At 37.7% G+C, this 72,089-nt stretch overlaps 1 protein-coding gene, 1 long non-coding RNA gene and 1 pseudogene across 2 annotated transcripts; 2 read left to right on the plus strand and 1 right to left on the minus strand.

Annotated features, from left to right (window-relative positions):
* Nucleotides 1–5,930: 5,930 nt before the first annotated feature.
* On the minus strand, nt 5,931–6,566 carry LOC113305229. Its single transcript, XM_026554312.1, has one exon. It carries the CDS (start codon nt 6,564–6,566, stop codon nt 5,931–5,933), a length of 636 nt encoding a protein of 211 aa, XP_026410097.1.
* A 23,771-nt stretch (nt 6,567–30,337) lies between these two features.
* LOC113304048 lies at nt 30,338–32,089 on the plus strand. The gene is made up of 3 exons (XR_003338013.1): nt 30,338–30,399; nt 31,747–31,867; nt 31,980–32,089. It is a non-coding gene; the product is annotated as an uncharacterized LOC113304048 (long non-coding RNA).
* Nucleotides 32,090–35,857: 3,768 nt separating this feature from the next.
* LOC113305230 lies at nt 35,858–37,163 on the plus strand (annotated as a pseudogene).
* Nucleotides 37,164–72,089: the final 34,926 nt, after the last annotated feature.

Genomic DNA, 72,089 nt, shown 5'->3' on the forward strand with positions numbered 1-72,089 from the left:
AACGATGCATCATCCATAGCCTCAATAGCTTTAAACCCTTCACAGAACAAGGGTAAGTTTGAAACGACGTGGAAGCTAAGTTAGCCGCATCATGTTCCACGAGCATCCTTGCGAGGGTAAATGAACGTGCATTTTCCTAGCCTTAAGTCCCGGTTAGTAGCATCAAAGTGGCACATCGGGGCAGTTATGGCCTGCGCGCCCAGGCGCTAGGAATAATTTTCCGGTCTGTCATAGTTGGTATTAGAGCATGTTTCGCGATAACTCCAGGGACTGTGCGAAGTGGACTCATTAACGATTATCTTCCATAAATGGTAAACTTAATGTTTGAGAGTAGGCTAACTTTTGTGCGAAAAGAGTTTGTAATTGCTATGTCAGTTACTTTGCGAATCGAGTTGAGCTTGTTTTAAGTACTGTGAGTTTTCCTGGCCTAAGTGGCACCTCACTCACAAGTGGATATCCGGAAGACTGTCAGAACGGTAGGAAGACAATGGGACTGATAATCCCCACACGTTGGAAACTGGGCCACGATGCGCGTTTTCAGGCCGGCTAGCATCCCGCTTACGAGTGGCAACTTGGATGATCTTCAGAGACGGTGCGCAACTGGATTCTTTTCCACACAGTAGTGCGCTAATATGTTGTCATTTTGATGACATTTTTAACCATATTAATCTTACAGGTTCTTCGGTGGTGGTATAAGATGCCATCTAGAATACCTGGTCGAGATATATTTTTAGCAACTCGCCAATTGAGATTCTTGGTAACGTTGTGGACCCTTTTTGGATTCCTGAGTATGCGGTATGAGATGTTTGCTCAGAAGGTCCTATTTGATGTTCCATGACAAATTGAAGAAACCTTGTGTGATTTCTGAGCATCTGATATGAGACTTTTGATCATGAATCCAAACCGAAGAGTTGTCCAAATAGTTTTTGTTTTGGACGAAATTATTTAAAGGGGTGAATGATGTAACACCCTGTGTTTTTAGTATGGCACATGCTAAAAGATGCGTCATGTCTTGAGATGAAGCTTCATCCAAAGCTTCTGTTGCGTAAGAGGTACATTGGTCTAGAGCTAATATATCACCAAGTATAGCGCATTGGGAAGGCATATTGGCCAAGGGCCAACCTCGCATCAAATGGTGTATTAGGCTAGTTGGGTAGACGACCTTGAGAAAATTTAGTGATAACATAGCACATTACCATGTCATTGGCCTAGGGCCAATATCGCTTACTGTGTTACATTAGGCCAGAGAAAGCTGGCTTAGGAAATGTTCAACCATCATGGCAGGATACTGGAATCCATCAAGGCTGGTTATTCAGAAGTACATGGCAACGGCCATGAATAGTGAAGCAAGCACCTCAAAAATGGTACTTGGTGAATGTCAATTTCCTACCTTAATCTAAGTTGTAAAAAAGTCCTTAAGACATATATAAGGAGAGGTAGTTGGTTGAAGGTGCATATGCGGACTATGCACCAAATAAGCTTCATAGCTTGTCCGAAAGAGTATAAATGATGATTAGGTCTAATTTATAGTTGCGTAGCCTTGCCAATGGGGCATATGATGCGAAGGCATCACTATGCCAAGACGCGGACTCAGTAATGCACAACCTTTGTGCATTTTGACAAAATGGCCTATATAGACAAGGCCATTACTATTATTGGTTTGCCACGACCTTACAAACGAGTTGACCTAAGTTCCCGTCACTTCAAGGATGAACTAAAGTCTGTGCTTGATCTCTTTGGAGTAGGGAAGAGTACGTAGGCAGACGTAATGAGTTGCAACATTGCCGGTCTAGCACATTGTCGCTCATATCATCTAATTGAGGGATGATTGCGACATATTGACCTCTCATATCATCAGGCTCGATATTGCGATGCAAGAGATGATTGTGGCCATACTTGATGAATGAAGTTGCATTTCATTCCTTGGATGCTCATTATTATTATCAATGCTTTCAATGTAGGCATGTACCGATGGCGCATTGGGCATGGCTAGGAAATTAAGCTACAACAAGATGCAAGTTAGTGGATGCTTGCATAATCCTAAGGAAAGTACGACATGATCATGATTGATGCATCCTTGTAACGAGCAAGATAAGTGCATGCTTTCAACAATGCCTAAGTTAAATAAAGAGTTGGAAATAGGCCTGCAATCTCAAGTTCATGGCATGTTCTTTTCCTAGAAAGAACTCAAAGGCCAGTGATGCATGAATGATGCATCGTCCATAGCCTAAATGGATTTAAACCCTTTGCAGTACAAGGCTAAGTTTGAAACGGAGTGGAAGCTAAGTTATCCGCATCTTGCTCTATGAGCATCCTTTCAAAGGAAAATGAACGTGCATTTCCCAAGTCTTAAGACCCGGTTAGTAGCATTAGAGTGGCGCATCGGTGTAATTTTCCGGTCCATCACAACTTCAAAGCAGAAAAACCTCGGATCTTGTCCAGAATTTGAGAACCACACTGCATTAAGCCACTACAAACACTATCCTACTATCATACTTCTAAGTGGAACGTAGTTGAGACCGAATCAACCCTACGAGCAATTCAACTTTAATCGCGCTCCTTCATGTCTCTTGGATATCGCAAGATCCTAAGCGACACGATTGCCCTAGTTGGCGTCCTTTACAGGCTAGGAGTTGCTTCAATCTAACTGCAGACTTTTATGACTATTTACGCCTCTAACAGAAAGACTATTTGATTTCCTTTAGAAAGATATTTAACCAAGGTATGCAAATCTATATGCTATGAGAGATCTTCATGAAAAGAAGATATCAAGCAAACTCAAGATTAGGTCGAACTTATTTTCTTCAAAATTTATAGAGATACCCAATCAATTCTACCTCACAAAAACAATCTTAACCAATCAAACCGTAAGTGGTTTAGATATCTATCTTGCGGTGTTACAAAATCTGATACGACGAGAACTTTGTGATTTCTATTTATCAACTTCCTGATATAAATTTCGAGAACTTAGAAGACCATTAAGAACAAGATTTGGATAACAAGAAATATTAGGTAAAAGATAGTATGGCCGAGCTTTACAAACTCTTAGTAAAGTCTTTCAAAGTCGTAACCTAAAACACAATTTTCATAGGAAACCTAGGTTTTTAGAGGACGAAAATAATCCACAAATATGACAAACAAAATGCTAGGGTTAAGTTTTTAGTATGCATGTAATCCTTTATTTATGTTGATGAACAACCTTGGTAGCTTACAAACAATGATAAATTCGTGAATTGTTGCCTTGTATAGGACTTCCAAGTAAGCGAAACTTCTCTATATTGATTATGGATGAAGCATGTGAGAAGTTTGATTTGAATCACAAAGAAGATCTACGCAAACAGAGTGCTACATATGATTTCCAGAGAGCTATAGTTAAATAGTTCTGAAACCGAAAAGATTAATTTGTTATACGGCCAAATCAGTTCGTGAACTGTCAAAATAGTTTGTGAACTAAAAAGTCGTCTCATAAATTTTGGAATTTTATTATTGACAAGTTCGCAAACTGTGCAGAATAATTTGACTATTTGAAAATAAAAAGTGTACGAGAGAATAATTGAGCAAATAAGTTCATGTATGCTGAATTAAATAGTATCCAACACTATCTCAAAATCGACTAGTTCGAGAACCGAGCAAATCAGTTCGTGTATGCGAGTTAATTGAGAAATTAAAAACCAAGTCTTTGGATTTATAAGTTCAAGTTCGTGTACGGTAAAACAGTTTGTGAACTTTAAGAACTAAATTGACAGCTCCTTATAGCTTCCGATCTTCTTTACAAAGTTCATCATTATGCTAAAGTCATACGACAAGTTTCAGTAGATAGAGCAGTAGATAATATGAATAAATAGGATACTCAGTCTTCACATACATTTTTTGACGAAGTTTCCGTTGATACTGTCTCCAGTTTTCGATCTTCAAGGTCAACTAGTGAATTCCGATATTCAACTGTCATGCTATAATCCTAGTCCAAAACTGACTTTAGTAGACTATAAATCAAGACATAGTTTTGATCAAATAACATTAACAACAAGCTTGACATACCAAAACTCGAGAGTTTGACCGAGCGATAGATCTAACAACGAAAACTAACGTTAGGTTGATTTTTAGATCACCAATTTTGTTTTTTTGATGTATAAGGCCATGAACTATGGTATATTATTTCGATTATTTATAGCTTATTTAATGTGGAAAATTCTCTTTGCTTAGTTAAAAAGTAGATCACATCTGATCCCTTAAGCTAAGCGATGAGACATGGAAACGAGTTTTTGTTTGAAAACTCCTGAACAAAAACTAAGTTTCCATGACATTTAAAATGGATCCTGAGTATCCATTTCCAGTCTTCACTCTTTTACGTTTAATATTTCTTTTTTACCCTTTTGTTTGCTAAAATTCATTTTTTTCCTATTATGTCTTCATTTTCTTTTCTTAAATTTTTTTTTTAACCTAAACCATATTAAATCCAACGAATAAAATTTTGGATAAAAAGATACGTATAGGGTAAGTGATGCCCCTCTTTTATAGTGAAGTGCACTTTCACTCTCATTTTTATTGGCTTCTTTTAATCTATAACCAAGCGACATGCCAACCATACTGCTTGGCCTAAATAGGAAACCGCCCGAAATTTAGCCGTCATATTAAAAACTCGATAAGTTTTCACAAGCATTTCTTAACTTAAGAGGAAAAACGGATACGATCCCTCTTAAGCCGAATTAAGAGATTTCGCCACATTATAGCTAAGCGATGACCCATAATGGTTGGCGTTAGCTATAATATGGAAAAAGCTAAACAAAATGCACTACAATAGTGCTTGGCCTAAGTTCTCTCCATTTTATTTTATTTTATTGGAAAGAGTAGAACAATGGTCCCTTTACTACATCCAAATTTTCTTCAAGTTATTCGGAATTTTTATTTTATTGGTAAGAGTAGAACATTTGTCCCTAAACTACATCTAAATTTTCCTATAAATACCTAACCAAGCAGGAAGTTGGACTGTTGGAGGAGTGACGAATTCACAATTTCGGACAAAACAACTTTCCCCTATATATTGTTTTTTTTTGAAGGAATAAGGTGCATGAAAGCCCCAAAATTTATTGATACTTGAAAATAATTACATAATATTCAATTACATCCATAAATCGAGATACATGATTAATACAATAATCTTGACCCGAAAGAAATCGAAAACAAAATTCTTTACCAAATATATGTAAATCAAAAGGGGAATTGAAATCTTCTAATGGTTTATCACCATTTTGTAGGATACTCTCCGAGAAGATATGATTCTTCCATAAAAGAAGTAATATGCCCATATTTCACATCGAATTCTGTAATCTCTGATCATCATGTCCGTAAACAGCTGATTGAAAGATTGAACGAAATCGAAGGCCCTCCAGGAGGTATGAGAAACCGTAATGGCATACACTTGCCATACATATGAGAATTAAAAGATACAATAAATACATATCAATCATTGATATAATGCAATTTTATTTATTCAGACATTTAAAAAACCTAAACTATTTATCTGAATCTTGACAAAATCAAGATCCCGACAGAAAACATAAAGAGATTTGATGAAGGAAGATGAAGATAACTGATTTTTTTGGATGAAGATAACTACCTACTTGCAGAGCGTTTTTTTTAGGAGAGGGATGTACTGTACTCAGTGCAAATTGGACTCAGAATATCAGGAATCGTAACTCTGGTTCCTAATGAACACAACCTCTTATACTTAGCTAACAGTAATCTTTTCATTAAGGAAGAAGAGGAGGTTCTTACATAATAAATAGCAATCATTGACCTAACTCTAAAGGTCAGATAGTGCACACCTGTCACTATCTGATCGGATAAACACTAAACAATCCTTACCATAGTTATTACAGCACACATGAGAGTTATATGGGCAGACAGGGTGCCCTTAAGTAGCAGATAGACTATGACATTTCCCTCTTCTGAAAAATATCCTTGTCTCCAAGGATAAAATTTGGATAGTGTGATATGATGGATGTAAGGTCTTCCCAAGTAGCATCTTCAGGGCAAGAATTGGTCCATTGGATGAGGAGTTGGCGATGAAGCTGTTTGCCAATCGACATGGTTCTGGATTGAAGGACTTTCTCAGGCCTCATGATAATTTCACCAGCATGATCAACAATGGGCAGAGTAGGTGATGGAATATGCTTCTTGCCAATGTGCATTTTCAGCTGAGACACATGGAAAACATGATGAATTCTGGCATGTGATGGAAGCTGTAATTTATAGGCCACTGAACCAATTTTCTGTACCACAAGGAATGGACCATAGAATTTGGCTGCCAACTTAAAATTTTTTCTTAAGGAGACTGAAACTTGTCTATATGGTTGAAGATTCAAGTAAACCATGTTTCCAACAGCAAAGACCCTGTCAACTCTGGATTTGTCAACAAAAAATTCCATTCTATCTTGGGATTTATGGAGAGATTGTTTTATAATATCCAACATTGCATCTTTGTCCTTCATGTAAGTTTCAACAGTAGCCACTATTGTTGTTGCAGTTGAGGGAAATGCCATGTGAGGAGGAAGATAACCATACATGTCTTAAAAAGGTGACATCTTGAGGATAGTATGAAAACTAGTATTGTACCACAACTCATCTAAGGATATCCAGTAAGACCATTGAGTTGGCTTGTGACTTGTAATGCACCTCAGATAGGTCTCTAGACAAGAGTTCACCCTCTCTGATTGGCCATCAGTTTGGGGGTGATAGGCTGTACTGAGATTTAAACTGGTGATTAAGGACTTAAATATCTCTTGCCAAAAGTTACTAGTAAAGAATCTATCTCTATTATAGACAATTGAAGAAGGAAGTCTATGGAGCTTAAATACCTGATTCATGAAAACTTTGGCCACAGAGGCAGCTGTGTAGGGGTGTTGGAGAGGAATAAAATGGTTGTATTTGGTGAGTCTGTCTACCATCACCAAGATGACACTCTTCCTATCACTTAAGGGAAGGTTTTCAATAAAATCCATAGTGATATGCTGCCAAGCATGTTCAGGCACAGGAAGAGGTTGAAATAAACCAGCTGGAAAAGAACTCTCCCCTTTGTTTCTCTGACATACATCACATTCAGCTACAAAAAAGAGTATTTCTTGCTTCATCTTGGGACAAAAGAAGTAGTTCTTATCCTTGACATAAGTGGCCTGCATGCCAGAATGCCCTCCAACAACAGATGAATGTAGAGTACTACGGATAATTGCTCTTACACCATTACTAGCTCCAATGTAAAGTCTGTCTTTATATCTCAGCACTTCATATTTGTAAGAGTAGTGGGGAACAGAGTTAGAAGAAATGAGTAATTGAGAAATGAGTTTTTGAGCTTTGGCATCACCTATGTAACTTTTCAGAATGTCAGTCAACCAATTTGGTTTGGAGATGGCTAATGCAGAGCAGGTGACTGAGTTATGTGGTCTTCTAGATAAGGCATTTGCAACAATATTTTCCTGGCCTTTCTGTATCTAATCTCATAATCAAATCCAAGTAGCTTCATTAACCATCTTTGCTGCAAAACTGTTGTAATCTTTTGCTCTAGAAAGTATTTAAGACTTTGGTGATCATTCTGAATTATGAATTTGTTCCCTTGTAGATAATGCATCCACTTTTGCACAGCCTTAACAACTGCTAGAAATTCCTTTTCATAAGTGGATAAGGCTCTTGCATTTGGTCCAAGTGATGAGCTGAAAAATGAGATTGGATTGCCCTCTTGAGTCAAAAATGCACCAAGGAAACCGTCACTTGCATCACTCTCCACTGTAAATGGCTTAAATAAATCTGGTAGAGCAAGTACTGGTGTAGATGTCATTGCAGCTTTAAGTTGCTCAAAAGAAGAAGTAGCAGCTGAGGTCCACAAGAAGGAGTTCTTTTTGAGCAAATCAATTAGAGGCTTGTTAAGAGTGCCATAATTTCTGACAAATTTTCTATAATAGCCTGTTAACCCCGAAAACCCTCTTAATTCTTTGAGAGAAGTAGGTGTTGGTCAGCTTAACATATCAGCAATTTTCAGTGGGTCAGCACAGACTCCTTCAGTGGTGATAATATGGCCGAAATATTCTAGTTGGGATTGACCAAAACTGCACTTGGACATCTTTGCAAAAGGTTGGTGCTGTCTGAGTAGAGAAAAGACTATTCTTAAATGCTCCAAGTGTTCTTCCATGGAAGTACTATAGACAAGAATGTCATCAAAAAATACTAAGACAAACTTCCTCAAATAAGGACCAAAAATGTCATTCATAAGTGCCTGGAAGGTAGCTGGTGCATTTGTAAGGCCAAATGGCATGACCTTGAACTCATAGTGTCCATGATGAGTTCTAAAAGAAATTTTGTGAATGTCGGCAGGGTGCACCAAGACATGAACCCTTTTAATTCATCTAGTAATTCATCCACAATTGGAATAGGGAACTTGTCTTTGATTGTGATGCTATTGAGCTTTCTATAATCAACACAGAATCTCCAAGTGTTATCTTTCTTTTTAACCAAGAGAATGGGAGAGGCAAAAGGGCTATGACTGTCTTGAATGATGCCAGAAGAAAGCATTTCCTTAACAAGTTTCTCAACCACTCCTTTTTGGATATAATGGCACCTAGAGTCTGAGATTAGAAGGTTGAGAGTCAGGTTTCAAGGGAATAGAATGATCCAATGTTCTATGAGGAGGTAATGTGGTGGGTTCAGAAAAAATGTCTTGAAACTTACTAAGAAGAGGTAACAATGTTGGAGTAACTGAAGGTGCAGGAGTGGAAGTAGTGACATAAAACAATTGACCAAAAAGTCTATGTGTAGTTTTTGTGAGTTTCTTTTACAGATGTACTACTCATTGTGAATAAGGAAGGAGAGGAAGGAGTACCAGTTAAGGTGATCTAATTCCCATCATGAATAAAAGAAATGATGAGTTTAGAAAAATTAAAACCACATCACCTAGCTTGCATAACCAGTCAGCTAATAATACCATATCACAACCCTCAAGTGGTAACAGTCTAAAGTCTTCTGTAAAGCGAGAGCCTTTCATAGTCCAAGAAAGTTGTGGACAAGTGCTTGTGCTGACTGATTTCTCACCATTTGCAACTGTCACCAACATGTGTGCAGTATGCTCTATCTTACAGTTGATCTTAGCAGCTAAAGCACAATCAATAAAGCTAGTGGTGCTGCCCGTATCGACAAGAATAGATATAGAATACCGTTTAAGAAAACCAGGAATGTGTATAGTATCGCCATTAGTATTACCAGTAAGAGCATGGAGTGAAATCTCCATATCAGACTCAATTGGTGATTCGAAAGCCTCCTCAAACACTTCTTCATATGTTTCAATGTCTTCATTATCAGAAGGTTCATCTTGGACCATAAACAGTTGTGGTCTCCCTTTGCAAATGTGCCCAAACTTCTAAACTTCATCGCAATTGTAACACAAACCTTTGTCTCTCCTCAAACGCATTTAATCTGGTGTTAACCTTCTGAGGATTGGTGAAGATGGGGAAGGTTTTGTGTTGGTAGGAGAGTAAGACTTTGGAGTGGTGGGTGTTGATTTAGAGAAATTGGCATTAGTAATGATGGCTTTGGGAGGGAAGTTTGGTGAAGAAAAAGGTCTGGATGAAGAAAACGAAGTAGAAGAGGGTTTACTGAATTTAAGAAGTGATTGGTGTTTTTGATCTTCCATTCTGGCTAATGAAAAAGCCTGACTCAGGGATTGAGGGTTGAACATATAAACTGAGTTGCGAATTTCTTCCTTAAGTCCACTGATAAAACACAAAATGAAATAACGTTCGCCTAAGGATGGATTATGGGCAAGCATCAAAGCTTTAAATGCTTCAAATTGGTCGAAATATTCCTCCACAAAATTCAATTACATCAGTTTATTAAAATACCCAACAAAATTCTCATCAACCGGATTTTCGAATCTAGCACAAATACTGTGAGCAAAATCATACCAGGGAATACGATGACGACCCACTTGGAAATTCAAGAACCACTTATCTGCCTTACCGTCAAGATGGATGGTGGCAATATCCACTTTACGCTGTTCTTCGATGTTGTGCAGAAAAAAATAACGATCACATTTTTGGAGCCAACCTCTCGGATTGTCGCCGTCGAACCTAGGAAAATCAAGCTTCGGTGCTCGATTGAAGTGTTGAGTTGAAGCGTTAGGATGGAAGGTACCAAAAACTGGACTATTGTGGTAAAAAGAATCGCCGCCCTGGTTGATTAGATCTTGAACACCATATCCAGAAGGTTGTGGAGACGATCTGAGTAACGTTGCAAGCTGAGTAGTAAGAGTTTTGACAGATTCAACTGTCTCCTTGCAAGTTTTCGTCGTTGCTTTAGATTTAGTAGATAAGGTGTTGAATTTTTCATCGATAGTTTGCCGATCTCGTTGAATGATTTCGAACAACTCTTTCACTGTTTTTGGATTGGAAGCTCCCATGATGGAATTTTAGGATGGATCTGATGCCAAATGTACTGTACTCAGTACAAATTGGACTCAGAATACCAGGAATCGTAACTCTAGTTCCTAATGAACACAACCTCTTCTACTTATCTAACAGTAATCTTTTCATTAAGGAAGAAGAGAAAATTCTTACATCATAAATAGCAACCATTGACCTAACTCTAACGGTCAGATAGTGCACACTTGTCACTATCTGATCGGATAAACATTAACCAATCCTTACTCTAGTTATTAGAGCACGCATGAGAGTTATATGAGCAGATAGGGTGCCCTCAAGTAGTAGATAGACTATGACAAGAGAGTATAGATCACCACAAGCAAGCGTCTTTCCGATCTATTACACACTCTTGAACAAAATTCAAATTTCCCCTATATTACACACTCTTGAACAAAATTCAAATTTCCGATCTATTTTGTTTTTGACTTCACCTTCTTTTTTTCCCACCAAGAAGGGCAAAAATACATAAACCTAGCTACGGGTTTTTGATTCCAGGTATCTTCTGTAGCTGATGGAGGAGTCCGTGGCATCTACCACTCGCGATTTTTCTGAATTATCTGTTTCAATAAAGCCACCTCCATCACGAAGGTTGGAACCGATTGATTTTTCTAGGTTGGGATGGGGTTCAATAGGTTTCACCCTCCGGAGAAAGGATTCCAACTTTGAGTAAGATATCTTTCAATTCTTGATTTTATTTTTGCATCGTAAATTTGATTAACCCTAATAGTGCGTTTGGTTCAAGTTTTTGGACGTCCAAGAATTGGATTCCTAGGGAATCCATCCAATTACCCCAAACCAAACAGTCCATATAGTTTGGTAATTGGATTCCTGGGTAATCCAATTCCCCCCAAAGCCTTCTTTTCCATTGCATCCCTATTCCAATGGAATGCAGTCCAATTCCGGGAAAAAAATGCGAAGGAAAGGAAATTACGAGACTGTCCTCGTAACAAAACAAAATCCCGTTTTCACATTTCTCCATTTCCAAACTCGAGCGACGGGCTGAAGGAGAAGAAAAAAAAAACCAGAGAAAAATCAATGGAGATCGAGAAGGATTGAGACTGTTAATCGTTGATTATTCTTCTACTTCGACAAGAAACCGTATCATATTCTAAAACAAATCCATCTCTGATTTCGAGGGCGCAAAATCCATCTCTGATTTTGGGGATTTAGGGTTAGGTAATTCCTCACCTCTCTTTGATTTTTTTGATTAGTTCTTCTGATCTTTTGATGATTTCAGTTTAGTTGGTTGTTAATTTTGTTGATTAATTCTTCTCCTAATATATACTATCAATTGCCGTCCTCTACTAACGAAATCCATTAAACCTCTCACCTTTGATAGCTCAATAACACCTGTTTTTATTGATAGCTCCAGAAAACACACCTACTTCACTTCATCGTCTATCCAACGAGTAATTCTAACATTGATAGTAGATTTCAGATTTGGAGAAGCTCTTGGAACTGCTCTTCTTTTTTACTGAACCTCTTCGTTGATAGAGAAAAGTGGGATTATATGGACGATTTAGTCACTTATTATTGATATTGTATCTGCCCTGGATTTATTTGGTTGTTGATTATTTATGGCATGTATCATCTAGGACTATGACTATGTTACTTCTAACTGTGAATCTTGGCCACATATCTGGGAAGGGTCTTGAAATACATTATAGAAGAGTATGTCTCTTGTTCTTGTTTCGATGAAGGATCTTTGTTTTCTTCAAGCTATATTGTTTGGTAACTTTTGAATAGCATATTTCGTCCGTCTGTGTCAATGAATTTTCAACTTAACTAAGTTGATTAGAATAATCTTTCTGATGTCAACTTAACTAAGTTGATTAGAATAACCTTTCTGATGTCATCTTAACTTAACTAAGGTAATGCAAATTACCTTTCTTGGTTACAATGGGGGATGATGTGAAAAAAGAAAAAGAAAAGGATAGCTCAGAGGAGATTCGTTTAAGGTATCTGGTTTAATGTTGTCTCACTTGATTTTTTCTTTTTCCATATCTAACAGATTGGTACTCCCCAATCCTGACAACTATATCATATTACAATAGAAGTTCAAATTGGACTGCATGGGACGTATATTTTGTGACCCGGTTCACACAGATGATAAATATTAGGATTATATTTTTGCGAACCAAGTGGTATGTGAAAACAATCTGTAATATGACTGTTTTATTTGATGTTTGTGTTCTTTCATCTTGTTTCTAACTTGCAACTTTTCACAATATTTACAAAAGTTAGTACAATTATTTCACCTCTCACATCTCTAAATAGGATGTCCAGCTTGTTGGATCATGATAAGCTCAATATTTGTGTATGGTTGGTGTTACACTAGGTATGCTAACATATGTCTGAAAGAACTAAAATTTAAGCGATCTGACCTTGAGTTCGGAAGCATTGCTGTACTGTAGTGCCTGAGAACAAATCTTTCTTGAACTTTATTCACAAAGCCTGACGACGGATGTCTTACCCATGATGTGGTGGTTAAACAAACTTTAGTTATCCAGTATATCCTTAATATTGCGATTGGTTTTTGTCTGGTTATTATTATAGTTTTTGCTGAAAATGGAAGGATAAGACTGGAATCAATACCTAGTAATAAATATATACAATTTGTCTTACCTGTTTTACTCTTTGCTCACTTATCCTGTGCTCGTCTAGTGAACAGTTATTTCAAGTACCAGATGAAAATGGAATTTCGTGTAGTCTCGTGAATTGGGTTTGCTGAGTATTTACTTCTGCAAACCCAACTTTGTGTTTACTTTGATGCATAAATTGAATGAGCAGCTACTTAATGAAATCAGAAAAGTCTTTGTTGTGTCGTTTGCCCTGTTTGGTAGGGCAAAACTTTCTACCACTTGGTTACAAGTGAGGAGCTCTAGAGTCTAATAAGACTGTCACGGACTTGATCGGACTTTCAGACTTAGGGGTGGCTGAGCTGAGTGATAATGGTCCCCCTCCCTCCTCACTCTTCTAGATAGTACAGTGCACGTGCATCACGTGAGAACAATTGGTTCTTGTTTGGAAGAATGTCGGAGTGAATTTGGATAGAGGAAAAAAAGGAAAAAAGAAACGAATTTTGGATCGGAAGAATGATGTAGAAGTCTGTCTATAAGTATGCCTACTTATCACACAAGCCTGTGAAAACTTTCACTTTGTAGCTTTTTGTCTATAAGTTTTTTTTTGTGCCAGATTCGCAAAGGGTTTTTAAGGGCTGCTAATTTATTTTGTCATCTTTTGTATTTGCATATGCATGAAAGTGCTGAGTATTTCTGTCCACAGATTCGCAAAGGGTTTTTTGTTCAGATTTTAGCCTTGTTACAATTGGAGAATCAGGTTTAAGTTGTCTTCATAGTTTGCTGATGTATATGCATCTTTACTTAATTTGTCTTCTAACATCGCCGAAATTGTTGTTGTTCCAGTTAAATTGTCTTCATAGTTTGCTGATGTATATGCATCGACTGACTAGTTCTCATTTCTATTTTTCACATATAGGTCATTATTGTTCTACTACAAGTTACACAATCAGGAAGGGCGTCTCGATTTGCTTTAACTTTTCTCGTAAGTACTATTATTAACTTTCGTGTTCTGTTTTTCTTGTTGAGTCTGCACCATAAGAAATTACTTTATACACTCGTGATATCCTTGTAAAGAACAAGTACGATTACACCTAGGCTACTATTACACAATCAGTTTAGAATCATTGATTTTGATTGCTTTGCTGTATTCTGTATATGTGCATTATTTTCTATATGAATGTAGCTTGCCTCCAACCTGGAAATACTGTACATGTGTTTATTATGCTTGATTGTTCTTTTCTTATGCTTGTTGAACTCAGACCAACTTCCAGTATGGCTCCTCTAGTCTTGACAAAGAAAAGAAAACTAGAAATGATGAATGATAATATCCGAACAACGTTGGATGCTGTAACTTTATTTTACGTCTACTTTTATTCATATGTTCTGCGTTACCAAAGTTGCGTGTTAAGATCAAATGATCGTTTTGAAATGACTACCGTACGACTGTGGGTGATGCAAGATTTAGTTTACAAAAGCGACACAAAATATAAATCGCAACTTCGCCTCGATAGACGTACTTTTCGAATACTTTGCCATAAGCTATCCACCATAAGCGGACTAGAAGATAATAGGAATTATGATGTTGAAGAAATGGTTGCAGTATTTTTGTATGTAATTGCACATCACCATAAGAATAGAGTTGTAGGGTTTATGTTCAAGCGATCTGGAGAAACCATTAGCAGATATGTAAACACGGTGTTGAAAGGAGTTATTAGACTTCAAGGGGAGTTGCTTAAACAACCAGTTCCAGTGGCTACAAGTTCTGTTGATGAGAGATGGAATTGCTTCAAGGTATGAACTCAAACTTTGATGTTTCATGTCTTTTAAGAATATACCCCGTATCCTTAATGAATCAGTAATACCTTGTTTACCTTTAGAACTGCCTAGGGGCATTAGATGAAACACATATTAGTATCCATGTGGCAACCGAAGACAAGCCTAGGTATCGTACAAGGAAGAGCTCGATTGCAACTAACGTATTATGTGTATGCTCCCATAACTTGGAGGTTATATATGTGTATTCTGGCTGGGAAGGTTCAGCTGCCGATTCTCGTGTTCTTAGAGAAGCAATATAAAAAAAGAATGGCTTAGAAGTTCCACAAGGTAAGTTTATTAGTGTATTAAAAGAATGGGTGTTTCTAGTGTTCTTTAGTGAGATAATGATGGTTTTTGCATGCTGACTTGTCTAGGTTACTATTACCTTGTCGATGCCGGTTATCCGAATAGTGGAGGATTTCTTGCGCCTTTTAGAGGTCAACGTTATCATTTAAAGGAATGGGGGCAAGGTCGTTTAGAACCAAGGACAGCTGAAGAACTATTCAATATGAAACATTGTAGGGCTAGGAATGTGATTGAACGCGTTTTTGGATTGTTGAAAATGAGATGGGCAATACTTCAGAGTCCTTCATGGTATCCAGTAAACATACATTGTCGTTTTATCATGGCTTGTTGTTTGATCCATAACCTTATTAGGAGAGAAATGCCTATGGATGAATTTCTACCGGAAGACAATTATGAAGATGGACCAGTTAATTTGGTTTCTCCTCAAGAAAGTCGAATGATAGAATTTGTGGTACACCTTGAGCAGTTAGTTGTTCGTCCTCGTCAGTACCTGTCCTTGATATAGTTGGAGTTGATTTTAGGTAACTTACGTGACATCTCAACAATAACGTGTTGGATTTGTGGTACACCTTGAGCAGTTAGTTGTTCGTCCTTGAGAAGTTAGTACATACAGACATTTCATGGACAGATTGTAGTGATCAGCGCAACAAGTATCAAAACAAATACGAACGACGTGACAATTATCGTCAGAAAAATAACAGGGCGAGAATAGTCGGTATAAATCACTTGGCATATCATTTAAATGAAAATTTGGCGATCTTTTTGTGGCTGTGTGCCGTTATCTTTGTCTTCTTCAGGGCGCATATTAATTGTGGATAATATATGGATTTGTGGATTTGTGGTACACCTTGAGCAGTTAGTTTCTATTTCAGAGATGTTTTTCAGTAGTCTAACCACAAGCGTAAGCAATATATCATCGTTACACCTGATAACATTTTCAACTGTTAGGTCATGTATAAGTAGCACAAGTCCTGTATAAATGTAATCTGTGTTGTTATGCAATGATAATTACAATCATGTATAAATGGTAATCACCTAGTCTGGTAACAAGTTTCTGTTTGTTGCTTTTGTTCTTGCAGTCTCATACAAATGCAAAGGGACTGTATGGGAAAGCATTCCCTCATTTAGATGCATTAGTTGAGATATTTGCTGAAGATAGGGCAAATGGTAAAGGGGCTGCTTCACTTGTTGAAGAACTAGAAGAGATCGAGAAAGAAGGCGAACAAGAAAAGGAAGAAGAAAATGATCAACAACAAAGTAATCAGTCCGAGTCAAATAGTGGTAAAGGTAGAAGGAAAAGGGTACGTTCATCATCCTTTGACATTGTATCCGGTGAATCAAGTGGAGATTCAAATGGCCTTAGTTTGATGGCTAATTCGTTTAGCAAATTTGTGACGGGTACACTTGATCACTTTGAAGCGGTTCGTGTGTCCCTTGCTCAAGAAGCCGATGTCAATAAACGCTTGTTTGAGGAGTTGAATAAGATAGATGGGCTCACTGAAGATGAGGTGATAGATGCCGCATCTATTATTCTCGATTCATCTACAAAAACAAAGGTTTTCTTCGGCATGGGGGAAGAAAAACGATCCAACTATGTGAAGAACAAGATTCTTAAGTAATGTAGTTTATGTTTGTGAGTGATGTTAGGAGGAACTACTAGAAACAATACTTTTCAGTCATTGCTGTTTTAGTATTACAACTTGTTTGTTTAGATTTTTTTGAACTACTAGAAACAATATTTTGGTTTAGAAATTTGAAATTCAAACTTTTAGAATTGGTTTGTTCTTAGCTATCAAAGTTTTAAAGGGGAGGAAGGGTACTAAAGTGATTTGGGATTTATTGATTACCCTGTAATTGGATTATGTCAACCAAACAATAATATTTGAATCAGGAATCTCATTCTTAGGAATCCAATTCCTGGAATTGGATTACCTTGTAATTGTATTCCTGAGCTTCCAAAAACTTGAACCAAACGCACTATAAATTTATTAAAATTGGTTTGAATTTGTTATTGTTATCAATATTATTGCAGTGGTTGTGTTGATGGTAACGCTGCACGTTATGAGCACGTGATTTTGTTTGAGGGTAGGTAGCATTTTCAGTGTCGATGACGGCCCTGATCGAGATGCTAATGATCCTAGAAACGCCGAATTTCTAGAGGTAATCGCGACTGTTATTTTAATGTGTAAAAATTAGTAGAAGACTGAACTCCATAGCCACTAGTTTCTTGATTCTGTCACTGGGTTTGCTGGAATCTTATCTGGCCGACTTTATATGCAGCATTTTTTCTACAGGATCCCAATTGAACCCAATATACCCTAATGATATTTAGAAGCACAGCTGAGGTGCTGTGGTAGTGTTTCTTCTTTGGGTGCCTCACCCTAGAATCATCGCCCCTGTCTAAGGTGTCATCGGATTTATGCACTTGAAAGTAAAATAAACTAGAATTGTTTATAGGTACCCTGAAGTTTTACGTACTTGTATAGCTATTTCACTTCTTTAATCAGTCGGCTATCTTCTCTTTACTTTGTGAGGCATTACTGCCTCCTAGATTTGTAACCAGCTGGGCCAGCCCCTTGCCCCAAATGGTAGGTTATCTCTTCTCCCACTTAGTATTATACTTAGTTAATAATCCATTACAGCCCCCCAGATTTCGTGAAAATAAGGAGGTGGTTGATTGGACTGTCCTGATTGATTCGCTTGGTCATTTACTATTGGGTCAAGTTACCTCGGCGACCATGAGCTTTGTACATTATTTGTATTTTCTCTGTTCTTAGTTAGGCTTCGAGACTTCTAAAGTGTTGGAAACAAAGCACTATAATCAAATCACACAAAGAAACCGCTGAGTCGCGTACTAGGTCGCTATCTTTAAGGTGTTTCGCGACTCTGCCTCTTGATTGTGCTAGCAGTCAGTTTTTTTTGTCGAAACCCTATGGGATAAAACAACTTATCTCTTTCGATTTCTCTGCACTGAGAAATCGAATCAATAATAACTCTTTCAACAACACTTGCTCAGAAAACTTGACGAAATAAAAATAACGTTCTATTTTTTCTCTTCCAGAAACCAGTTTTTTTTTATAATCAAAAAGAATCAATGGAATTAATGGAAAATTAATTTTCGATTAAATGCCAATTAAATTTCTTTGTAACAGCAAAAAAACGGCCGTATTAAAATTTCAACATTAACTGTAATTAATCATGATATAATTATCTTAATACGTTTTGAAAATTTAAGTTAAAAACAGCAAAAAAAATTGTTTCTGGATCAGCAGACCTCCCAAGCTGCTGCTAGTGCCATCAATTCAGCCTCCATCGTAGATTGGGCTATAATTGTCTGTTTCTTTGATCTCCAAGATACAGCGCCCCCAGCAATAGTAAAAACATATCCACTGGTGGCCTTGGAATCATCTGAAAGAGTATTCCAATTAGCATCGCTAAATCCTTCAAGGACTGCGGGATGCCTCTTATAGTGTAATCCTAGGTTTGTGGTTCTTTTCAGATACCGCATAACCCTCTCAATAGCATCCCAGTGTTCCAAACTAGGATTACTGGTAAACCTGCACAGAACTCCCACTGCATATGCAATGTCTGGTCTTGTACAATCAGTTGCATAACGCAGACTTCCAATTATACTAGCATATTCAGATTGTCTAACACTTTCTCCAGTGTTCTTAAACAATTTCACATTAGGATCAAACGGAGTACAAGCAGGCTTACAATCAAAATATTCATACTTTCTCAGAATTTTTTCAATGTAGTGAGATTGATCCAAACAAATACCACTACTAGTTCTAGTTATTTTGATTCCCAAGATTACACTAGCTTCACCCAAATCTTTCATGTCAAAATTCGAACTAAGCATACCTTTAGTTTCATTGACAACAGATAAATTGGAACCAAATATCAGCAAATCATCCACATACAAGCAAACAATCACACACACATCATTCTAAAATTTATAATAGATGCATTTGTCACCCTCGTTTATTCTGAAGTTATGTGAAATCATTAAATTATCAAATTTCTCATGCCACTGTTTAGGAGCTTGTTTTAAACCATAAAGGGATTTTTCTAGCTTACATACTTTCTGTTCTTGTCCAGGAATTACAAAACCTTCAGGTTGTTCCATATAAATTTCCTCTTCTAGTTCACCATTCAAAAAGGCAGTTTTAACATCCATTTGGTGAATAACAAGATTATGAGCAGCGGCAGCAGCAATCAAAACACGTATAGATGTTAATCTAGTAACAGGAGAATAAGTATCAAAGAAGTCTACGTTCTCTCGTTGCCTAAATCCTTTAGCAACCAGTCTAGCTTTGTGCTTCTCTATTGTTCCATCAGGTATAGTTTCCTTTTCAAAACCCATTTACAACCTATAGGCTTACAACCAGGAGGTAAATCTACTATACGCCAAGTTCCATTAGACATATGAGAATCCCATTCATTATCTACAGCTTCTTGCCAGAAACTAGACTCTGCAGAACTGAACGCCTCTTGTAAGTTAGAAGGTTCTTCCTCTACGGCATAAAATTCAAAATCAGGATCTCTTGTGTCAGTCCTAGCTCTTTTACTTCTTCTAGGTTCAACTTCAGTGATCCTAGTTTCTGCACTTCTAGGTTCTTCTAATCTATGTTCAGAATCAGCTCTAGGTAAAACACTAGATAAAGAACCCCCACTATTACCCCCACTAGTTCTAGATTTAAAAGGAAATCTCTCTTCAAAGAAATCAACATCAATAGATTCAATAACCTTATTATTAATATCAAAGAACCTATAAGCTTTACTGTTTTGAGCATAACCAATAAAAACACATTCATAAGCTCTACTTTCTAACTTATGTCTTTTAGGATCAGGTTTTCTAACAAAAGCTAAGCAACCCCAAACTCTAAAATAAGAGACATTAGGTTTTCTATTTCTCCAAAGTTCATAAGGAGATATCATGGTTTTATTATTAGGAATGCGGTTCAAAACATGGCAAACAGTCAGCAAACATTCACCCCACCAATGAGAAGCAGCACCAGAGCTAAGCAAACAAGCAACAGTCAATTCAGTAAGAGTACGATTCTTTCTTTCAGCTTTCCCATTCATTTGAGGATTATATGGTGCAGTTCTTTCATGTATAATGCCATTAGTTTGATAAATTTCAGTATAAGGCCCCAAGGCCCCGCTCCCGGACTAATGTAATATAATATATAGTATAAATAGTATATACCCTAGTGAAATTGTGTGGGGTGGGAATTGAACCCATGCCTATAGTGTGGGAGCTCAAAACAATGCCACCATACTATCTCTCTAACTTTGGCATATTATTACAAAACTATGTTTTTAAATATATACCCCAACAATCCCCCACTTATATTTTAAAACATTGAGCAAGTGCTATACAGTTGTGCATAAGCAAAGGTGCCTTTCGACTTGAACCTCTACATAGTGTTGAACTTTCTAATTATCAGGTAACTAGAGTGACTCTCGTCTTGAACTCTAACTAATAATAGATTATACAACACACACACAACTATATCTTAGAGTAAAGTTCTTAATTTTGCACATTAGGGCCATGTGCTTATCCCTTTCTTAACGAACGATCTAGAGAAATGCCCAAGTTCTCATAGAAGGCGGCCACACCTTCACATTCGTATAGGTGAGTCTATCAAGGATACTCCTGTATATCCCACTCTTAACTTAAGAGCTATAGACATCATTAAGAGTTTAAACACTCAACCTGTTTCCCACTTCAGGATATCATGCTATGGGAATGCATGACTCTATCATATTATTTGTAACTTCGTCTAGTCCCTTTGAACCTATTTCTAGGTTGGGTATCCATTACAAATGACTCAACTTCTCACGGGCAAAAGTCCCATACTTTTAGAGATATTCCATACCTTTTCTCTTGCTAATCCTTTCGTCAAAGTATCAGCTATATTTCCTTCAGACCTTACATGATCTACTCTAACACCAGTTGTGAGAAATTCTCTAACTGTGTCGTGCTTTCGACGTATCTGTCGATTCTTACTGTTATTATAACAGTTCTCTACTACTCCGATAGCCGCGGTACTATCGCAGTGGATCAAAGTGGCTGGTATGGTTTTTTTCCCATACTGGAATGTCTGATAACAGACTCTTCAGCCATCCTGCTTCTTCACTAGCTGCTGCTAGTGCCATCAATTCAGCCTCCATCGTAGATTGGGCTATAATTGTCTGTTTCTTTGATCTCCAAGATACAGCGCCCCCAGCAATAGTAAAAACATATCCACTGGTGGCCTTGGAATCATCTGAAAGAGTATTCCAATTAGCATCGCTAAATCCTTCAAGGACTGCGGGATGCCTCTTATAGTGTAATCCTAGGTTTGTGGTTCTTTTCAGATACCGCATAACCCTCTCAATAGCATCCCAGTGTTCCAAACTAGGATTACTGGTAAACCTGCACAGAACTCCCACTGCATATGCAATGTCTGGTCTTGTACAATCAGTTGCATAACGCAGACTTCCAATTATACTAGCATATTCAGATTGTCTAACACTTTCTCCAGTGTTCTTAAACAATTTCACATTAGGATCAAACGGAGTACAAGCAGGCTTACAATCAAAATATTCATACTTTCTCAGAATTTTTTCAATGTAGTGAGATTGATCCAAACAAATACCACTACTAGTTCTAGTTATTTTGATTCCCAAGATTACACTAGCTTCACCCAAATCTTTCATGTCAAAATTCGAACTAAGCATACCTTTAGTTTCATTGACAACAGATAAATTGGAACCAAATATCAGCAAATCATCCACATACAAGCAAACAATCACACACACATCATTCTCAAATTTATAATAGATGCATTTGTCACCCTCGTTTTTCTGAAGTTATGTGAAATCATTAAATTATCAAATTTCTCATGCCACTGTTTAGGAGCTTGTTTTAAACCATAAAGGGATTTTTCTAGCTTACATACTTTTCTGTTCTTCCAGGAATTACAAAACCTTCAGGTTGTTCCATATAAATTTCCTCTTCTAGTTCACCATTCAAAAAGGCAGTTTTAACATCCATTTGGTGAATAACAAGATTATGAGCAGCGGCAACAGCAATCAAAACACGTATAGATGTTAATCTAGTAACAGGAGAATAAGTATCAAAGAAGTCTACGTTCTCTCGTTGCCTAAATCCTTTAGCAACCAGTCTAGCTTTGTGCTTCTCTATTGTTCCATCAGGCTTTAGTTTCCTTTTCAAAACCCATTTACAACCTATAGGCTTACAACCAGGAGGTAAATCTACTATACGCCAAGTTCCATTAGACATATGAGAATCCCATTCATTATCTACAGCTTCTTGCCAGAAACTAGACTCTGCAGAACTGAACGCCTCTTGTAAGTTAGAAGGTTCTTCCTCTACGGCATAAAATTCAAAATCAGGATCTCTTGTGTCAGTCCTAGCTCTTTACTTCTTCTAGGTTCAACTTCAGTGATCCTAGTTTCTGCACTTCTAGGTTCTTCTAATCTATGTTCAGAATCAGCTCTAGGTAAAACACTAGATAAAGAACCCCCATTACCCCCACTAGTTCTAGATTTAAAAGGAAATCTCTCTTCAAAGAAATCAACATCAATAGATTCAATAATAACCTTATTATTAATATCAAAGAACCTATAAGCTTTACTGTTTTGAGCATAACCAATAAAAACACATTCATAAGCTCTACTTTCTAACTTATCTTTTAGGATCAGGTTTTCTAACAAAGCTAAGCAACCCCAAACTCTAAAATAAGAGACATTAGGTTTTCTATTTCTCCAAAGTTCATAAGGAGATATCATGGTTTTATTATTAGGAATGCGGTTCAAAACATGGCAAACAGTCAGCAAACATTCACCCCACCAATGAGAAGCAGCACCAGAGCTAAGCAAACAAGCAACAGTCAATTCAGTAAGAGTACGATTTTCTTCTTTCAGCTTTCCCATTCATTTGAGGATTATATGGTGCAGTTCTTTCATGTATAATGCCATTAGTTTGATAAATTTCAGTATAAGGCCCCAAGGCCCCGCTCCCGGACTAATGTAATATAATATATAGTATAAATAGTATATACCCTAGTGAAATTGTGTGGGGTGGGAATTGAACCCATGCCTATAGTGTGGGAGCTCAAAACAATGCCACCATACTATCTCTCTAACTTTGGCATATTATTACAAAACTATGTTTTTAAATATACCCCAACAATCCCCCACTTATATTTTAAAACATTGAGCAAGTGCTATACAGTTGTGCATAAGCAAAGGTGCCTTTCGACTTGAACCTCTACATAGTGTTGAACTTTCTAATATCAGGTAACTAGAGTGACTCTCGTCTTGAACTCTAACTAATAATAGATTATACAACACACACAACTATATCTTAGAGTAAAGTTCTTAATTTTGCACATTAGGGCCATGTGCTTATCCCTTTCTTAACGAACGATCTAGAGAAATGCCCAAGTTCTCATAGAAGGCGGCCACACCTTCACATTCGTATAGGTGAGTCTATCAAGGATACTCCTGTATATCCCACTCTTAACTTAAGAGCTATAGACATCATTAAGAGTTTAAACACTCAACCTGTTTCCCACTTCAGGATATCATGCTATGGGAATGCATGACTCTATCATATTATTTGTAACTTCGTCTAGTCCCTTTGAACCTATTTCTAGGTTGGGTATCCATTACAAATGACTCAACTTCTCACGGGCAAAAGTCCCATACTTTTAGAGATATTCCATACCTTTTCTCTTGCTAATCCTTTCGTCAAAGTATCAGCTATATTTCCTTCAGACCTTACATGATCTACTCTAACAACACCAGTTGTGAGAAATTCTCTAACTGTGTCGTGCTTTCGACGTATCTGTCGATTCTTACTGTTATTATAACAGTTCTCTACTACTACTACGATAGCCGCGGTACTATCGCAGTGGATCAAAGTGGCTGGTATCGGTTTTTCCCATACTGGAATGTCTGATAACAGACTCTTCAGCCATCCTGCTTCTTCACTAGCTGCTGCTAGTGCCATCAATTCAGCCTCCATCGTAGATTGGGCTATAATTGTCTGTTTCTTTGATCTCCAAGATACAGCGCCCCCCAGCAATAGTAAAAACATATCCACTGGTGGCCTTGGAATCATCTGAAAGAGTATTCCAATTAGCATCGCTAAATCCTTCAAGGACTGCGGGATGCCTCTTATAGTGTAATCCTAGGTTTTGTGGTTCTTTTCAGATACCGCATAACCCTCTCAATAGCATCCCAGTGTTCCAAACTAGGATTACTGGTAAACCTGCACAGAACTCCCACTGCATATGCAATGTCTGGTCTTGTACAATCAGTTGCATAACGCAGACTTCCAATTATACTAGCATATTCAGATTGTCTAACACTTTCTCCAGTGTTCTTAAACAATTTCACATTAGGATCAAACGGAGTACAAGCAGGCTTACAATCAAAATATTCATACTTTCTCAGAATTTTTTCAATGTAGTGAGATTGATCCAAACAAATACCACTACTAGTTCTTTATTTTGATTCCCAAGATTACACTAGCTTCACCCAAATCTTTCATGTCAAAATTCGAACTAAGCATACCTTTAGTTTCATTGACAACAGATAAATTGGAACCAAATATCAGCAAATCATCCACACAGCAACAATCACAACACACACACATCATTCTCAAATTTATAATAGATGCATTTGTCACCCTCGTTTATTCTGAAGTTATGTGAAATCATTAAATTATCAAATTTCTCATGCCACTGTTTAGGAGCTTGTTTTAAACCATAAAGGGATTTTTCTAGCTTACATACTTTCTGTTCTTGTCCAGGAATTACAAAACCTTCAGGTTGTTCCATATAATTTCCTCTTCTAGTTCACCATTCAAAAAGGCAGTTTTAACATCCATTTGGTGAATAACAAGATTATGAGCAGCGGCAACAGCAATCAAAACACGTATAGATGTTAATCTAGTAACAGGAGAATAAGTATCAAAGAAGTCTACGTTCTCTCGTTGCCTAAATCCTTTAGCAACCAGTCTAGCTTTGTGCTTCTCTATTGTTCCATCAGGCTTTAGTTTCCTTTTCAAAACCCATTTACAACCTATAGGCTTACAACCAGGAGGTAAATCTACTATACGCCAAGTTCCATTAGACATATGAGAATCCCATTCATTATCTACAGCTTCTTGCCAGAAACTAGACTCTGCAGAACTGAACGCCTCTTGTAAGTTAGAAGGTTCTTCCTCTACGGCATAAAATTCAAAATCAGGATCTCTTGTGTCAGTCCTAGCTCTTTTACTTCTTCTAGGTTCAACTTCAGTGATCCTAGTTTCTGCACTTCTAGGTTCTTCTAATCTATGTTCAGAATCAGCTCTAGGTAAAACACTAGATAAAGAACCCCCACTATTACCCCCACTAGTTCTAGATTTAAAAGGAAATCTCTCTTCAAAGAAATCAACATCAATAGATTCAATAATAACCTTATTATTAATATCAAAGAACCTATAAGCTTTACTGTTTTGAGCATAACCAATAAAAACACATTCATAAGCTCTACTTTCTAACTTATGTCTTTAGGATCAGGTTTTCTAACAAAAGCTAAGCAACCCCAAACTCTAAAAAAGAGACATTAGGTTTTCTATTTCTCCAAAGTTCATAAGGAGATATCATGGTTTTTTATTAGGAATGCGGTTCAAAACATGGCAAACAGTCAGCAAACATTCACCCCACCAATGAGAAGCAGCACCAGAGCTAAGCAAACAAGCAACAGTCAATTCAGTAAGAGTACGATTCTTTCTTTCAGCTTTCCCATTCATTTGAGGATTATATGGTGCAGTTCTTTCATGTATAATGCCATTAGTTTGATAAATTTCAGTATAAGGCCCCAAGGCCCCGCTCCCGGACTAATGTAATATAATATATAGTATAAATAGTATATACCCTAGTGAAATTGTGTGGGGTGGGAATTGAACCCATGCCTATAGTGTGGGAGCTCAAAACAATGCCACCATACTATCTCTCTAACTTTGGCATATTATTATAAAACTATGTTTTAAATATATACCCCAACAATCCCCCACTTATATTTTAAAACATTGAGCAAGTGCTATACAGTTGTGCATAAGCAAAGGTGCCTTTCGACTTGAACCTCTACATAGTGTTGAACTTTCTAATTATCAGGTAACTAGAGTGACTCTCGTCTTGAACTCTAACTAATAATAGATTATACAACACACACAACTATATCTTAGAGTAAAGTTCTTAATTTTGCACATTAGGGCCATGTGCTTATCCCTTTCTTAACGAACGATCTAGAGAAATGCCCAAGTTCTCATAGAAGGCGGCCACACCTTCACATTCGTATAGGTGAGTCTATCAAGGATACTCCTGTATATCCCACTCTTAACTTAAGAGCTATAGACATCATTAAGAGTTTAAACACTCAACCTGTTTCCCACTTCAGGATATCATGCTATGGGAATGCATGACTCTATCATATTATTTGTAACTTCGTCTAGTCCCTTTGAACCTATTTCTAGGTTGGGTATCCATTACAAATGACTCAACTTCTCACGGGCAAAAGTCCCATACTTTTAGAGATATTCCATACCTTTTCTCTTGCTAATCCTTTCGTCAAAGTATCAGCTATATTTCCTTCAGACCTTACATGATCTACTCTAACAACACCAGTTGTGAGAAATTCTCTAACTGTGTCGTGCTTTCGACGTATCTGTCGATTCTTACTGTTATTATAACAGTTCTCTACTACTCCGATAGCCGCGGTACTATCGCAGTGGATCAAAGTGGCTGGTATCGGTTTTTCCCATACTGGAATGTCTGATAACAGACTCTTCAGCCATCCTGCTTCTTCACTAGCTGCTGCTAGTGCCATCAATTCAGCCTCCATCGTAGATTGGGCTATAATTGTCTGTTTCTTTGATCTCCAAGATACAGCGCCCCCAGCAATAGTAAAAACATATCCACTGGTGGCCTTGGAATCATCTGAAAGAGTATTCCAATTAGCATCGCTAAATCCTTCAAGGACTGCGGGATGCCTCTTATAGTGTAATCCTAGGTTTGTGGTTCTTTTCAGATACCGCATAACCCTCTCAATAGCATCCCAGTGTTCCAAACTAGGATTACTGGTAAACCTGCACAGAACTCCCACTGCATATGCAATGTCTGGTCTTGTACAATCAGTTGCATAACGCAGACTTCCAATTATACTAGCATATTCAGATTGTCTAACACTTTCTCCAGTGTTCTTAAACAATTTCACATTAGGATCAAACGGAGTACAAGCAGGCTTACAATCAAAATATTCATACTTTCTCAGAATTTTTTCAATGTAGTGAGATTGATCCAAACAAATACCACTACTAGTTCTAGTTATTTTGATTCCCAAGATTACACTAGCTTCACCCAAATCTTTCATGTCAAAATTCGAACTAAGCATACCTTTAGTTTCATTGACAACAGATAAATTGGAACCAAATATCAGCAAATCATCCACATACAAGCAAACAATCACACACACATCATTCTCAAATTTATAATAGATGCATTTGTCACCCTCGTTTATTCTGAAGTTATGTGAAATCATTAAATTATCAAATTTCTCATGCCACTGTTTAGGAGCTTATTTTAAACCATAAAGGGATTTTTCTAGCTTACATACTTTCTGTTCTTGTCCAGGAATTACAAAACCTTCAGGTTGTTCCATATAAATTTCCTCTTCTAGTTCACCATTCAAAAAGGCAGTTTTAACATCCATTTGGTGAATAACAAGATTATGAGCAGCGGCAACAGCAATCAAAACACGTATAGATGTTAATCTAGTAACAGGAGAATAAGTATCAAAGAAGTCTACGTTCTCTCGTTGCCTAAATCCTTTAGCAACCAGTCTAGCTTTGTGCTTCTCTATTGTTCCATCAGGCTTTAGTTTCCTTTTCAAAACCCATTTACAACCTATAGGCTTACAACCAGGAGGTAAATCTACTATACGCCAAGTTCCATTAGACATATGAGAATCCCATTCATTATCTACAGCTTCTTGCCAGAAACTAGACTCTGCAGAACTGAACGCCTCTTGTAAGTTAGAAGGTTCTTCCTCTACGGCATAAAATTCAAAATCAGGATCTCTTGTGTCAGTCCTAGCTCTTTTACTTCTTCTAGGTTCAACTTCAGTGATCCTAGTTTCTGCACTTCTAGGTTCTTCTAATCTATGTTCAGAATCAGCTCTAGGTAAAACACTAGATAAAGAACCCCCACTATTACCCCCACTAGTTCTAGATTTAAAAGGAAATCTCTCTTCAAATAAATCAACATCAATAGATTCAATAATAACCTTATTATTAATATCAAAGAACCTATAAGCTTTACTGTTTTGAGCATAACCAATAAAAACACATTCATAAGCTCTACTTTCTAACTTATGTCTTTTAGGATCAGGTTTTCTAACAAAAGCTAAGCAACCCCAAACTCTAAAATAAGAGACATTAGGTTTTCTATTTCTCCAAAGTTCATAAGGAGATATCATGGTTTTATTATTAGGAATGCGGTTCAAAACATGGCAAACAGTCAGCAAACATTCACCCCACCAATGAGAAGCAGCACCAGAGCTAAGCAAACAAGCAACAGTCAATTCAGTAAGAGTACGATTCTTTCTTTCAGCTTTCCCATTCATTTGAGGATTATATGGTGCAGTTCTTTCATGTATAATGCCATTAGTTTGATAAATTTCAGTATAAGGCCCCAAGGCCCCGCTCCCGGACTAATGTAATATAATATATAGTATAAATAGTATATACCCTAGTGAAATTGTGTGGGGTGGGAATTGAACCCATGCCTATAGTGTGGGAGCTCAAAACAATGCCACCATACTATCTCTCTAACTTTGGCATATTATTACAAAACTATGTTTTTAAATATATACCCCAACATAAAGTATGCCATGTATTAACATGCTCTTTTCAGTTTTAGTAAATGCAAATTTTAACTGATCGACTCATCTTAACTGCAGAGCATCAAGAATTTCAGAATTCCTGAAGAATTTGCGGAAGTTGGATTGCATACTTTTCTGGTGCAAAGAACCTGTAAAGCGTTCGAAGAAGTGAGTCTGTTTTACCCTGAATCTGGAATACTGCATAATGATTGGCCGCATTGATTCTTTCTTTCGAAACTTTTCACAACCTGATGTGGCTTTACTTTTCCTTTCTTGTAGGCTGCTGGTAAGTTTGTCCCGGACAAGCGTTTTGAGGAGTCTATTAAGTATATGTGGTTTTGAGGAGTATCTGAAACTTATGTCATTCGAGCTAAAGATATGACTTGTTAACTGGCTATGAATCAGGTGTGATATCTAGCTTTACTGGTATATCTAGTTTGGGACTGGGGTCATGCTGTAGTATTTAAGTACTGTGTAATTTCTGTGTACTGGGTGTTGGTTGTAACTTTTACAGCTTTTCTGGACACCATTAAGCGCTTATCTACTTAAAGCAGCTTCTATCGTGTGTTTTTTTTGGGGTTGAAAATAGCTTTAACCACCAGAAATTCCAATCTTTACTTTGAAATTGATTCTGCACAGATTCACGTAGGTTCTGAATAATGTACCAATTTTGGCTGCTCAATCTAGTTTTCCTTCTGAACCACAGAACATATGTATTTCAAACAAAGAGTCTCCCCACCAGAATTCAAATAAAATACTCCCCGGTTTCACGAAAAGTGATACTTTCACTTGCGGGGATGTAGAAAAGTGAGTCGTTTGTACTCTGAATCTGAATGATTGCGTTGCATAATGATTTCACACATTGATTTTTTGCTACAACTTGATGGGGCTTTTGTTTTCTTGTAGATTCCTGCTGGTTCACATTTCTGTCTAAGCTTTTAGAGAAAATGGAGATTCCTTAACTTTAAGACCCTAGAAATTTTCTTAGGGTTTAATTCTCGGATCATCGTTTGCATATAATCATCAATCTCTGTAGTGCAATTTCATCACAATGGCACACCCTAAACCATCATCTTTTCATTGAACCCAGATTTCACCGATAGAACTGAAGAGTTGGTTGATTGTTAAAAAGTTGTATCATCTAATTTTAGAAATCAAATATACTAGATTTACGTTTTCTAAATCTGCAAACCATAATCCTTATAAAACATTCGTGTCTGAAGGGTGGAATTAAGCTTACATTACGTATTTGATGCCGCACCAAGAAATGCTCTCTCTCACTCAAGGTAAACCTCTTTCCTAATCTGCTTTCAATTGTTCCATTGATTCTTTTTCTCTTGGAACTGCATTTGTTAAAACAAACTAGCTAGAGAGTGGGGTAAGCCTTTTAGCATCAGAAGAAGTGAACTTAGAGTTTTCATGCAAGTTTTTCGCCCATACCACCCTTTCATATGGAGGATATAGGTTGATCATTGCAATGTCTACTATTTCTGGAATTATAGGCTGCTTTAGGAGATTACACTTTCAACCACGGAATTAAGATAATAAGTATTTTGGAGAGTTAAGTAAATTGTTCTCAGAATGGCTCTAAATTATGAATTTTCTTTTGGATTTGTGCCCTTGCCTTCTTCCTTGCACCTCCACACAGCAATATCTGATGCCTATATGTTTCGCCATAGATATTGCTGCTAAGAACCCAATTGCTACTCCTTCATGATAGCTATCTGTGTCACCTCTTAAACCTGTTACACCCCTTGGACCACCTGTTTCATTGACATAGTTAATACCACTCCTTCCTTCTTCAAAGACCTGTTACAAATTATGTAACACTGGATAGTTATTAACTGCCGAGAATATTTCAGTTGAAGACCATCTCTGATGTAGGGTAGGGTTTCTAATGAGGGTGTCACAACTGTAGTTTATGCAGGTTTGATATTTGGGTTTTGATTAGAATTATGGTTGATGAAGGATTTGACTTTTGAGTTTACATTTTGGAAACATTTTAGGCACCTTTCCTTCTGCACTAGCAAACAGTTCAGGAGATTCACTGCTATTTCTGGTGTTGACGAACTACCATTAAACCAAACCTCAACCCAGTTATCAACTCTGGTTCCTACCCCTCTCTCCCTTACTTGCCTGCTGTGCGGACTCCATCCCAAACCATACAACCTACTGAATCTACAAGCACACAAGGTATGAGATAAAGTCTCTTCATTTTTAATGGGGAACCAGCACAGTTCATCCTTAGAGTTTGTGGTATGAGTTATATCCATACATGGAATATTCTAGCTACATTGAGAGGGAGGACTTGAGAGATAAAGTTTGCACTTAATGATTTAGAGTTTCGGTCATGAATATGTATGACATGGGTAAGAGTGTTTTGGGTTTATAGTTTTATTCATCCTATTTTATTTTATTTGGATAGTTGAGGAGAATGCAGTTGTGATTCCAGATTCGGATATCACTCCCGTGTCCCGTCTCCTATCTTCCATCTTACATTTCCTTTCCCCATTTGTTAACCTTTTTTAACCAAAAGCTCCCAGATTTTAACCATTGATTCTAATATGCAGTTTTACAGATAAATGTTGTGGGTTAAGAACGGATTTGATTCGATACTCCTTTTTCATCTGTAGCCAATGAGTCTGCGACATTGCTTAATTATCTATTACTAAAAATCCACTTCCATCACGCTTCGCTTGAACCATTTTTGGAGGTACTGGCGGTGTAAGGTCAAGATTTTTCACCAGGAGAAAGGTATCTGGGTATCTTTCAACTTTGATGTGATATATGTTGTATTTGAAATTATTTTAAAACCCTGGATCTGTTAAAATTGGACTCACTTTGTTTGAGTTTGATACTATTGCAGTGGTAAAGTTGTACATCAGCGCGTGATCGAATTTGAGGATTACAATTTCACTGTGAATGGTGCCCTGAGCCGGATGCTGATGATCATGATCCTATAAATGCCGAGTTTTTTTGGAGGTAATATTAGTTGCGTTTTTATTTTCAAATTACTTAGCTTAGAATTCGTATGTATATGTTTCATATATTGATTTTGCCATAAGGGCACACTTTTAAGCTTGTTGTTGTCTTCGTCGTTCTTTGTTGTTGATGGTGGTGGTGGCTGATGCAGTGGGTTCCAAGATAAAATGTCTTCTTCCAGATTAATGATTGTAAATGTTATCACAATCTTTTCCTTATTTATCTGACGATATATAGATCGAATGAACCATTAGGAATCTTCTTCTATCTGATTGCACATACATAGTTCTGTTATTATGTTTGTATTGTGTTAATAATTTGATTTTGTAAAATTTAGAGACATAAACCACAAAACTAGTGTTACTGTGTATGCATAATAACCAGTGGAAGAATGAAGTCCATAGCCAAATAGGCTTAGCCAACAGTACCTTGTTTCTGTCACCGGTTCTGGTTGAATCTTATCTGGCGACTTTGGGACGGCACGATATACAACAGCATTTAATCTCCAGGATCCCACAAGATCCGATCCCCATGGGAGAATAGATTCATAGTAAACTTGCACATACCAAGGAAAAATATGTTGCTACCGTAGTTTACTCCTACGACTTTTAGGAGCACAGTGTCAGTGGAGGAGCTGAATTAGTAGTGTTTTTACTTTGGGCGCCTTGTCCGTGGATTCAAGGACTTGAAAATAAACTAGAATTGTGTATAGGCACCTTCAAGCTTTATGTACTTTTATCGTCATAACTATTTCACTGCTTTATTCAGTTGGCTGTTGGCTAGAGAGAGGAGTAGATATTATTTCTTGTTTCCAGTTGGATCAAGTGTGAGGCAGTAGTATTTGGAATCTCTAGTTCACAAAAGTTTTGAACAAAATATTTTCACCCTAGATTTATATCCAGTTCTTCCCAAGCAACACAGGTTTTTTCTTCTCCCACTTGGTGATATCCATTGCAGCCCCTTCATTTCTTGGGAGTAAGGAGGTGGTTTGAGACATTGGAGATATTTGACAATCCTGATTGATTCACCTGGTCATTTGCTATTTAGTCAAGTCAGCTTGACGCCATAAGCTTTGTACACTACGTTATGGATAGGTCCAGATATCCAATTTCTCCTCATGCATCTTATCATGCCATCATCAGTATTGTTTTTATTTCCTGTGTTGTTAGTTAGGCTTTGAGACTGCTAAAGCATGGAATGTACTAAATTTCTCTTCTTAGTTTTTGATAATTTGTCACTGAGCAACATATATTGAACCACAGAGAGCAACAAGAAGTACAAAATTTCTGTAGAATTTGGAGAAGATGGAGAACCTATATGGAACCACAACCTACAATTCAGGTTGTAAGAACCTATAAAGCGCTCAGAAAAGTGAGTCCTTTTTACCTTGAATCTGAATCATTGTAGAACGATTGCTCGAATTGATTCTTTTGCTACTTTTCACAACTTGATTTGGCTTTTCTTTGCTTGTAGGCTGCTGCTGAGGCTGTCTTGTAGGCTATTGCTCAAGTCGATTTGTTTGCCGTAAACTTTTCCCGACTCATATACATCTAAAAATAGAATATAAATTGGACTGCCAAGATTTTTTTTGTAACAACACGGACTTGTATAAAATTAGTTAGTAGAGTTTTCCCTTCTAAATTCTTTCAGGGACTCTAGAATTTTATGTATGATAACAGAGAACCTGAAATTCTGAAAACACTATAGTCAAATGATCTGAGTTGATTCTAGTTCTCACCATCATTCCTTACTATTACATCCACAAAAAATGGATATCTATGCGGTTCATGGCTTTTTCTCTTTGCGATGTATTTGCATTGGTGTCGTGATTTGTATTTGGGTCTTCATTTTCTTGTATTTTGGTGTTTTTGATAATCTTGTAAGTAATTATGTAATCACTATTTTAGTTTAAATGAATTGAAATGTGATTTGCATCGGGAGAAAAAAAAACTTATGGATGCCATTTACTACCACTTTTCAGTGGATACTGAATATAGGATAATTCTTTACGGATCGAGAAAACCGATTACGGCGAAACCGCCGGACTCAGTTTTTTTTGATGGGTCTCGGTGGGCCCCGCGGAGGACAATAAAGGGCCCGGTATTTGTGAGAGAAGATGGGGTGGTTTTTTTCTCTCGGTTTTTTCATTGTCTGTGAAGAATTTTTGATGAATATAATTGATTTAAACTTTGTGTCCTCTATTTTTGCTTCTTGTCATCCCCTAATAATTTTATCATTGTGCTTTACAGTGACATAATACTGATGATACCTTGTTCTATCTATGGGATTGGTTTCCTGGCTAAATTGGGCCTATGCCACTTAATTGGGGCCTATAACTACATGATAAAATAGGGTCATTAGGAAGTAATTTGTAGAAACCCCTTATCCATTATTTATCTTAATACCTAATGTACCCTTACTAAATTAGTGATGAATAATTAAGTTAATTTTTGTTAAATTAATAAATGTTTGAGTGGGATTATAATGTTTGGATTAGAGTAGAAATTCATTTTTCTTTTTTAAAGTTTGGAGGGAAAGAAGTAGAGGGAAAAAATGAAAAACTAGGGTTTTTGATTTTCTTAGCAAAAATGAAAGAATATAGTGATGATGAAGACTCTAGTAGTGATGAAGAGGTGGGTGCATCAGATTATCGTGATTTCGATCCTACCGAATTGGAAAATTTGTTGAATGAAGAAGACAAAGTGAACCAAAGAATGCTTGGGGATATTATTCAAGCACAAGAACAATTTCGTCGGGAAGAAGAAGGTGATAATGCTCTTAATAAACAGGTACGAGTTGTAACGATATACAAACATGTATTTGCATGTCCCAATCGCTCAAAAAAGGAAAATTTTTCAAAACTTTAACCCAGAATCGTTTATTCGATAACACTACATAAACCGATTCTGAGTAAAATCCCCAAATTTGGATCTATAATCGATCTTTGTTAGTCACCATATAACCCGATTGTAGTAAATTTTTTGTCTCCATTGGCATGTGACCAGAATCGGTTTTCGTTGGTGATGTTAATAACCCGATTTCTTCACTTAAATAATCACGTAGAAAACACAAAGTTGACAATCGGTTTATTTTCGTGTATATGCAAACCGATTTTAAAATTCCAGGAGAAATGTGAACAATAATCGGATTATATGACACTAGAAGTGAACCGATTCTGGACTTTGAATTTTTTCAACAATTCTTAAATCGGTCTTTATAGTTGCACACATACACCGACTACTTGGAATCGGTTTACTCGACTGTACATATAAACCGATTTTGAATCATCAACTTGTTGTAGATTGTTGTGGCGTTTGAAGAAGATCAACCCGAAGCCGTATCTCTGTTGGGTCTTTGTACCTCTGCCCACTATTTTACGGATTTGGAATGGAAAGATAGAAATGATGCAAAGCAATGGTTTATAGACAAGGGAATAGAGAATCAAATGTGCATTAGTTTTAGGCCGTCATTCAAGTAAAAAGCGTTTGGAAATTGTTTGTGAGAGAGATGGAAAGCAAGAAAGTTACTGGGCAAAGGAAAGACTGTACGTGAAGACGACGACAAGGGAATACATTACTAAATCAAAGAAGTATGGTTGCCCGTTTAACATTATAATTAATAGACCCGAGAAACCCGATGGTAGTAGGGTATACAACTTCTCTGAAGGATGAATGGTTGTCACAATCATGATGATCTGGAATCTCTTGTCGGACACGCGGCCGTTTGTGGGTTGAAACCACATCAATTGGAAATGGTGAGTTGATGAAAGCGTGTAGACCAAGTGACATCCTTAGGAAGATTAAGGAGGATGATAAGGATAATTTGTCCACTTTGAGGCAAATTTACACGGCAAGAGCAGCCTTTAGGAGGAGGTCATGGGATGGTAGAGTGGTTACGGAACAATCTCAATGGTTAGCCGATCAACAGGGATACACAATGAGGAAGCAAGTATTGGAAGGCAAAGTGACTCGTATTTTCTTGGCGCATCCGGAGATGATCAAGTTGGCACAATGCTTCTATCAAGTTTTGTTAATAGATTGTACATGCAAGACCAACAAGTACAATATTCCGTTGTTAAACATTGCTTGCCATACTTCCGACAAGCAAGCTTTCACGGTAGCATAGGGGTTTATAGATCGGGAGAATTGTAGGTTGTTTATTTCTACTCCTCCGCTTTCTGACGTGATCATTAACAAGTATAATCTGAGAAGTAATGTTAAGAGCTTTAACTTGGGAGGAATGGGCTGCAGTGCTGGTGTCATTGCAGTAGATCTTGCCAAGGGATTGCTTCAGATTCACGGAGATACTTGTGCTATTGTCTTGAGCACTGAGAACTTGACCCTAAGGGCGTACTATGGAAACAACAAATCTACGATGGTAACTAATTGCCTATTCCGTATTGGTGGAGCTGCAATTCTCCTCTCCAACAAAAATCAACATAAACGGCAAGCTAAGTACAAACTACTTCATATTGTGAGAACTCACCATGGTTCAGCAGATGAAGCTTATAAATGTGTGAGCCAGTACGAAGATGAAGCTGGTAAGCTTGGTGTTTCCCTGTCCAAAACTCTCATGTCGGTTGCAGGGTTGGCAATTTGGCATTAAAAACTAATATAACCACTCTAGGTCCTCTTGTGCTTCCATTTAGCGAGCAACATCGATTTCTCATTCTTATGGTGACCAAGAAAATATTCAAGAATCTCAAACCAAGACTTACATTCCAAATTTCAAACTTGCATTTGAGCATTTCTGTATACATGCTGGTGGAAGAGGAATAATTGATGAAATGGAAAAGAACCTAAAATTATCTCCAGTTGATGTTGAGGCTTCCCGAATGACTCTTCATAGATTCGGAAACACCTCATCGAGCTCAATTTGGTACGAGTTGGCCTACATTGAGGCTAAAGGAAGGATGCATAAGAGCGACCGTGTCTGGCAAATTGCATTAGGAAGCGGGTTTAAGTGTAATAGTGCTGTATGGGTTGCGCTCAAGAATGTGAAACCATCTCTAGCTAGCAGCAATAAGGGAAACCCTTGGGAAAATTGCATTCACAAGTATCCCATGTAAATTGGTGTTCAAGTAGCAGTTCACTAGGTTGCATTATGCACACTACGCTGATTGTGCGGTGAATAGCATAACACGTGAAAGAGCTTTGAATTACTAAGTTGAAGTTCGTATTTTTGAATATTGTGGTTCTACCTAAGGTTGGAACATATTTTTTCTACAACATGATAATGAAATAAGTGGGTCTTTTTTTATATCTTTTTCTCAGGTTTTATGTTTACTAACATAGTCGATCCATACAAGTATTTGTTGTCGACGTAATAGCATTGGAGTTATCAATGTCTTTCGAATCATTCATATCATTATGCATAACACATGCATTCCCACATGGCCTATGCAATTCATGTCCGAACTCCTAACGTGATGTCGAAGACTTTTCTACAATTTGCTTGTCTATAAGACTACTGTATTGTATTTAAGTGCCTTGATATATGCATACGAGAAAATGTGCATTTATTAGTGAAAAATATGAGGAGAGCTATATGCGTGGAACCAGAGCACTTCCACACTGGAAAAAAATTTGTCCACACAAAGACTACAAAAAATCGTGTACTGTCTATATGTGTAGCATGACACCTCAAAATTTGTTTTGCATTTAAGATTTTAGGATTAATGCTTGTTGTGTCGCTGTAATTATGCATAAAGAAAATTAAGAAATGCATTTGAAGAACCTGCCCTTTAGTCTTTAGATAAAATGTGTACTTTTTCGAAAATGATTTATATCTAGCGAGATACCGAGGGAGAGAGAAGTTATGCATAAAGAAAATAAAGAAATGCATTTGAAGAACTTGCCCTTTAATCTTTAGATGAAATGTGTACTTTTTCGGTAATGATTTATATCCCGCGAGATACCGAGCGAGAAATAAGAGGTGGAAACCACATTAAACCAACCTCTGCTAAGCTACCGGGTTATAAAGGGACCACCCACTCTCTCTCAGGCGGTACACACCGTGGGATCTAATCCGCGATGAGTATATCAGTTCCCGTACTTTTTCATCTTTGAAGTGATGCGACATTTGTGTGGAGATGCTTCTCAACCTCTCTCATGCTAGTGAAAGGAAATCTGGCAACCTTGGAAAGAAACATGCCTAATACAGATTTTAGGCTCAGTGGTAATAACAATGTAATAATTCCTACCATGTGTTGTGTAATCGTGTGAAAGCCCTTCTCTTTTCTTTGGGAACTCTGACGTTACTTACGAAGCTAGACTTTACTAACCCGGCCGCCAATTAAAAATCATAAAATTGGTCAATTAACCCAACAGTAACAATTTCTGGGTGAAAGATATGTGACATTTGATACTGTTTAAATGGACGAGAATGTAAAAATAGTAAGGATGTCAACAGTTTCATCCTACCCATTTTCAAATATTTTTTCTTATTTTTAATTTACATTATGATGCATCCAGTTTCATCCTCGCTCTTTTTTAAGTTTAAGTCGGGATGAATCCAGTTTCATTCTTACTATTTTTTTGTGTCAATTTCACCGATATTAATTTTTACTCGTCCATTATAACCATGTTTGAAAAATATTTGGACAAATTGCCCATTTTTCGATTAAAAATTGGGTTTTTATCAGATTATCACCGTTGCTACGTTGGACGTGAGGTGCGCATTTGGCAAGAGTTTTATACCTCATTTAATCGGGGATATGAGAATTAATTGGAGGATATGAGTTTAGTCCTGGACTGTCGTAGCTTGCTTAGCAGTTTTGTCAATTGGAAATGCACTCATGTTAAGCGAGATGCTAATAGTGTGGCAGATAAAATTGCAAAAACTGCAAGAAATCAGTCTATGAATGTTTGGTACACTACTCCTCCAAATTACATTCTAGAAAATCTAGAAAAAGACCTTTGTTCTACGATTTAATGAAATGAATTTCTTTTCTTATCAAAAAAAAAGAGTTTAGTCCTGGATTATCCTGACCCCTGAGATCATAACACATATCATCATATTTATACATTTATCTTTGGTCATTTAATTTTTCTACTTTTAAAAAAGTAATGTTTTTTATTTCACAAAATTGGTTAAAAACAAAATCAACAATTTCTGGGTAAAAAAGACATCTAGATTTTGATACTGTTTAAATGGACAAAAGTGTAAAAATAGTCAGGATGTAAACAGTTTCATCCTGCCCATTTTCAAATACTTTTTCTTATTTTTAATTTACACATGATGCATCCAGTTTCATCTTCGCTATTTTTTAAGTTTAAGCCAGGATGAATCCAGTTTCATCCTTGCTATTTTTTTTGTGTCCATTTCACCCATACTAATTTTTACTCGTCCATTAGAATCATGTTTTAAAAATATTTGGACAAATGACCCATTTTCCATTTTTATTTCTTATTTTTACTTATTTTATTTTGGTCATCTAACTTTCTTTTATTTTGCAACTTTTTTCTCACATTTTTCTAATATTTTTTTCACGTTCTTCATAAAAGAATTTGCAAATCGTTTCAAATTTCAACCACGACATGTCTCTTCGGTTATTAAACAGGATTTGTACAATACTCAGCACAGACGTTGTGGGTGCAAAATACCAAACACCGGATAGTAAGGCGTAGCAATCATTTTTTCAACACGCTAATATGACGCATTCAATACGTTTCTGCTGTCGAAAGCGATGACGTCACCAAATCTCATAAAAAGTGTGAAGACCAGCGCGGTAGTTAGAGGGCGGCAAAAAAAATGAAGGGCGATTATAATGCCCTTCCAGATCCGAAAATAAGGGATTTATTAACTGTCCTCCACTATGTAACCCCTATAAAAGAGACAAGAAGTCATTGTAACAAGAGAGATCTTTTTGAGAGCTTAGATAAAAAATTTATGAGAAAGAAAGTTGTTTTGTTTTCCAAGTTTTTCATTCATCCCATTTTTATTTGTTCTAACTTTTAATAAATTGATTTAGAGTTTTTTTTTATGATGTCTTAGATTGAGTCATACATTTACTTGGATGTAGGTTGTAGAATTTCCTGCAACTGCATTTTGATGCTAGAAACAAGGAAGGTTCTGAGGAGATGAAGAAAATTAACAGAGAAGAGGGAAAAGTGAAGGAATTTTTTTTTATCTCTCCACCACAATTGTTAAAATAAGCAAATTGTTAAGAAGGCAACATCCGGTCAGATAGAGAGATGTGTCAGTCAAAAGGGAGATGGTCAACACGTGTAGACGGTTACACAGGAATTCCAGAAAAATGTCGGTTGATTAAAGGAATACGAAGAGATAGGTCGATGCAATAAATTAAGGCTTCTCTTACCGGTCTTTCCTTTAAAAAAACGATACGAGAAGAGGCAAAATGTGATTGCAAAATACCGCACACCCGATAATAAGGGCGTAGGAATCATTTTGTTAACAGACGAATATGACGCGTTCAATACATTTTTGCTGACGAAAACGATGACGTCACTAAGTCACACCAAAAGTGTGAAGATCAACGCGGTAGTTAGAGGATCAACGCGGCAAAGAAAAATAAGGGCGATTATAACGCCCTCCCAAATCCGAAAATAAGAGTTTTATTGGCTGTCCTTCACTATGTAACCCCTATAAAAGGGACAAAAGCCATTCTAACGAGAGAGATCTTTTTGAGAGCTTAGATGAGAAATTCAGGAGAGAGAAAGTTGTTTTGTTCTCCAAGTTAGGGTTTTCATTCCTCCCATTTATATTTTTTCTAACTTTTAATGAAATGATTTAGAATTTTTTTATGATATCTTAGATTGAGTTCATAGATTTACTTGGGTGTATGTTGTAGGATTTCCTGCAACTACGGACGTCATCATTCCAAATTTAAACCATGACGAATTTTTCAAATTTTAAAACTAAAATTAGTCGTGGAAAGTCCTCGTGGTTCAAATTGATAGACCATAACGATGCTTTTAAATCGTTATGGTACACATTTACCGACTATGACGACTTTAATTGAAATTTGGGAGGCTATTTTATGTTCTCATGATCTTAAAATTCAATCATGACGATTCTTGATAATTCTAAAACAAAACACATGCATTTTATCATTATAATCGTTCTCATTCTAAATATGACCATGATGACTCTTTAAAATCTTAAAGTAGAAATTGGTCATAAAAAGTCATCTTCGTCCAAATTAATAGACCATAAAAACTCTTTACAGTCTAAATCTGGATAAAAAAATTAAAAAAATAAATTAAAAAGATAATAAAAATAAATAACACACAAAATAAAAACTAAGTTGAACTAGGACATCGTTACCATGGTAGGGAGGGCCGACCGAAGAAAAACGATAGACCGTTGATTGCATAACGCGTTATACATTCTTTCTTTTTGTTGGAAGGTTATTTTTGAGGCACATACATCATTTTAGTGGTTGCATAACCAAATTAGTGGATGCATGAACCAAAATACAGGTGTGCAGATAGATCAGAAAGTAGTTAAATTTACTTGTTTAATAACTTGGTATTTGTGGAAAACAAGGTGTCCAAAAGTATTTGATAATGTGCAGGATGATGATAGAATAATTGCAGTGAATATTACTAAACATCTAAGGGAATGGAGATCTTATTTAGCTGAAAACATCTCTAATTCCAGTAATGATTTACAAGTTACACATGTTTGGCTGGAACCATATCAAAATATGGAGAAGTTCCATTTTGATGCTTCCTTTATTGATGATAATGTTTCAGCAGGAATTTGATTAATTTCTAAAAACCATGCAGGTGAACACAATGGAATGCGATGCATCCCAACATATGCAATAGATCCTGAACAAGAAGCATTGGGAGCTTTGGAAGTAGTTCTATGGGCTAAGGATAGGGGAGTTAGGAATATTCATCTTAAGGGCGATTGTATGCATGTAATGAAAGCTATCCAAGGTCACTCAACAGCTATGAAGTGGTCTGAAAATAGTATAATTAGAAATATTTTGTTTATTTTTCCATACTTTGAATCCTAGACATGTACATATGTCCATCGTGATGCATATAATATTGCTGATTCTTTAGAAAAACATGTAAGAGTACAGCTAGATAAAGTAAATTGGAATTTTAACAGGCCTGCTTGGATTGATATAATAATCCAAAGTGACTAAAACAATTTGTTTTAATTTCTAATTTTTAATAAATATAATTTTTCTATCAAAAAAGTTATTATGCATCCTTTGTGGTGGCATAATGGCTAATGATTATTGTTGACGGTGGTTTTTAGTATAGGGCGAAAATTTTAAAAGTCTATCTACCTGACCCGGCATCAGAAATAGTAGACCTTGATATGTCTATATTCCGCAAGGAATTTGAAGAATATATATGATGAGTGTCTATGTCTCTATTCATATTATATTGAAACTCAAGCTCCTAAACGAATTGTTCACTAGTATAGAGCCTAATGAGTATCTAAGCTCTTAGTTGCATTACTCACTAATGCCGGAGCCTGCCGAGTATTCATTCTATGCTATGTTCCCCAGCCGAACTCTTGATGTTGACATGACATGACAATTAATGTTCGCTCGAAATTGATTATCATGAATATCCCGAAGTGTCATACGCATGGAAATACTCAATTAGAGGCACGTAAAGTTATGCTTCCCTCTGAAACATAATTAGTGATCTTGTATGAACGCACAAAATTCACCAGAAGTTGATTGATTTTGTGTTGGCTCACAAAATTCAATCTTTCTAACCTAGTTTTATTAATTTAACAAATATAGGTTTTTTGCGGCCTGGGAAATATCTCAAACCCTAGTGGTCGAGACCAAACCTAGGAAAACTAGAAAAATAATTCATCATGGAGCTAGTAGGATCAAGATCCTATTACGAATTGGAAAACTAGAAATAAAAAGGAACTGCGGAAAATAAAAGCAGCAACAAAAGGACTGCCCTAGCAAGCACTGCCCGTGGCCGACCGGCCACGCTCCACATTACTGCTTGCTAGCCTATCTTTTCCGTCGACCATTCAAATCGTTCCAAGAGCGCCGCATAAACTTTTGATTAATATTGGAAGTTGGCTGGTCAGACACACTTAATTCCTTAAGGAATCGTATATAGGCTTCCCATGTCAGTCTTAAAACAATCACGGACGTGCATTTTGGCAGGCAGATTTATCAAGCCTAGCCTCCTCCCAACACGGTCGGACAAGCTCTGTGATACGCACTGGCAGGCCCACTTATGGCTCAGCCAATCGAAACCCTTACAGTTGCAAGCGGAGCCACTGACCAATCACTTAAAGAAGATTTGCCGCGCATCATTCAAAACCCTAATTTCTGTTAGTGGCAGCATATTACTATCGTAAAACGATCTCGGACGTCCAACTTTTCTAGCCAAATGGGCCGGCCCAGATCCAACTTTAGTCGGCCAATGAAATACCAACATGCTCGCCTGCTGCCTGCCTTCATCCCTGGCCTATCGAATTGTTCAAGCCGGCAACTAGCGCCTCCAATCGTTAGCACAAAGTAGGTTGGCTACACGGCTTCGAAACCTGAAGGTCGTCCAATGGCAGTACATAACTTCCGCAAACCAATATCGGTCGTCCAAGTTCGCTAACTGAATCGACCGACCTAGATTCAATTCCAGGTGACCAATAAGATGTTACCATGATCAAAAAGTTGCTCTATTGCTAGTGCTTGGTTTTGTAGTTATTATGGTGTTTTTATGTTTGTGTAGGTGTTTTTGGAAAAATACACTTGTGTGGAAAAAGTTGCTCAAAAAGTGCTATTTGGACCCCCGGAGGACATTTGCTATACTGACCCCATATTTGGCTAAGGGGCATCCAGGGTTATGCATAGCCCAAATTCATCCTCAACACCCAATTACTAAGGGGCACACTACCTGCTTTCACCCCCAGAGAGCCACCTGCTATTCGCACCCCTAGTTTGGTTAGGGGACATCTTCTTCTTCGTTTAAAAAAAAAAATTTGGCGGGAAAACTTTGTAATGAACTAGAAGATTTTTTATCAAGATTTTGACGATGTTCTATAGAGATTAAATGTCTGAAACTTCGTGGGTAGTGGTGATTTTTCATAACAGGCCTATTATGGGTGTTCGTTTGGATCAGAATTGGCTGAATCATGTCATGGAGCAAAACAGGAGAGTACGTGAAAAAGGGGAAGATTTTCACGCGTCTGCTGTTGCTGGGAGAGTTTGGAACGTGCTGGGAGAATGCTAGAGGCGTGTAAGAGTTAAACAAGGAGAGTTTGCAGCTGTAAAACGCGTAAGAATCTAAAACAGGAAAGAAAATATCCGAAAATATTTTCTTTCACTGCCGAGAATTTGTGAAGTTATGGAGGAGATTCGATGCATCTTTCGGGTATAAATAGAGTCCTTTGGGTCATATAAGGGTGACGGAGAGTTTTGGGAGCAGTTTAGAGCTTCAACAAAGCTGAAAATCAAGTTGCAAGAAAACTGTTTTCTGCTGGTGCACTGAAGAACACAAAGAACTTTAGACGCACAGAGACAGTCGTTTATCAACAGTGACAACGACACACAGGCGAGGGTCGAGAATCAGCAGCAGTACTCTGTTCTATCGTTCTTTTCAGTTTGTAACACTTATAACTGTTGCAAACCCGGTTTTTAATATTTTCTCTCCATTTCATCTTTGTAAACAAATTTTGAGGCAATGAACAAATATTTTGAGCGTGTTTACACAATGATGAGCTAAACCCATCCCCTGGGCGAAGGAGGAAGCTATTTCACCAATGAAAAGTGGTAATCTCTAATTTATGCAATTATTATATGATTATTTGCCTAGATAAATAAATTGATAAAATGGTTTTTGTTAAACAATTGTCATTTCAATTTATGGAGCATGCTAGCCTAGGGTTTTGATGTCCCATACTTTCGATCTACAATTGTTATTTCTAAAAAATCAACTATTGTAATATTAAGAATCAATTTGAATGCATGATTTGCATGATTATAATTAGAGAATATAAATCACTTTGATATTGGTAAATAGTGGATTCCATAGCCCCAGTCTTCTCCATATTTTTCATATCACTTTTATTTAAGTTTGCTATATTTTTAGTCTTAAAAATTAAATCTAAAATCTATTGCTTTCACAAGTCTCAACGAACCTATTACTACAACTCAATTTGAAATCTGATCAATTTTTGGCGCCGCCGACGCAGACCTGTCTTTAGGATAGAGTTTTTAGATTTTTTTTTTTAGGTTTTTATTTGTTTTTCATTTTTATTTTATTTGTTCTTCTTTACGTTTCTGGGTTTTTGTCTTTTTCTTACAGATTTTGGAATTTGGAGCGAAAGAAAAATTTGCCAAAGCTTTTGGTGAATACTTAAAGATTTGGAGTAAAAGCAAAGAGAAAGGAGCGAAAGAATTGGAGAATAAAAATTATCAAAAAAACAAGAAAGAGAGAGAGACAAAAAAAAAATTATATATTTTTTTTAGATTATCTTTTTCTTTTGCACTTTGGACTGTGGACTTTGGGACTTTATTTTTTTTAAACCCTACGGAAGGGTAGTTTAAATATAAACTGTTTGAAGAGAAGGACGACGATTACGATATCGCCTCGGCCCCTCGGGTTCGTACATGACATAGGAGTCGTGGCCCGAGTCGACTTCAGCGGTTCATCCCCCATATGGTACGGGAGGTAAGTTTGTCGAAACACTCGCGAATCTCCTGTCAGCGAGTTACTGTATTCCTTCGTTTGCATATATGCTGAGGATTTGAAAACGGCTGCTTTAATTTCCTAGTCAAGGGCAAGGACTGTCCATACAAGATAAGGGTTCGGATTTCATCACCGTTCCGTTCTTTCCCGCCTTAGGAAAACGAAAACAAACGCGAACCTGAGCCTAAAATTTGACTAGAACGAGACCTATAGGGTAACGAGCTTAATAGGAAGTTCATTCGAAAAATATTGGTTACTCTTTTAAGCATGCTTCAAAGTTCATGATGGTTTCTGTGAGTTGAATGCGCCTCCTTGTAATGCCGCTGAGGCCTTGGGTATCAAAGCTCCATTGAGCTTCCCTCGTCTCGATTCAACTTACTTAAACTCGGATTGATTCCAGAGGGGTTTTCTTAAATTGTAATGAATTCCCTTTCGAAGGATTAGAAGCTGGTATAGAAACAATCTAAGTGGAGCCATCATGCTTTTTGTTTGCTAGAAATCTTTAGATTTGCTTTGGTGGAGTCAGCCTTGTTTGTGTTTGCATAGAACTTCCTTTCCTTTTAGGATTTCTTTCTTTTTCTTTTGTTATTCTAGTGTATGCCCAAGGTTATTAAAGAGCGGGCTTGGAAAAGAAACACTCTAGGTCGTTTGATTAGTGATAAGCCTAGTAGTTCTTCTTGTGAAGGCGGGGAACTCGAAGACTCTTCTTTTGAGAGCCCTGTTTTTGGAAACTTCAGTTTTGAGAATCTGTCTCTTCGTGAGGAAAATACCCCTAGTACTCCAGCTGTGCCAGCAATGGCAACTTTGAAAGATTACATGTTCCCAACTAGGTCCACCCGAGCTTCGTGCATTAAATTGCCAGCCACTACGGCTAATTTCGAGATAAAACCTAGTATTCTTCAGATGATCCCTATATTCTTAGGGAAAGATGATGAGAACCCTTATTTTCATATTAGGGACTTTGAGGAAATTTGTGGGACAATTAGAATAAAAGACCTTACTGATGAAGTCTTGAAACTTAAGATGTTTTCCTTTTCCTTGAGAGTTAAAGTCAAGACCTGGCTGAACAACCTACCATCTGAATCCATTGAAACATGGCAGGAACTTATTGCTGCTTTCTATATGAAATTCTACCCTAAGCATAAAACTGCGTCTGTTAGGCAGAGAATTAGTGCTAGTGTGAAACAAGAGGGAGAGTCTCTTTATAGGTTCTTAGAGAGATTCAATGATCTCCTAGCCTAGTGTCCTCACCATGGATTTGATAAGATGAAACTCGTAGAGATTATTTATGATGGTTTAGACTATTCAACCAAATCCATGGTTGGGTCTATGTGCGCTGGTGAATTCACTAGTAAAAGTGTTGATGATGCTTTCACCTTCTTAGGAGCTGTCGCTGAAAAATCCCAACAGCGGGAGTCTTGTGTTGAACCCCCCAAAAGACTCTTGGTCAATAGAGGTAGCACCAATGTGGTAGATACAAGATTCGGGTCTGATGCTAAGTTTGTTGCTTTGTCCAGAAGGTTAGAAGCTTTGGAATTGAATCATCCTAAACATAGGTCTCTTGTTGAACCTGATGATAGGTTTAGAGCCTCTCAAGTGTTTAGTTATGGAGTAGAACCCAATAACTAGTTTTGGGAAGGTCAGGTTAGTGAAGAGCAAGCCCATGCTGTCTATAACAATGCTAGGTTTGAGAACCGTCAGAAGTTTGACCCATACTCAGAGGCTTACAACCCTGGTTGGAGAAACCATCCTAATTTTTCTTGGTCTAAGGGTCGGAATCAAGGACAGTCTAGTAATTATCATCCTCCCCCAGGTTTTGGTTATGCTAAGAACTCTTCAGGTCAACCCAAGTTTCAGAATGAGAGAAAGATCTCCACCTTAGAAGAAACCCTTACTATGTTAGCAAAGAACCATGAGATGTTATCAAAGAACCACTGTGGTCTTCAAGAAGAAACCAGGCAGAATTTTAAGAATAGTTTCCAGTCTCTTTCTAACTTAGAACTTCAAGTCGGCCAAATAGCTAAGTTTCTTAGTGAAAGAGAAGATGGAAGATTTCCTAGTCAAACTGATCATAACCCTAAAGGAGAGAAATCGTACAATCATGTGAATTCTATAACAACCCTTAGGAGTGGAAAGAAAGTTGACAATAAGGTTTCCATGCCTGATAGTGAACATGCTGTAGTTCACCCTTCTGAGCCAGAAAATGAGGAGACTGATAGAGTCTCCAAAGAGCCCAATGAGGGTCATGCTGAGCCCGGATTTGTTCCTAGAGCCCTGTTTCCCCAGCTGCTAGTTCCAACTAAGAGGGAGTCCAACTTTAATGATATATTGGAGGTTTTTAAGCAGGTTACTATCAACCTCCCATTGTTAGATGCGATTAAGAAGATTCCCGCTTATGCCAAGTTTCTTAAGGATATGTGTATGCGAAAACTTAGTGCCCAGAAGAAAGCCTTCCTAGCTAGTCATGTGAGTTCTATTATCCAGAATACCAATACTCTTAAGTATAAATACCCAGGGTCCCTTACTATTTCTTGCACAATAGGTAAATACCGTGTCGAGAAAGCTTTGCTTGACTTATGAGCCAGTGTGAGCTTACTACCATACTATGTGTACCTTAAGCTAGGACTTGGTGAGATGAAACCTACCCATATGACACTTCAGTTAGCTGATAGGTCCATTAAATTCCTCGTGGTGTGACCGAGGACGTTCTTATTGAGGTCGAAAAGTTTATTTATCCAGTGGATTTTGTTATCCTAGATACCCAACCTGTCCCTGACCCAAAGAACCAAATACCAGTGATTTTAGGTCGCCCATTTTTAGCTACATCCAATGCGATCATTAACTTTCGAAATGGTATTATGAATTTGTCTTTTGGTAATATGACTATTGAGCTGAATATTTTTAATATTAGTAAGCTACTCTCTGAACAAGATGACTCGAACATAGAAGAGGTGAACATGATAAGAACATTAGTCGAGGAGTCATTGCCAAACACTTTGTTAGAAGATCCATTAGAGAAATTCCTATCCCACTTTGGGATTGATTTTGATGATGACGATGTGATTAATGAGGTGAATGCTTTGTTAGATTCAACCCCTTTGATAGACACTAGTAATGGCTGGAATCCTAAGTTCGAACCTCTACCCGTTTCTGAGTCTACTCTAGTTCCTTCGTTAGAAAGGCCTCCTAAGTTGGACCTTAAACCATTACCAGATTCCCTGAAGTATGTGTTTTTAGGCCCATCTGAAACTTTACCTGCGATTATAGCATCTGACTTGGATAGTGATCAGGAAAGTAGGTTAGTGACTGTCCTTCATAATAACAAGGAATCTTTAGGGTGGACCATAACATACATTAAGGGTATACGTCCTACTGATTGTATGCATCAGGTATATTTAGAGAGTGACACCAAACATTCTAGGGAGATGCAACGCCGGCTGAACCCTAATATGAAAGAAGTAGTTCGAACCGAGGTTCTTAAGATATTAGATGCATGCATTATCTGCCGCATTCCAGACAGTAAGTGGGTCAGCCCCGTTCAGGTTGTTCCCAAGAAATCCGGTATTACTGTAGTCCAAAATGATAACAATGAGTTAATCCCAACCCGAGTGACCACGGGTTGGCGTGTCTGTATTGACTATAGGAAATTGAACAAGGTCATTAGGAAGAACCACTTTTCCCTTCTCTTCATCGACCAAATGCTAGAGAGATTAGCTGGACGTAGCCATTATTGCTTTTTAGATAGTTACTACGGTTATAATCAGATTGTCATATCCCCATAAGACCAAGACTTTGCGTATAGACGCATGCCTTTCGGGCTATGTAATTCCCCTGCGACCTTTCAGCGTTGTATGTTGAGCATATTTTCTGACATGGTAGAACGGTTCTTAGAGGTCTTTATGGATGATTTTTCAGTGTTTGGTTCATCTTTCGATGAGTGCTTGCATCATTTGTTATTAGTTTTGACTAGGTGTAAGGAAAAGAATTTAGTGCTTAATTGGGAGAAATGTCACTTCATGGTTCGTTCAGGAATTGTTCTAGGGCATATCATTTCTTCGTAGGGTATAGAGGTAGATAGAGCCAAAGTTGACCTCATTAAAACTTTAAAGGTCCCAAAAACCGTAAGAGATATTAGGTCATTCTTAGGGCATGCAGGTTTTTATCGTCGATTCATTAAGGATTTTAGCTTAATTTGTAGACCTCTTTGCAATTTGCTTGCAAAAGACGTTAAGTTTGTCTTTGATGATGCTTGTTTAGAGGCTTTTGAGAAGCTTAAGAATTTACTCACTACCTCCCCCATAGTCCAGGCACCCAACTGGAACCTACCCTTTGAGATCATGTGTGATGCTTCAGATTATGCTATTGGTGTTGTGCTAGGTCAGCGAGAAAATAAGTTACCTCATGTGATTTACTATGCTAGCAAAACTCTGAATGATGCCCAGTTGAACTATACCACTATGGAGAAGGAACTATTAGCTATTGTGTTTTCCTTAGACAAGTTTAGATCCTACCTCTTAGGTTCTAAGGTCATAATCTTTACTGATCATGCTGCTTTGAAGTATCTTATTTCCTAGAAGGATACTAAACCTAGATTGATTAGATGGATCCTATTGTTGCAGGAATTTTCCTTAGACATTAGAGATAAAAAAGGTGCAGAAAATGTAGTAGCAGACCACTTGTCTAGGCTTTTTGTGGATACCCTTAATGATTCTCCTCTTGTTAGGGATAGTTTTCCTGATGAACAATTGTTCTTTGTTATCAAAGCACCTTGGTATGCGAATATAGTGAATTATCTTGTTACTGGTCGAATGCCCCAACATTGGGTTAAACAAGATCGTTCTAGGTTTTTATCCGAGGTGAAGCACTTCTTTTGGGATGATCCTTATTTGTTTAAGTATTGTCCAAACCAGATTATTAGGAGATGTATACCTGACAATGAACAATCCAGTATTATTTCCTTTTATCATGATCATGCTTGTGGGGGTCACTTTAGTGCTAAGAAGACTGCTGCTAAAATATTGCAGTGTGGATTCTATTGGCCTTCGTTGTTTAAAGACTCCCACAGTTGAACGTTACCAGAAATTAGGAATCATTTCCCGTAGGAATATGATGCCCTTCCCTATTTTAGTTGTTGAGGTCTTTGATTTATGGGGTATTGAATTTATGGGTCTGTTTCCTAATTCTTTTGGTAACTTATACATCCTTGTCGCTGTAGACTATGTCTCTAAGTGGATTGAGGCGGTTGCATGTAAGACTAATGACCATAGGGTTGTGATTGAGTTCTTGAAAAATAATATACTTACACGTTTTGGTACACCGTGATCTATAATTAGTGATGGAGGGACACACTTTTGTAATGGACCTTTTAGGCTTTTGATGAAGAAATATGGTATTACACATAAGATAGCTACCCCATATCATCCACAGACTAGTGGTCAGGTAGAGTCTTCCAATAGGGAAATAAAGCGTATATTAGAGAAAACAGTTAATCATAATCGTAAAGACTGGTCGTCTAGGCTTACTGATGCCTTATGGGCTTACCGTACTGCGTTTAAGACCCCCATTGGAATGTCGCCTTATCGGCTTGTGTATGGAAGGGCATGTCATTTACCTGTTGATTTAGAACATAGAGCTTATTGGGCTGTTAAGTAGACAAATTTTTCACTTGACAAGGCAGGAGCCCATAGGAAACTCCAACTCAATGAGTTGGAAGAGATTCGTGTAGATGCTTACGGTAGTGCGAAGGAGTATAAGAACAAAATGAAACTTTTTCATGATAAGAATATTTTAAGAAATTCATTTTCTCCAGGTCAAAAAGTTCTTCTGTATGATACCTGCTTGCATCTTTTCCCTGGGAAGTTACGTTCTCGGTGGACGGGTCCTTTTATTGTTCGCATTGTCTTTCCTCATGGAGCTGTTGAGATCGAGACACCAGATGGTAGTAGTTCTTCGAAGGTTAACGGTTAGAGATTGAAACCCTTTTTAGAGCCCTTTCCTACAGGTGATGTTGAGGAGGTCCCTCTGGAGGACCCTGTTTACCCTTGATTGACCATCAAGGCGATTGTATGTTGTATATTAGTTTCTGATTTCTCTCTTCACCCAGGTACTATCTTTCCGACTTCTCTCTTTACTGATTCCTCATGTTACTTTTCTTTTTGGTATTGCTCTTTCATTAGATACATTGAAGAAAATGTTAGATTTAAGTTTGGGGGTGGGGAAGAAACTTTTTGTTAGCTTTTAGTTGCAATAAATAAACTCCAGAGCCTAGAAATTTATGCTTATTAAGGTTGGCACTAACCAATCTAAGTGGATGGGAACATCTTGGTTGTAGGAGTTGAGAAACCAATCTGATTAGATGGAAACATCTAAAGAGTTTATTCATAAAAACACAGAGCTCAGGTGTTAGAATTAAAAAAAAACATGGTAGTTTCGCCATAACTCGTTGAATCCTAATCCCTTCTATTTTTATTTCTTAAGTTATTTGGTGGGGCACATGACTCAAGTTGTTACTATTTCTAGGTGAAATAGAGTGATTGAGATACAAAAAAAAAGGGTTTGAGACCAGACCATCAGACCAACCGGAATAAATTCAATAAAGTCGACCACTGGTGCCCTTATATATGCCAGTTGTGTTGATCTAGAGTTAGGTTTATCGACCACTGGTCCCCTTGTATATGCCAGTTGTGTTCATATTAGTCAGATCGGTATCTCAGTCTATTAGGATAGGTTCATCTTGGCAGAGGCCTTCAGACAGATATGGGAAACACCGTTCAATTTGAACCATCTATTTTACTCTTTATCCATCTTCTTATCTTTCCATGTGATTGGTTGACTCCAGTTATGATGTCTAGAAACTATCTGAGTAGAGCTCTGTCACTTGTATATGAATTTCAGTATGCTGAGTGCAAACTCGTGTACAACAATTGGAATTTCACATCAAGGTACTTCCTCCTATAGTCAATGATTGTATGCCAACCAAGGAGATTCTTTAGTGCCTTCCAAGGTTCTGCGTAGATATCTAGGGTCTGGAGTAAAGGTTTTGTGGGTACACCTCTGGTAAACCTTCCAGAGACAACACTCCGTCGCTAGGGCCACCTAGCGGTTTAACGGCTTGCTGCACGTGCTAAGTGTAGTCATTTTATATTAGATTTGCTCGAAGACTAGCAAATAATAAGTTTGGGGGTATTTGTTAGACACACTTTTGTGTCTGAATTGTCCTCAGTATCTCTATTGCTAGTGCTTGATTTTGTAGTTATTATGGTGTTTTTATGTTTGTGTAGGTGTTTTTGGAGAAATACGCTTGTGTGGAAAAAGTTTCTCAAAAAGTGCTATTTGGACCCCTAGAGGACATTTATTATATGGACGCCAGATTTGGCTAAGGGGCATCCAGGGTTATGCATAGCCCAAATTCATCCTCATCACCCAATTACTAAGGGGCACACTACCTGCTATTTGCACCCCCAGAGTGCCACCTGCTATTCGCACCCCTGGTTTGGTTAGGGGGACACCTTCTTCTTTGTTCAAAAATTTTTTTTTAGCAGGAAACCTTTGTAATGAACTAGCAGATTTTTTATCAAGATTTTGACGATGTTCTACAGAGATTAAATGGCTGAAACTTCGTAGGTAGTTGTGATTTTTCATTACAGGCCTGTTATGGGTGTTCGTTTGGATCAGAATTGGCTGAATCATGTCATGGAGCAAAACAGGGGAGTACGTGAAAAGGGGGAACATTTTCACGCGTCTGCTGTTGCTGGGAGATTTTGGAACGTGTTGGGAGAATGATAGAGGCGTGTAAGAGTTAAACAAGGAGAGTTTGCAGCCGTAAAACGCGTAAAAATCTAAAACAGGAAAGAAAATGTACGAAAATATTTTCTTTCACTGTCGAGAATTTGTGAAGTTATGGAGGAGATTCGATGCATCTTTCGGGTATAAATAGAGTCCCTTGGGTCATATAAGGGTGACGGAGAGTTTTCGGAGCAGTTTAGAGCTTCAATAGAGCTGAAAATCAAGTTGCAGGAAAACTGTTTTCTGCTGGTGCACTGAAGAACACGAAGAACTTTAGACGCACAGAGACAGTCGTTTATCAACAGTGACAACGACACACAGGCGAGGGTCGAGAATCAGCGACAGTACTATGTTCTATCGTTCTTTTCAGTTTGTAACACTTATAGCTGTTGCAAACCCAGTTTTTAAAATTCTCTCCATTTTATCTTTGTAAACAATTTTTGAAGCAATGAACAAATATTTTGAGCGTGTTTACACAATGATGAGCTAAACCCATCCTCTAGGGCGAAGGAGGAAGCTATTTCACCAATGAAAAGTGGTAATCTCTAATTTATGCAATTATTATATGATTATATGCCTAGATAAATAAATTGATAAAATGGTTTTTGTTAAACAATTGTCATTTCAATTGATGGAGCATGCTAGCCTAGGGTTTTGATGTCCCATACTTTCGATCTACAATGGTTATTTTTAAAAAATTAACTATTGCAATATTAAGAATCAATTTGAATGCATGATTTGCATGATTATAATTAGAGAATATAAATCACTTTGATATTGGTAAATAGTGGATTCCATAGCCCCAGTCTTCTCCATATTTTTCATATCACTTTTATTTAAGTTTGCTATATTTTTAGTCTTAAAAATTAAATCTAAAATTTATTGCTTTCACAAGTCTCAACGAACCTATTACTACAACTCAATTTGAAATATGATCACTCCCTAAAAACGGCTGGTCATGCTCTTTTTAAGACATTAAGCTCCGCGACTAACTTAAGAGAGGTTTACACAACGATGATTCATGAACATCGATTATTTTGAGCTACTTGCTTAAAAGCGATGCTTTATATGTATTGATTACAAACGATGTTTTGTAAATATCGATTTTACAAATAATTTAACCTAAGAAGTATTACACGCTATTTCTTGCGACAAGTCTCATGACTTGTCACATATGATCAGCCGTCGCTTAGCTTGTGAATGATTGGTCAGAATAATTAGGTCTTACAAGAAAGACCCACTCAGCAACTTGCTTCATATTTTCTACGAAAATACTTGAGACATCAAACATGTCACAAACTGGGGGATGTTCACCGGGGTATTGGTCTGGAGGTTTACAGCATGCGGCGTGCAACACGCCCATTACGACAAAGTGACAGGAAAGGCAGACGGTTGATAGTAGTAAAGGAGTAGTGGGTTTAAGGATGACTGGTCTTCCCTCATGATGGAAACGTGATTATCACTACACGAAATCCAGGAATCTCAAACGATGAGATTTCCAACGAATCAATCCATTATTTTTTGAAACCATTTTTTTTCGTAACGTCGAAATGACGTTAGTAAAATCGTTATAAAGACGAGACCTGAAATTTTTCCAACCATTACAGAGATGAAACGTGGTAAATTTTTAACCGTTATAAAGACGACACCTGTAAATTTGTTAACCGTTATAAAGACGACACCTGGAAATCTGTTAACCGTTATAAAGACGACACCTGGCTTATCTCAACTGTAAGAAGAACCGTTACTAAAATCGTTACACTGAGTCGTTATAAAAAAACCGTTACTGAATAATTTGAAACGATTACAGCTGTCCAAAACACGTAAGCAGAACTTTTTTGGGTGCTGACTGGGAAACCGTTATTTCATTATTTACAACGCATATAATCGTTGCTGTAAATGACAAAAAATCTACTGTTCCACGTGTCATAATATTAAAGGTGGAGCAACTTATTATGTTACAACAACATACACCACATCTCTCCTTAGGATGCTAAGTTATGAAGTTATCTCCATCAACGTTTAGCATAATATCAAAGGTGGGAGTATTAAAGTACGTTACAACGGAGTACACAAAATCAATACCAAGATTGCTTAATTATTAAGCAATAGGTTGTAGTATAGGCACATGGGTGTGTCTATCTGTCATAGGTAGCTGAGAAGTCTGCACAACGTTTAGTACGAAGGCGCAGTTGTCAACTACGTGGGCTCAGATTACGTGTCATCCTCTGACTGGAGAAGGTACGCGTCCAATGAAGGTACAACTTGTACGGAGGTTTCAAAGTTCACGATGGCACGTGGGAAGGCTAAGGTGGCATCGTCTGATTGGAGATGGTGGGCGGCCGATGAAGGTATTAGACTGACCAAGGACCATCAGATCTCGATGGAACATAAGACAACAAATATATACATGATGCATGTGTAGCTATAAATACCTATCCTCATCTCAAGAAAAGGGGATTGGTTAGGAACTAGGAAAGATGCTCTCTCTCTAATCTTTACTCCTAGAGCTCCATACTTTCTTCAACGGAGTCTTACACTCAAATGTAACAAGATCAATAATAAACTTATCATCTTTACTCGTGGACGTAGGTTAAGATTAACCGAACCACGTAATATCTTGTGTGATTTATTCACTTAGTTGCACTTACATTATCTTCTCTCTTAGAGATTTACTTACTGAGTTCTCTCTGTATTCCGAGCTATCTATGTTTTCTGAGTTATTTGTTCATCAGAGATATCTCTTTATTTAGCTTATTTGCTTATTCGTCTCTGTTTTATAGACGTACCTTTGAGTTCTTAGCATCTGCTCTTATGAAGTATGTTTACTTACTTAGTAAATGATCTTCCGAGCAGATCCCATTTCGAACATACATTTTATTTACTCAACAATATCAGTTCAACTGAGGTATCCATTCTACTTAGTATATGATCCTCTGAGCTGCTCATATTACGTAGGCTACGGAAAAATGAGTAGTCACAGTTTGGCGCTAGAAATGAGCTGGACCGAAAAGCTCTCGATTTTCGTTATTTTTGCTATTTCATCATCTTTTTTCTTTAGATCTTCGTTGGAAGATCGGATCTAAGAATAAGAGAGTTGGATCTTACTTTCTAGTAAAGATTTATCATTCTTGGACAAGTTTTTCGAGTATTATACCTTGAAAAAAATATTGAAACCTTACGGATCTACATAAAGTGGTTATGAAACACCATTAAAAATACTTTTCAAAGCTCAAAAGGCTATTATTTTATTGTTATTTGCTTGATGAGAAAACCTTCTCTGGATCTGGATACCTCCGTTTTCGAAGAAATCTCAGTAAAAGTTTTGGAATAAAATCCCTAAGGATATTTATAAGCTGAGGGTCGTTTTCTGTTGCAAACGCCTTCTTTTACTCAGCTTGCAATATTTTCTGTTGTTTTATAATATCTGAGCAAACCTTTTGCTGGATCTGAATACATCTGTTTTCGAGGGAATCTCAGTAAAATGTTTTGGGAGTAAAATCCCTAAGGTCATTTTTGAACTGAGGGTCGTTTTCTTTAGCAGACAACTTTTTTTACTCAGCTTGCAGTACTCTTTGTCATTTTTGAATCCGAGGTTCATTTAGGAACTAAGTCCCAACCATTGGACAGTTCTATTAAATACGAAATCAGCAAACTAATCTTTGTTAAGTTCTACACTAAACTTTTATTTTGTTTCATTTTTTTTTTCCGTAATAGGGGCTACTAGGAACGTACCCTACCCCTTTTTCTTTTTACCCTCAGGAGACGTAAATATGAAGTTTATCTTTGTTTCGAATGTACTCATATACATTCTCAACAACCAAAGACAATTACGAAGGCTGTCCTTGGATCATGCGTACCTAAGTACGAGCATCCATGGGAAAAAGTGAAGCTTATCTTTGGCTCGAGTGTATTCATATACATTCTCAACAGCAAAAGACAGAAACGAAGGTTGTCCTTTGTTCGTACCTATCTAAGTAAACGAAGTCAGGGGCAAACATGAAGCTTATCTTTGGCTCGAGTGTATTCATATACATTCTCAACAGCCAAAGAAAAAAACGAAGACTGCTCCGTGGCTCGTACTGATCTAAGTAAACAAAGCCAGGAGGAAAAATGGAGCTTATCTTTGGCTCGAATGTATACATACACATTCTCAACAGACAAAGACAGTAACGAAGGTTTACCTTGGCTCGTACATATCTAAGTACGAGTATACAAGGACAAAAATGGATCTTATCTTTGGCTCGAATGTATTTATATACATTCTCAACAGCCAAAGACAATTACGAAGGTTGTCCTTGGATCATACGTACCTAAGTACGTGCATCCAGGGGAAAATACGAAGCTTATCTTTGGCTCGAATGTATACATATACATTCTCAACAGCCAAAAACAATAACGAAGGCTGTCCTTGGATCATACGTACCTAAGTACGTGCATCCAGGGGAAAAGACGAAGCTTATCTTTGGCTCGAATGTGTACATATACATTATCAATAGCCAAAGATAGTAACGATGGGTTCCCGTGGCTCGTACATATCTAAGTACGAGTATACAGGGGAAAAGATGGAGATTATCTTTGTCTCCAATGTATTTATACACATTATCAATAGCCAAAGATAATTACGAAGACTACCATTGGATCGTACGTATCTAAGTACGAACAACCAAGGGAAAATAGAAATCTTAACTTTGGCGCGAATGTATTTATACACATTCTCAACATCCAAAGACAAAAATGAAGGTTGTCCTTGGTTCGTACATATCTAAATACGAACAACCAATGGCAAATACAAATCTTATCTTTGGCGCGAATATATTTATACACATTCTCAACAGCCAAAGACAATTATGAAGGATGCCTTTGGCTCGTACATATCTAAGTACGAGCAGCCAAGGGAAAATATGGAGCTTATCTTTGGTTCGAATGTATTCGTATACATTCTCAACAGCCAAAGATAAGCTCCATATTTGCCCCTGGATGCTCGTACTTAGGTACGTAGATCCAAGGACAGCCTTCGTATTTGTCTTTGGCTCGAATGTATTTATACACATTCTCAACAACCAAAGACAATTACGAAGAGTTTCCTTGGCTCGTACGTATTTAAGTACGCGAATCCAAGGGAAAATACGAAGGTTATCTTTGGCTCGAACGTGTCCATACACGTTCTCAGTAGTCAAAGACTATTACGAAGGTTTCCCTTGGATCATACATATCTAAGAACGAGCATCCAGGGGCAAAAGTGGAGCATATCCTTGGATCGAGTATTTTCATGTGGAAATCAAGGAAGATCAGCAGGATGCAAGGCTATGCAACCTAGTGGAGGTAAGGCTGAACAAAGAAAGAGCAGCCGAACAACAACATGAAAGGAAAAGAAGAAGGGATAACACCAACGAAGCGAAGAACGAAGACTTCAAGGTTCCCGAATCCCCCTCGCATAAGGATAAAGCACTAACAACGCTCCAGAGGGTGATAGCTCCAAAGACTGTCCTTGAATCGTACTATCTAAGTGTGAGCAATTAAGGACGAAGAGGAATCATAAGGACGAAGGTTCAAAATACAACTCGCATGGAAGCACAAATCTTCGTTTGTCTAAAATTCTTTAGCTTATCGCTTTGCGAATTTCTGGGGGCAAAGAAAGGTATGTAGCATCAACATTATCAACGAAGGTCAATCTCCCCAAACCGGACCTACAAACGAAAGTGGAGGTATTAATAATTGGAGCCAAAGACATCAACAATGGTTGTACTTTACAACTTAAGTTTGAATCCTAAGGTATGCATGGGAGCGAATCCCCTTAAAGGCAGACTCACCACCGTCAGACATACATGTGAGCGAAGCCTGTTAACAGAAGACTCACCATTGCAAAGAATGGGTCATTCAATACAAAGATACGAAGGTAAAATTCAATAAATCCCGTGTGTGTAGGTGTATGCATACTCAATGGGGCTACAACTCATACTCAACTACCAGGAGTCACACGACAACATAGAAGAAGATGCAACCTTTCAACCATCACTAGCGCGATGCTCCTAGCCTAGCAATGCACAAAGCATGTATACATTTGTATACCCGCAAGTGCACAACTTAAATGCAACAAAGAACGAAGTCTGTATACATATGTATACCCCAAATATCCAACCTGAGGAACGTACGAAGTACCAAAGACTAATGCAAGGGGAAGTTCGTCGAAAGAAGAAATCCTTCAAGGCTAAGAAGCAACAACTCAATCATAGAGGGTACCCTTCGAATACGCAGGGTGCCAAAGGAATTTTTATTTCTATTTTATGCATAACACACTACAATCATAACGAATCCTACAAGGGGCATCTCAGTACAAGCAAAGTACCCTGTGGTACCTAAGACGAACATGTAGCTGACAAATGAGAGGAGGAAACCTACAATTATATGGAAGAAGGATCCATAAATAAAAATACTTTTCCTTTAAAAAGATGCAAGAACCATCTATCAAAATAAAAAGGGGGAAAACATACATCAATCACTGCGCCTCTACAACATCGACTAAAAACAACAAATACATGGTTAAGGTAATACAATTGTAAGGTATGCTTATATACATAACAATCAATATAAATCTTGGATTTGGAATATAGATTTTAATGCGTGTGAAATGAAACAAACATACAAAAACAAAGGGCTAGAACGGACACCCACCGTCAGAATTGACGACAAAAACGAAGGGTTAGAAATGAAACCCACTGTCAGAATTGACGATGATACAAGGCAAAACATAACTGTGCATATGCCAATACTCGGATCCTCGGGGCAATATCTCCCTTCATGAGGAAGTAAGAAAAAGTAAGATATCCCCTATAGAGATACCTTGTCGAAGTAAAGAAGCCTTCGCGCTGAACGCGTTGGGTTACAGGAAAATTATTGCCCACGTAGGGACCCTCTCCACCACGGTACCTTATGGACAAAGGATACTCTGGTAGGACGTTGAATGTTTCTACCAAGGTTAATCATACCTTAGCACCGAGTGATGTCTTGATTGTGCAACAAACCTGACATACTATGTCGTGCACGTAAATACTGTGCAACAAAGAAATAAAAATGCTATAACACACATTACCAAAAGGTAAAAATATACGGAATGGTATATGTATACGTATTATATTTACGCACTTACAAACAATACAACAAAAAACTTAACCAAAGATAAAGGTTCCAAAAGGTATACTTCCATTGCAAAGGAGCGAAGTTACAACAATGAAGGTACACCAGGAGACAACTCCATACCAGGAAGGTAAGGAGACATCTTAGAGTCACCTTAGACGAAAGAAAAACTAAAAGGTAAATAATATAAACCTAATCAATAGGCTCAAACTCAGCTAAAACTTAGCTGCATGCTATGAGGGAGTACCTTCTAGCCTCATTATATCTTGTTCAGGCGACGGCTGGTCAAGGTAGCAAAAATACCTAAGTAGCGAGCGAAGGCTCCGCTTTAAAAAAAAGGGGTGAAAACCACCATCCCAGTCTAAGCTGTGTTTTGCGAAGGCATGGCCCATGTAAACAAATATATAAAATACATACATGCATACATACGTACATGCATACTTACACATATACATACATGCATATACATATACACACGTGCATACATATATATAAGCATACGCATATTTGTGTGATAATATTAGCACCAGAATATTGTACTTTGATACTTCAAGGGTACCTCAGCAAATTACTTCGAGGGTATCTCAGTAAATTACTCGATACTTCTATATTTCGAAGGTACCTCAGTAAACTACTTCGATATTTCTCTACATCGACAAACTACTTCAATACTTCGAGCGTACCTCAGTAATATACTTCGATACTTCTATACTTCGAAGGTACCTCAGTAATATACTTCGATACTTCTATACTTCGAAGGTACCTCAGTAAAATACTTTGATACTTCCCTACATCTGCAAACTACTTCAATACTTCAATGGTACCACAACGAGTTTACCTCAATGGTACCTAAGCGAATTATTTTGATACTTCAAGGGTACCTCAAAAAGTTACCCCGAAGGTATCTCAGCAAACAAAGTCAATACTTCGAAGGCATCTCAGCAAACCAAGTCAATACTTCTATGATATCTCAGCGAAATGAATGAAGGAGGATAAGGATTTTTTCTTAAGGATCGTTCTTCGAACAATCCTCAATAAAAGGGGCAAACTATAGATACCAAAAATATACTATGCCGTGGCACAATATTAAAGGTGGAGCAACTTATTATGTTACAATAACATACACCACATATCTTCTTAGGATGCTAAGTTATGAAGTTATCTCCATCAACGTCTGGCATAATATCAAAGATGGGCGTATCAAAGTACGCTACAACGGAGTACACCAAATCACTACCAAGATTGCTTAATTATTAAGCAATAGGTTGTAGTATAGGCACATGGGTGTGTCTGTCTGTCAGAGGTAGCTGGGTATTTTGCACAGCGTTTAGTACGAAGGCGCAGTTGTCAACCACGTGGGCTCAGAGTACATGGCATCCTCTGACTGGCGAAGGTACGCGACCAACTAAGGTACAACTTGTACGTAGGTTTCACAGTTCATGATGGCACGTGGGCAGGCTAAGGTGGCATCGTCTGATTGGAGATGGTGGGCGGCCGACGAAGGTACTAGATTGACCAAGGACCATCAGATCTCGATGGAACATAAGACACCAAAGATATCCATGATGCATGTGGAGATATAAATACCCGTCCTCATCTCAAGAGAATGGGACAATTGGGTTGGTTAGGAATTAGGAAAAAGGCTCTCTCTCTCTACTCTTTACTTCTAGAGATCCATACTTTCTTCAATGGAGTTCTTCCAATCAAAAGTAACAAGATCAATAAAACTTATCATCTTTACCCATGGACGTAGGTTAAGATTAACCGAACCACGTAATCTCTTGTGTGATTTATTAACTTAGTTGCACTTACATTATCTTCTCTCTTAGAGATTTACTTACTGAGTTGTATCTGTTTACTGAGTAATATCTATATTCCGAGCTATCTCTGTTTTCTGAGTTATCTGTTCATCAGAGATATCTCTTTATTTAGCTTATTTGCTTACGCGTCTTTGTTTTACAGACATACCTTTGATTTCTTAGCATCTGCTCTTACGAAGTATCTTTACTTACTTAGTATATGATCTTCCGAGAAGATCTCATTTCTAACATACCTTTTATTTACTCAGCAATATCAGTTCAACTGAGGTATCCATACTACTTAGTATATGATCCTCTAAGCTGATCATATTACGTAGGCTACGGGAAAGTATTCACAGTTGCTTAATTAATTATTTCTGTAACGGTCTTAACTGGTGATAAATTATTGTAACACTAATAATAACGCCACATTTCCAATGTTTTTTTGACGTTGCAAAAAAGAAATAGTAACGTTTGTATCACCACTTTTACACAATCCTCACTTCTACACTACTTAACTTCCTCCATTTCCTATGAGATCAAGGTGCGCTCAATTGTGACTTGTATAAATAGGTTTTCAACCTATTTCGATAAAACGGTGTTATTAACAAAAGTATCTAGAAAATACCAAGAACTGATAGCTTACAGTATGCAAGCCAGTTTCATATTCTGATACAAGTCATAAAACATCCACATCTTCATAATTCAACATTCTGATCTCAACATATTTTTCGCTTCCCTCCCTAAGATCAACCCTTCTCCTTCATTTTGTGACCGAATTGAATCTGGAACGGTCATTTCTTGGTTTAGGCCAGAGTCTTACAGATTGATCTCTCGAATCTAAAAGTACTTATGTGCAGGACATTTGTTTAGGGTTTGAATTCGTTTCTCATCAACACGCCTAAATTTACCAAAACCATCAGAATCATTTTTTACCCCAAAACAACTGGCGACCACAGTGGGAGACTAATCTCTCGGTTGCAAAAAATCATTTTCCCAATTTCATTTTCAATTTCCTAAATTTCTCAAGATGGTCGATCTTAGGAATGGTTCAGAAACACTCAATCCCAATTTTACTTCTCCTAGCACTGACAATACTTTACATGTTATTCCTGAATCCTTTCTTTCATTAAAAACCCTTGTCGAGGCTACGGAGTCTCAATATTTAACAACTATCCACGATTTGATGAAAATACTAAATGATATTGTCAAGGATCAAGCTATTATTGTCAAGACACATGACGTAGTATTTACACTTTTGAAAGTCCTCACGGATCAACTATCAAAGGAACCAACACATATTCATTCTGTAAGAAACGCCATCAACAATCAATTTTGGATCAATACTGGTGGTAGTAGTCCTTCTTCCAAGATTCATATTCCTATTCCTGGTGAGGTAGATGAAGCATATGGTCACGTTGAATGGAAAGGTATCCACGAACCTAACTTGTCTGCTCATGAAGATCAATAGATGTATCCTCAAGATCATAAAGAAGACTTGTGGGATTTATCACGTTCTCATCAGAGTCCTCACAATGAAAAGGTGATTTCATTATGTGCGTCCTTCCTGAAAAATATCAATTCCCATATTGCATCAGAAGATGCTAAAAGATCCGTTGCTGCTTTACTCAGTCGATCTGAACCGTCCCAGAATGAAGGAGATCGTAAATATGTTCAGGCGTCCTTCTAATAAAATATCCAACCTCCAGTCAATCGCTAGTGAGGGTGAAAAGAGAATGCATCTGGGGAACAACTATCAACAATCTAAGCGTCCAACTCCCGTTTCACACAGGTCAAATGAGACCCCATCATTCCTGGATTTTGCTTTTTCAGTGGAAGAGGTGATTGAACTCTTGGAGGTCTGGATACAAGATGGCATCTACCTCCTACCATACGTCCTCCAACCGAAGAACAAATGGCAAATCCCAAATATTGTTGTTACCATAAGTTCGTCAATCACCCCACTAGCGATTGCAACAAATTGAAGTGCATCTTCAAAGAGAAGGTGGATGCAGGTGAACTTCAACTAAGAACTGAGGGAGTTCACAGAGATCCTCTTCTCGTCAGGAGCTGCATGATTTCTTTTGACTCTGTCCACAAAACTGGAGCATTTATATGAGATTTTTTATTTCTCCAAGGAGCAACATCAAAACATATTTGCAGCCTTCAACTGTGTCGTATCAGGCAAGTAACAATAGCGGAGCTTCCGCCAGGGATTCATAGAGGATCTGCTTCACCAAAAATAAAAGAGGGGAAATAATAAAAGAAGAAATAAAACTCATGAATGTAAGTTATATGAAAGTAAGAAACTCATCCTTTGGGATATAACGGCCGATCAAAGACTTTTAATGTTCGTGGTCGTGGCTAGCATCACCTCCTATTCTTACTTAAAGCTCGTGGACGTAGCTACCACTACTTATACTTCTTCGCTCATCCAAGATTCATGGTCGTGGTTACCAAATCACATGACCACCATCACCACGCCTCTCCCTGCCGTGTCAAGCAGCCACCACTCCTCTCTGTCAAGGATCGAGACCGTAGACATCCAAGCTCCATCCAACCTCTTTTGTTTCCATGGATACGTAATCTCTTCTGATCGCAGCTACTGCTAAGAATCGTTGCTGCTCGTTTGTTGATACCATCCAGAGCTTCACCATATCAACAACAACTACGGACAAAGGTAATCAGAAATGCTGCATATTTTATTTCCCATGGAGGAAGTAATAGAGTCACCAGTACGGAGGAAATATGGTGATATATTTATCATGGCAAACCCACCGACCATACAAGATAGAACCATGTAAACCATACTTGGAGACTGAGGCTCAACACGGAATCCCTTCACTATCAAGGACCTCTTAAACTCAGAAGAGACGGTTAGCCAAGAAACCGTGACAAGGTCACCACTCTTCAAAGATATAGCGTAGGGATATCATCACCTCCATGTCTGGAAGGCGCCTGAACAACAATAAGTATTTGGCTCAGCCATTCATAAGCGTTGTTGTCAGTGAAGAATCAAAGAGGAAAGTCGCGCCTCAACAAGCCACACATACCAACCGCCTCATGTCTGCCACATCACCTACTCAGAACTCAGCACCGCCTACCCAAGGCCTGCACGAAGCTGCGCATCAACAGCCACATCGTCGACAAAGTCAGATTGGGTGTTTCTGTATTTTCAATTTCCCGCGGAAGGGGTACATGGGCTTCCAGAAGTTGGATATAATACATATCTATCAAGTTCGACTCCCTCCTATTGATCAACAAATGAAGAATTCAAAAGATTGTCGCCTTCATCAATTCGTCAACCACCTTACAAGAAAATCCAATAGAACTACGTATTTCAACAGAAAATAAACTCAGGATAATTACACTTGGGGACTGCCAGCACAAGATGCCTTCATGTCCCTCAACCAGGTTATTTCTGATCTCAGCATCATCACTGTCAAAGCTTTACGAGGCGGAAAAATTTCTCAACACGAAGCCGTACACGTGCATCAAAGACTCCAAAAGTACGCCGCAGATATATTTTCACATATCCTTCCAAGCCATCGAATCTAGTACACATCTATAACTCCTTACAAGATTGCATTGTATTCCCAAGTCGACTCAAAAATACAACTCTAGTAATCAAACGGAAGTGTAACTGGGGACTGCTCAATCGCATCACATTGCATACAACAATCTAAGATTCAGAAGATGGTTCAAAGGATGTTTCTTGGAATGAAGTCCTTGAAGACTTGATAGAAACACGTCGACAACGGAACGCCTCTCATCTCGTCCAATTCATTCAACAGCTCCGGAAGATTTTTCCCATACAAGCATTCCAAGCATATCATCATCGCAATCAGAAGGGAAAGAATAGGCCTATGAGTTAAAGAGTCAAAATAAATACAATCTCTCTCCAGTAAATGCTCAGAAGTTTAAAGAACATTTTTTTTGCGACTCAACCAGTCCATATGCCAAACAACTTAAAGTCAACGCCTCTTGCAATTGACCCCAATGGAGTTTGGAAAATTTTGGAATCCACTGGAGAGGCTAGATACTCATTTTTATTGAGACGAGAAATTATTATACATTCCGGAGAGGATCGATGGAGCTCACTCAGGATTTGATGAAATTTCAAAATCGTGGAAGTTATACGTACAACTAAAGTTCATACTTGCAAAAAGAAGAAGAAAAAACAAGATGTAATTACCTTGACAATTGGCACGCTCGTAATGGAACCGCTGACAGCGACGAAGAGGAGACGGATGCTGCAAACGAAAGCGCGGAGCCGGACGAGCAACAAAAACAGAAGAGGGTCGATACCCTTTTTTATACTAACAAAGTTTCCAGAGTTCGAACAGAAGAAGGATTCTTGATCCATGAATGGGAATAGATGAATGAGACCACAACACTCATACCCCATAGCCGAGCTAGCAATACGCTACTACGAAGACCATTTTCCGCGAGGAGATAGGCGGTCCCGTTGTTGAAGGCCAATTAGAATTTCCCTGGTAAAATCTGCATGTTTCGTCTTCTCGATTTTAATTTCGTATGTCACCATTTAGTGCTTACCCCGCAACAATGTCACTGTTACGTGCTAAGCAGGGGACTTAATGTTGATGGTGGTTTTAGTATAGGGCGCAAACTGTAAAATTTTGTCTACCTGACTCAGCATCAAAAGTAGTATATTCCGCAAGGAAATTGAAGAATATATATCTGATGAGTGCCTATATCTCTCTTCATATTATATTGAAACTCAAGATCCTAGATGAATTTTTCACTAGTATAGAGCCTAATGAGTATTTAAGATCCTAGTTGCATTACTCACTAATGTCGGAGCCTTCCGAGTATTCATTCTATGCTATGTTCCCCAACCGAAATCTTGATGTTGACATGACATGACAATTAATGTTCGCTCGCAACTGAGTATCATGAATTTCTCGAAGTGTCAGGATTAAGATATGCATGGAGATACTCAATTAGAGGCACGCAAAGTTATGCTTCCCTCTGAAACAAAATTAGTGATTTTGTATGAACGCACAAAATTCACCAGAAATTGATTGATTTTGTGTCAGCTCACAAAATTCAATCTTTCCAACCTAATTTTATTTATTTAAAAAATTTAGGTTTTTTGCGGCCTGATTGACACAATTTTATGTCTGAATTGTCCTCAGTGTCTGTATTGTTAGTGCTTAATTTTATACTTATTATGGTGTTTTTATGTTTGTTTAGGTGTTTTTGGAGAAGTACACTTGTGTGGAAAAAGTTGCTCGAAAAGTGCTTTTCGGACACCCAGGGAAAAATTACTAAAGGCACCCTCACTTTGGATAAGGGGCACCTCAGTTGGACACCTGCTATTTGCACCCCCGGTTTGGTTTGGGGGAGGTCACCTTCTTCACCTTTGAATTTGGAAATTGGCCGGAAAACTTGGTGTTTTAATGGCAGAATTAGGGTTCGAGTTTTGGTGCTCTTCCGAGGAGACTCAATGGCTGAAACTGATGGCAAGCATCTGTTAGAGCATAACATGGATAGTAGGAGTGATTTTGTCGATTGAATTTGGCTAGAACTCGAGTTAGAAGGAAACAGAGGTGTGAACTTTTCACGGGTATTTCAGGCAAGATTTTGCTGGAGCTTTGGCCGGATTCAATGACTTCTTTGGATTGGATATACCCTGTTTCGACTAAACAGGGTTGGTAATCACTCCAGATTCGATAAAACAGGATTGATAGATGACTCAGAATCGAAAAAAGAGGAGTCTGTCGGACACAACAAAGCACGAGCATATCCCGAGTATAACTGAGGTTGGTGAGTATTTGGAGAGGATTCGACTCAATTTTCCATGTACTTGCAGCAAGTTTGGAACGTGTAAACGCTGATTGACAGCGTGAGAAGGCAAGAATGGAAAGAAAACAACCCGAGAATATTTTTCTTTACTGCGAGTATGGTGAAGATTTGAGGAGTGAATGAGAAGTTATTCTTGTGCCTGCCGAGTATAAAAAGGATTGTGGGAGCATAAAGAAGGGTGACGGAGAGTTTGGGAGAGTTTGGAACACCACAGAGGCGAGAAATTGGAGTTTCATAGAGCCACCATTTCTGCTGTTGTCCAAGAACACGAAGAACAAATGACCCACAGAGACAGTCGTTTTGCTACAATAACAATGACAGATAGGTTTTATCATTCTCTGTAACAGTTCGGTTTGTAACAAATATAATTGTTACAAACCCGGTTTTAATCATTTTCACCTATTTTCATCATTTGCAAATCCTTTGAGCAATAGAAATGATTTTTGAGCGTGTTTCCAATATGATGATGAGATAATTCTCCCACAACCAAGGCAATGAGGAAGCTATTTACGCATGAATAATTGGTAACTATTTTATCTTCTCTAATTTATAATTTATAATTCACTCAATCACTGATTTCGGAGAGTTTTAAATTATTTGCGTAATTTTCTTAATTAGTTGTGATTGAATCTGATATGTGATACTTTGTTTAGTCAATTGATAATTTATGCTTAGGGAATACAATTAATATTTGAGAATTTGCCTGATTATTTGTGAGTTAAGAAATGAGGGACTTAAAACATAATTAGAGTTTGTGGTTATTTACCACATTCATTCATGTGTAATAGTGGAATCAGTGTCATGGTTATTTTTAAATATCTTGAAATCAATTTTGCAAAAATTTTTCTTTATTTTTTAAGTTTTATAAGTCTAAAATCTATTGCTTTCACAAGTCTCAACGAACCTATTTCTATAACAACTCAATTGAAAATCACATCACGGCCTGCGCAATATCTCGAACCCTATTGGTTGAGACCAAACCCATGTAAACTAGGAAAATAATCCATCATGGATCTAGTAGGACCAAGATCCTATTAAGAATTGGAAAACAAGAAATAAAAAGGAACTGCGGCAAATAAAAGCAGCAGCAAAAGGAGGCGCGGCTACGCCACTTGGCCGGCCGGTTTTCCCTAACAAGCGTTGCCCGTGGACAACTGGCAGTGCCCCACATTACTGCTTGCTATCCCCTCTTTTCCATCGACCAATCAAATCGCTCGATGAGCGCCGCATACACTTTTGACTAAAAGTGGAAGTTGGATGGTCGACACACCTAATTCCTTAAGGAATCATATATAGGCTTCCCATGTCAGTCTTAAAACAATCACGGCTATACGTTTTGGCCGACTGATTATCAAGCCTAGCCGCCTCTCAACACGGTGGTAAAAGCTCTATGATACACACCGGTGGGCCCACTTATGACTCATCCAATCGAAACCGTTACAACTTGCAAGCGGAGCCACTGAACAATCACTCAAATAAGGTTGGCCGCGCAGTGTTCAAAACCTTAATTTGTGTTAGTGGAAGCATATTATCATCGCAAAACGATCTCGTCCGTCCAACTTGGCTAGCTAAATTGACCGGTCCAGATCCAATTTTAGTCAGCCATGAAATACCAACATGCTCATCGGCGGCCCGCCTTCATCCCTGTCCGATTGAATTTTTCAAGACGGAAACTAACCCTCCAATCGCTAGCACAAAGTAGGTTGGACACACGTCTTCGAAACCTCGAGGTCGACCAACGACAATATATAACTACCGCAAAGCAATCTCGGACGTTCAACTTCGCGATCCGAATCGACCGGCCTAGATTCAATTTCAGGTGACCAATATGACGTTGACGTGATCACCGGACACCATCCTTTCGTGAGGAACGATCGGCCAAGCTGCGACTTGCCCATATGGCTCCCAAACGATCGCCCAAAAGTGGGGGGTTGCGCTACCTACAAGTAATTTTAATAATTCAACGGCAGCCATTAACTGCCGAAAATCATCTCAGCCACTCAACTTGGCTAGCCAATATAACTGGCTTAGATCTAACTTGGGCCGACCGATAAGATGCTAGGATGGCTACCAGCCCCCACTCTCCTATAAGGACCGACCGTCCTACCTTTGGCATGCATGCATAGCTCCTAGTATCTCCCTAAAAATGGCTGGTCGTGATCTTTTTAATACATTAAGCTTCGCGACTAACTTAAGCGAGCTTTACATAACGATGCTTCATGTACGTCGATTATTTTGAGCTACTTTCTTAAAAGAGATGCTTTATATATATATATATCGATTACAAACGATGTTTTATAAATATCGATTTTACAAATAATTTAACCTAAGAAATAGTACACGCTATTTCTTGCGGCAAGTCTCATGACTTGTCACATATGATCAGCCGCCGCCTAGTGTGCGCGTGATTGGTCAGAATAATTAGGTCTTACAAGCAAGACCACTCAGCAACTTGCTTCATATTTTCTACAAAAACACTCGAGACATCAAACATGTCACAAACAGGGTATTCGTCTGGCGGTTTACAGCATGCGGCGTGCAACACGCCCATTACGAGAAAGTGAAAGGAAAGGCGGACGAGTGATAGCAGTAAAGGAGTTGTGGGTCTAAGGATGACCGGTCTTCCCTCATGATGGAAACGTGATCGTCACCAAAATTACACAATCCCCACTACTTAACTTCCTCCACTTCCTATGAGATCAAGGTGCGCTCAATTGTGACTTGTATAAATAGGTTTTCAACCTATTTCGACAAAACTATGTTATTAACACAAGTATCCAGAAAATACCAAGAACTGACAGCTTACATTCTGCAAGCCAGTTCCATATTCTGATACAAGTCATAAAACAACCACACCTTCATAATTCAACATTCTGATCTCAACACCTTCTTCGCTTCCCTCCCTAAGATCAACCCTTCTCCTTCATTTTATGACCGAATTGAATCTGGAACAGCTATCTCTTGGTTTAGGCTAGAGTCTTACAGATTGATCTCTCGAATCTAAAAGTATTCATGTGCAGTACATTTGTTTAGGGTTTGAATTCGCTTCTCATCAACACACCCAAATTTACCAAAATCAGCAGAATCAGTTTTTACCCCAAAATGACTATGCATTCAATTTTCGAAAATTGTGCTTAAAAGGATAAACATCTCCGAATTTTTCATAAAAACTCTAAATTGGATATTGTTGTTTGTACTCACTAGTATTAAATATTAGTATCGAGGGATCATTGATCAGAGATAGAACAAAATCATAACAAGAGATTTTAACGTAGTTGGGTCAAACGGCTTACATTCACACAAACCTCTTAGGGTGAAACTACATTAATGGTCATCAGTATAATACTGACATGATTTACATTTACATTATTGTTCCTACTTATAAAAATGATAGGATAAACAATAAACCTAAAACTAAAAGATAACAAAGAATCTCTATAAAATCTTTTCTACGATATAAATTTTGTAAAATCCCAAAACATGGATTTTCAAATATGATATACCCCTGAAAAAATAGGGTATAGAAAGAGTTATAGTAATTGGACTAAAAGGGATTTCGGTTGGGTTATTTTCGGTTTTCTAAGAAGTCACCATTTTCAATCCTTGTATCAAATTGCACATTTTTGTTAGTCTACCATTTGCAAAAAAAAAAAATGAATTTAATATACAATACGATTAAAAGAATAAAAAAATAAAAAATATTGACCTTAATTAAATAATATTAATCCTAATTAAGTAAGATTAACTCTAATTAGATAAGGATGGATTGGTCATTATAAAAATTATATGGATAAG

The sequence above is a fragment of the Papaver somniferum genome, chromosome 8 (assembly GCF_003573695.1).
Source record: "Papaver somniferum cultivar HN1 chromosome 8, ASM357369v1, whole genome shotgun sequence".
NCBI classification, from domain to species: Eukaryota; Viridiplantae; Streptophyta; class Magnoliopsida; order Ranunculales; family Papaveraceae; genus Papaver; species Papaver somniferum.

Coding starts and splice junctions, on each gene's coding strand:
- LOC113305229 (XM_026554312.1), bottom strand. CDS start 6,566: ATGTATGGTTATCTTCCTCCTCACATGGCATTTCCCTCAACTGCAACA.